Source organism: Coregonus clupeaformis, chromosome 19 (genome assembly GCF_020615455.1).
Source record: "Coregonus clupeaformis isolate EN_2021a chromosome 19, ASM2061545v1, whole genome shotgun sequence".
Classification (NCBI taxonomy): domain Eukaryota; kingdom Metazoa; phylum Chordata; class Actinopteri; order Salmoniformes; family Salmonidae; genus Coregonus; species Coregonus clupeaformis.
In genome coordinates this window covers 38,554,043-38,614,335 of record NC_059210.1, presented here as the reverse complement: position 1 = coordinate 38,614,335, position 60,293 = coordinate 38,554,043, and the positions used below count along the sequence as shown (strand labels likewise).

Genomic DNA, 60,293 nt, shown 5'->3' with positions numbered 1-60,293 from the left:
ATTGTCATTTAGGTTTAAGGTTTAATTTTTTTTGCATCAAAGAAAAGTCAAACAGTACAGATAAAAAATTAAATAATAAACAGCGTGCAGGTGTGGTTGGAAGCCCAAGGGCTTATATAAAAACCACACCACAATAATACAAACAATACATAAGTACAAAAATAAATAAAAAGGTTTGTTAAAACATAACACACACACTAATCATAAATGTACAAATGAACCGATAAGCAATCACACACAAAAAAAAAAGTATATGTTTTGTTTAAACGTGTGTGTGAGTGAGTTGGGCTATATGGAGGAGATTACGGAGTAGTCAGGCTGACCCCCAGTCTTCGCTTGAAGTTATTGAGGGATGATGAGGTTTTGGCAATGTGAAGATAAGAATTCCAGAGTATGGTACCTCCTGTATCTGATTTGACTACGTGAGGTGCGGCAGTCGGGAGGGTGAAGGTTATCCCAGTGTCTTGTGTTACATAGATGGATTTCAGAATTAACCTGGACGAATCAATTGAAGGGTTTAGGTAAAACAGTCTGGGAGGTATTTGTAGATGAAAATGCATAATTAGCGTACGTTAATGTAAAAAATAGACAAGGTATTGAGTTTCTTAAACAAAGGTGCAGATGGAGCCAGGTAATTAGAGGAGGTGGCTAGTTTTGCAAATGTATTTTGTATGATGAGTAATTTGTGTAGGTAGGAGGCATATGTACTGGCACAGACAATATTACAGTAAATGAGATATGGGTAAATTAAGCTATAGTAAAAAGTTAGCAAGCAAGCCTGATGAACCAAACCACTAATCTTTCTGATGATACCAACAGATTTCATCACTGCTGCAGACAAATTGAATATGATCTTTCCAGGATAACTTTTCATCAATTAGAACTCAGAGGAATCTAGTGGATGTGACTTTCATTCCCACCAATTGAGATTCTGGCTCTTTTTTTTAACAATATTTCTTAGTCTTACTAGTGAATACAATAAAGTCTGATTTTTTTACATTTAAATATAATTTGTTTATCTGGAACCATTCAGAAAATGTGGCTATGCCTAAGTTGGCTTCATTAATTAGTGAATCAAAATTATTGTGTGATTAAAATCTAATTGGTATCATCAGCAAAGACAATGGAAAGTACGGTCATTGATATAGATTAGGAATAACAAAGGTCCAATTGTCGAACCCTGTGGGACGCCACAGGATATCTTGGCCCTGATAGACGCACAGCCGTTTGCATAAACAAATTGTTCGCTTTCATAAACATAATATAACCAATTATATGTATAATCATGAAAACCGTACTAATGCAATTTAGAAAGTAATATTTCATGCCAAGAGCCTATTCATTGTTGTTAAGGGCTGTAAATATTTTATCCACAAATTGCAGAGCCATATATGTGGAGTAGTTTTTATGAAAACCATATTCGTGCTCATATAGAATACAGTGTTGAAACCATATTGGTGCTCATATAGAATACAGTGTTGAAACCATATTGGTGCTCATATAGAATACGGTGTTGATTTAAATGTTTCAACTTTCTCTTATACACCATCTTTTCTAGGATTTTAGAAAAAACATGGTAGTACAGATAAAAAACATGGTAGTACAGATATTGGGCGATAATTTGTAAAAGATCTTGGATCCCCAGATTTATAGAGGGGGATAACTTTGGCAATTTTCATATCTTTAGGAACAATACCAGTTTGCATAGATTTGGTGAAGATATACGTTAGAGGCTCAGTGATCGAGGAAGACACTGATTTCACCAGAGGCACCAATCTCATCTTGACATGCTGCTGATTTGTAGGGGTCCAGATTTTTCAGCTATTTCAGAACATCAGCTGTCTGAATTTGTGTGAAGGAGAAGCGGGCGGGGGGGGGGCATGGGCAAGTTGCAGCGGAGGGTGCAGAGCTGGTGGCCGGGGTAGTGGTAGCCAGGTGGAAAGCATGGCCAGCCGTAGCAAAATGCTTGTTGAAATTCTCGATTATTGTAGATTTATCGGTGGTGACAGTGTTTCCTAGCCTCAGTGCAGTGGGCAGTTGGGAGGAGATGCTCTTATTCTCCATGGACTTTACAGTGTCCCAAAACTTTTTGCTGACTCTATTCTCTGTGTATATCAATGATGTCGCTCTTGCTGCTGGTGACACTCGGATCCACCTCTATGCGGACGACACCATTTTGTATACATCTGGCCCTTCATTGGACACTGTGTTAACAAACCTCCAAACGTGCTTCAATGCCATACAACACTCCTTCCGTAGCCTCCAACTGCTCTTAAACACTAGTAAAACTAAATGCATGCTCTTCAATCGAACGCTGCTGGCACCCGCCCACCCGACTAGAATCACCACTCTCGACGGGTCTGACCTAGAGTATGTGAACAACTACAAATACCTAGGTGTCTGGTTAGACTGTAAACTCTCCTTCCAGACTCACATTAAACATCTCCAATCAAAAGTTAGATCTAGAATCGGCTTCCTATTTCGCAACAAAGCCTCCTTCACTCATGCTGCCAAACATGCCCTCGTAAAACTGACTATCCTACCGATCCTTGACTTCGGCGATGTCATTTACAAAATAGCCTCCAACACTCTACTCAGCAAATTGGATGTTATTTTGTGTTTCTTCCATTTGCGAATAATCGCACCAACTGTTGTCACCTTCCCACCAAGCTGCTTGGCGATGGTCTTGTAGTCCATTCCAGCCTTGTGTAGGTCTACAATCTTGTCCCTGACATCCTTGGAGAGCTCTTTGGTCTTGGCCATGGTGGAGAGTTTGGAATCTGATTGATTGATTGATTCTGTGGACAGGTGTATTTTATACAGGTAACAAGCTGAGATTAGGAGCACTCCCTTTAAGAGTGTGCTCCTAATCTCAGCTCGTTACCTGTATAAAAGACACCTGGGAGCCAGAAATCTTTCTGATTGAGAGGGGGTCAAATACTTATTTCCCTCATTAAAATGCAAATAAATTTATAACATTTTTGACATGCGTTTTTCTGGATTTTTGTTGTTGTTATTCTGTCTCTCACTGTTCAAATAAACCTACCATTAAAATTATAGACTGATAGGCAAATCTCCGCCTTATTTTAGCTCATTGGTCACCATAGCAACACCCACCCGTAGTATGCGCTCCAGCAGGTATATCTCACTGGTCATCCCCAAAGCCAACACCTCCTTTGGCCGCCATTCCTTCCAGTTCTCTGCTGCCAATGACTGGAACGAACTGCAAAAATCTCTGAAGCTGGAGACTTATCTTCCTCACTAACTTTAAGCATCAGTTGTCAGAGCACCTTACCGATCACTGCACCTGTACACAGCCCTTCTGAAATTAGCCCACTCAACTACCTCATCCCCATATTGTTATTTGTTTTGCTCATTTGCACCCCAGTATCTCTATTTGCACATCATCTCTTGCACATCTATCATTCCAGTGTTAATACTAATTGTAGTTATTTTGTACTATGGCCTATTTATTGCCTTACCTCCATAACTTGCTACATTTGCACACACTGTATATACACTGCTCAAAAAAATTAAGGGAACACTAAAATAACACATCCTAGATCTGAATGAATGAAATAATCTCATTAAATACTTTTTTCTTTACATAGTTGAATGTGCTGACAACAAAATCACACAAAACGTATCAATGGAAATCAAATTTATCAACCCATGGAGGTCTGGATTTGGAGTCACCCTCAAAATTAAAGTGGAAAACCACACTACAGGCTGATCCAACTTTGATGTAATGTCCTTAAAACAAGTCAAAATGAGGCTCAGTAGTGTGTGTGGCCTCCACGTGCCTGTATGACCTCCCTACAACGCCTGGGCATGCTCCTGATGAGGTGGCGGATGGTCTCCTGAGGGATCTCCTCCCAGACCTGGACTAAAGCATCCGCCAACTCCTGGACAGTCTGTGGTGCAACGTGGCGTTGGTGGATGGAGCGAGACATGATGTCCCAGATGTGCTCAATTGGATTCAGGTCTGGGGAACGGGCGGGCCAGTCCATAGCATCAATGCCTTCCTCTTGCAGGAACTGCTGACACACTCCAGCCACATGAGGTCTAGCATTGTCTTGCATTAGGAGGAACCCAGGGCCAACCGCACCAGCATATGGTCTCACAAGGGGTCTGAGGATCTCATCTCGGTACCTAATGGCAGTCAGGCTACCTCTGGTGAGCACATGGAGGGCTGTGCGGCCCCCCAAAGAAATGCCACCCCACACCATGACTGACCCACCGCCAAACCGGTCATGCTGGAGGATGTTGCAGGCAGCAGAACGTTCTCCACGGCGTCTCCAGACTCTGTCACGTCTGTCACGTGCTCAGTGTGAACCTGCTTTCATCTGTGAAGAGCACAGGGCGCCAGTGGCGAATTTGCCAATCTTCGTGTTCTCTGGCAAATGCCAAACGTCCTGCACGGTGTTGGGCTGTAAGCACAACCCCCACCTGACCGTTTGAGCAGACACATGCACATTTGTGGCCTGCTGGAGGTCATTTTGCAGGGCTCTGGCAGTGCTCCTCCTGCTCCTCCTTGCACAAAGGCGGAGGTAGCAGTCCTGCTGCTGGGTTGTTGCCCTCCTACGGCCTCCTCCACGTCTCCTGATGTACTGGCCTGTCTCCTGGTAGCGCCTCCATGCTCTGGACACTACGCTGACAGACACAGCAAACCTTCTTGCCACAGCTCGCATTGATGTGCCATCCTGGATGAGCTGCACTACCTGAGCCACTTGTGTGGGTTGTAGACTCCGTCTCATGCTACCACTAGAGTGAAAGCACCGCCAGCATTCAAAAGTGACCAAAACATCAGCCAGGAAGCATAGGAACTGAGAAGTGGTCTGTGGTCACCACCTGCAAAACCAGTCCTTTATTGGGGGTGTCTTGCTAATTGCCTATAATTTCCACCTGTTGTCTATTCCATTTGCACAACAGCATGTGAAATGTATTGTCAATCAGGGTTGCTTCCTAAGTGGACAGTTTGATTTCACAGAAGTGTGATTGACTTGGAGTTACATTGTGTTGATTAAGTGTTCCCTTTATTTTTTTGAGCAGTGTATATTTTCTGTGGTATTTTTGACTTTATGTTTTGTTTTACCCCATATGTAACTGCGTTGTTTTTATCATACTGCTTTGCTTTATCTTGGCCAGGTCGCAGTTGTAAATGAGAACTTGTTCTCAACTGGCTTACCTGGTTAAATAAAAAAATTGAAATACATGAGTTAGCTAGTACCACCAGCTGCATCCAATAATTATTTGTGCCCTAGACATGGGTTGCACCTTGGAGGCTAATGTGATTGTTTCGTCTAAATTAAACTAATTGAGTGGCATGGGAATACGATGACATCGCTAAATAATTAGTAGGAAACAACTTTGCCATATTATGTCAAATTTACTTTAGAGATTGCAGTGTTGCCATTAACGTTACGGTTACTATCACAGTTCATCAAAAATAGCTAGCAATGCTAATGTTAGCTTGCTAAAATACGGTGTTCTCCTCAATTTGATTAAACTGGCTAAAGTTATTATACATCTAAAGTAAATCTGGCGACATCACAATTATGACAAGTGTTTCCTAATGATCTGCCTTCTTTTGAAACGTTAGTGTTTCCAATCCAAATCGGTATGGTATTGAGGTAGGCTAACGTTAGTCTGCTAGCTAGATAAGATAGTGATAATGATTAAAAACATATACATAACCAGCAGTCTATGGTCTAGCTACCAGTAGACAGTACTCACCACCACTGGGAACCAACGAACTCCAACCACATATTCCGCATGATAGCTTCCTTCGCATGGCACCAGCGCTCACTTGCTAATAATGAGCGGGACGGCGGTGGGTCCCAAACTCAGTTTTAGAGACCGACTTTATTAAAAAAATTATCCCAGTTACATTTTGTCAATTTTGACACTAGAATAAATGTTTCTGACTCGTATAGATGCCACATTGGTCGTTTTCAAATGGATTAGTTGGTTTTTAGGGGCAGTACCTCTAAGGGCTTGCTGAAGCGTTACAGATAGCATAATAGAAATGTAAAGGCCATTTCCGATTGAGCTGACAATTATGCAGCGTTAACCGTAAATGCGGGATCATTGCCTTGAAGTTTCAATCACACGGTAACGTTGAACTTCCGCGATACGGATTGAATAGTGCCCTAAATGACGTCATATCGCCGAGTCTACTTTTCAAAAAAAGGCACCCTGATGTTCCTAGCTCCTTCACTATGGTGACATCCTGAACAATCAGTTGTCTGGCTCATACACTTTTTGTGATGGGCAGCTCCACTATGAATACCCACAAGTAGAACCTTTGTCGCTAGAAGAATATCATAAATTTAAGGGCTGAGAGCAAAACTAGAACTGCAGGGATATCAGATGGCATAATCTGATTTGTTCAAATAGAATTAACAAGAGGGATATCGAACCACATCCAATCATTTACACATAGAGTCTTACCCAACACCAAGTCTCAAAACTGCATCAAACCTTTGGCAGTGGAAAACATTGTTTGCTTTCCCCTGCTCAGACGTTGCATGCATCAACCAATGGTTGCGTGCCACGTCATCTACTGTGCCGTCGTGCAACAGATTGCTAGAACATATGTGGTTTGCCCATACATAACATACCTATCCAGGCGTTGTAAGATCTGGCATGTGTCAGCAATGCTTGGACAGAGGAACGCGACCTATGACATGCCATATCATATCTAGTTAGTAGTCGATTCAGTGCTAGGTCATCTAGGACTAGAGTTGGGGGGGAGCATTGATCAGCTGAATACATAAAAACAGAACAGACATTTATTGTGCCAGAATCTACTGTACATTGTCAGAAACATATAGTGTACCATGTAATCCTCAGATACTGAAATTACAGCAGCAATGCATGTAGTGAATCATATCATACAAAAAGGCTAAATGGAATGCTTTGTTCAGTAATACTGATTTGTACCATAGAGGAGAGGAGGGGTGGGGTTGGGTGAGGTGGGGTGGGGGTTGGGTGAGGAGGAATGCAGTCCAGTCTTATTAACATAATAAACAACCCAAATGCACTGTAGAATGAGTGAAGGAGAAGAGGTATTATATTACCATAGGAATAAATTGGTATATTGCAAGTAAGTACCTACTTTGGTCTACCTGAATTCCCTTACAGGTAAACCAACCACACATACAACAAAAAGCCTGTTTATATCTAATTTAAGACAGCTTTCTGGAGTCTCTTTGAATGCATTTTCAATGTCTCCATGGCCTGTGTTTCTCTGTCTTTGTGTTTATTAAGAAAGTCCGCTGTGTAGGCTGCCTTCACATTGGTTTCATATTTTTTTAAAGGGGGTTCATAGTAGAAAAAGGTGCCAGGAGAATCAGTTCAGAGTCAGACAGTGCTTTTGGTGGGCAGTTCCGTGCTGTTGTGCCGTGTTTTCCTCGACGTTCCATCGTCGCGCGGCCGAGCCTTCTGCAGGCTGGACATGGCGGCGGTGCGCTCGATGTCAATGAAGGCGTAGAGCTCAGTGCGGCGGGTGGGGGTGGTGGGCGGCAGCGGCGAGGTGGGGGTGCGGGGCGTGTGGGGGTTGCTGGTGTCCGAGGAGGCACCCTTGGCTGCTGCGGAGGAAGAGGTGGTGGTAGTTTCCATCTCCACCTCGATGTAGTTGAGTGTCTTGGGAGGCTCCTGACACAGCGGCCCCAACGGCCGCCGGAAGTCGAAGTTGAAGATGGTGGGTCCGTCGGTGCGGCGGCGTACCATGTCGGGGGCACAGCGGGCGCTTAGAGGAGCCGTCACATTCTCTGTGTTGACGTAGTTGTGGGAGGGTTCCATGGCCGACAGAGGGGGGTAGGCTGACAGGGGGTGGGAGTAGGAGTGGTGGAGGAGGCTGTGGTGGTGGTGGTTGAGGCCGTTGAGGGAGGGCGTCTTCAGCCCCCCTTGGCCTCCTCCACCGTGGGGCCCTCCATTGTTCTCCACTTCCTTGTTGCTGGGCTTGCGGGTCTCCCAGACGGGCGGCAGGGCCGGCAGGTTCTCATAGTCCAGGAGGGCCGTGCGTCGCTGGGCTGAGTTGTTGACATTCTGCATGGTGTCGGGGGTGAGGGGGGGTGGGCGGTGGAGGCGGGGGGCTGTTGCTGGAGCAGGAGCCCCGACAGAGGCCGAGGTGCCGTTGGAGTGTGTGTGGGGCGGCTGAGGCTGGCCCTCCAGTGGGGCTGGGGCCTCGGTGGCACAGTGTGTGTCCGTGTGGCCGTTAGTCTTCCCCTCTCCAGGATCCGGGGACTCTGGGTCCTCTCCTGCCTCCTCTCCATCTCCATCCCCAGTCGACTGCTTCCCCTTGGCCATCTTCTTCTGCACAGGGGTGGGCCCCAGCACGAAGCGCACCCCCAGGGGCTCCAGCAGTACCTGGGGCTCTTCCTGGAGCTGGGGCATGGGGGGCAAAGGCTCTGGTCTGGCTACCCGTGGAGGAGGGGGTGTAGGGGGGCACTGGGACTGGCCTGAGTCGGGGCTGTCCAGAGGGGCTGGAGCAGTCAGAGGGCTGGGCTGGTCATCCAGCAGGCCTGTGGTGTTCACATAGGTATGGATCTGTAGACGGATCAGGAGACAGGATTAATATAACATCGTCATCACACCAACTCAGCAGCTTTTACATAAACTCATTATTACCCATCGACGTCACAAGTGGAACAGTGGATGTTCTCTTTAGTCTAGGACAGGGTTCTCAATTTAAATGAATATTATTTTGGCCAAGGGATCCATGGAATAAGTTTATAGGGTGTAATACCATATAATGTAATCAGGGTCCGACATGATGGCCCGGGGCCAGTAAAAACAGCAACCAGTAACTTCTCAGCGCAATTTTTGCGTTCCAGTTCAACATTTACCTGCTCTGTCGCAGTCCACCATCGAAATCCATTGAAGACTAGACTACACGCGGAAAAGTCATGCTATTTATATTTTAGCAATATGATTGGCCGTTCATTGAAGTACCACCACGCTCCCGCGAGTCACAACTTCTCGAGCAGTATATGAGTTAATGCCTTCACACAGCACACGTGAGCTGTCCAGAGTTAAAAGAATGACCCATCAATCTACCCGCTGATCTTATTTATTTTAGGGAAAGTGATTTAAAAAAAGTAAACCTTCAGTAGTGACATATTAGTAATATGCTGGTTACTGTTGATAGTCTGCAAAAAGAAAGCTACAAAGACACCTAGCATTCGTCTTGGCTAGCCTACTGTAGCCAAGTCCATATCTTGTTTGGAACGCAGAACGGCTTAACGGGAAATTTCACAATTTCTCAACCTCAATCACCACCCCAACATCAACATAAGTGAAAATTGCGTGTTAATATGTTTTGTATTAAAAAAGATAAAGGAAGATAAGTGTTTCCAATGACATCGGTGTGCATTGTGTTATTTGAACCAATTATGAGTTGGCATTGCCTACTAATTGCCTAATTGGTTTATGACGTCATTGGAAACACTTATACGCCATCTTTCTTACTACAAAACATAGAAACGCGCAATTTTCACATACAGTGCATTCGGAAAGTATTCAGACCTCTTTACTTTTTCCACATTTTGTTATGTTACAGACTTATTCTCAAATTGATTAAAGCAAAAACAGGTTGAGACATTTTTGCAACAAAAAATGATCACATTTACAAAAGTATTCAGATGCTTTACTCAGTACTTTGTTAAAGCACCTTTGTCAGCGATTACAGCCTCGAGTCTTCTTGGGTATGACGCTACAAGCTTTGCACACCTGTATTTGGGGAGTTTCTCCCATTCTTCTCTACAGATCCTCTCCAGCTCTGTCAGGTTGGATGGGGAGGGTCGCTGCACAGCTAGTTTCAGGTCTCTCCAGAGACATTCCATCAGGTTCAAGTCCGGCCCACTCAAGGACATTCAGAGACTTGTCCCGAGACCACGGTTTCTCATGGTCAGAGTCCTTTAGGTGCCTTTTGGCAAACTCCAAGCGGGCTGTCATGTGCCTTTTACTGAGGAGTGGCTTCCATCTGGCCACTCTACCATAAAGGCCTGATTGGTGGAGTGCTGCAGAGATGGTTGTCCTTCTGGAAGGTTCTCCCATCTCCACAGAGGAACTCTGGAGCTCTGTCAGAGTGACCATCGGGTTCTTGGTCACCTCCCTCACCAAGGCCCTTCTTCCCCGATTGCTCAGTTTGGCCGGGTAGTCAGCTCAAGAAAGAGTCTTGGTGGTTCCAAACTTCTTCCATTTAAGAATGATGGGGGCCACTTTGTTCTTGGGGACCTTCAATGTTCTTGGTACCCTTCCCCAGATCTGTGCCTCGACACAATCCTGTCTCGGAGCTCTACGGACAATTCCTTAGACATCATGGCTTGGTTTTTGCTCTGACATGCACTGTCAACTGTGAGACCTTATATAGACAAGTGTGCCTTTCCAAATCATGTCCAATCAATTTAATTTCCCACAGGTGGACTCCAATCAGGTTGTAGAAACATACTTTCCGAATGCACTGTATCATTATAACCAAATCTAGCCTATTAATAGATGAATACAGAGAGAAAGCATGCCAACAGGCCCTGCATGACCCCAATGCATTTAAAAACGACACCATGTCCGGGACAGTAGATTTGGCCAGTGAGAGAAAAAAAGTTAACGTTGGACCCTGGTAATATTATTAATCTACAATTTATGTTCTTAACCCTGAGCAACATGGGCCAGGGAGGCTCACAGGGATATTGGTATCCATAGTAACTCCATCAATTATACATTTCCCAACTCAATACTTCCTGTATTCCCCCAAAAATATTTTTTAAAAACATAATTGCACTGTCATTTAATCTTTAAAACTGCAAACTTCTCTCTGCCTCATTGTAAAATGTGTAGAATTACAAGATATTAGCTTTAAAGCTGAAACAAGAAATCTCTGCCCCATAACAAAATGTATAGAATTGCAGGAAATTAACTTGAAAGCAGATTTGTTTCGTTTTATGCCATGGTGCGGGCCTTTACAATGTTCCTTCCCAGGGCCCAAGACTTGGTTCGTCCTGCCATGCACTGCCGAAGTCATAATAAAACTCCTTGTATGCCATTTGTATCTAATACGAGTTGTGTTCTGATTATGAGGGGGTCCCTGTTAAATGTATCACAAAAGGGGTCCCCAGACCCCAAAAGTTTGAGAACCCCTGATCTAGGATACCTCAAAATGTGCTCTACCAAACACAACCAAAACATTTCTATTGAAAGGTCGTTTCATCTACACTGTGTACAAAACATTAGGAACACCTGTTCTTTCCATGACAGACTGACCAGGGGAATCCAGGTGAAAGCTATGATCCCTTATTGATGTCACTTGTTAAATCCACTTTAAAATCAGTGTAGATTTGAATGGGAGGAGACCGGTTAAAGAAGGATTTGTAAGCCTTGTGACAATTATGACATGGATTGTGTGTGTGCAATTCAGAGTTTAAATGGGCAAGACAAAAGATTTAAGTGAACGGGGTATGGTAGTACGTGCCAAGCGCACCGGTTTGAGTGTGTCAAGAACTTCAACACAGCTGGGTTTTTCATGCTCAACAGTTTCCCATGTGTATCAAGAATGGTCCACCACCCAAAGGACATACAGCCAATTTGACACAACTTTGGGAAGCATTGGAATCAACATGGGCCAGCATCCCTGTGGAACGCTTTCGACACCTTATAGAGTCCATGCCCCGACGAATTGAGACTGTTGTGAGGGCAAAAGGGGGTGCAACTCAATATTAGGAAGATGTTCCTAATGTTTTGTACACTCAGTGTATAAAGCTATACAGGTTGGAGTATTTCAGTATGCTGGCCTTATTCTATTCCCTCAGATGGTCATGCGTTTGCAGGGAGTTTTCTGCCATTGAAATCTTTGTGCGGGCCGCCTAAGCGTTATTTCGGGTCACCTAAGTCCAAACAGTGTAAAAAAAAAAAAACTTTAACGACTAAAACCAGATATAAAGTATGTAGAAAAGATAATTAACCTAAATCTTTTTTTATAATATAATCTTTGAGAACTAACAATCAGCAAAATAAAGCTAGACAGCTAGTGATCATTGAAAATTCCCAAAACAATGAATTTAGCAGTATAGATTTAGTTATGTTTGAGCAAAAGAACACAGCATTAGCCATGGCAAAACGCATAGAATTGCAGGAAATTATCTTTAAAACTGCAACATTTTCTCTCAGCTGTGTGGAGAAATGTGTAGAATTGCAGGAAATGAGCTTACAAATGCAAAAATCTATCTACACCGCCAAGACCGGGGCCTCTAAAATTGAGCCGTGCCAATGGGCAGACCGCGCCTGCCACACCCCCAACCACCACCTAAGCCCCTTTTTTTATCCAGAAAAAAAACTATAGTTTGCTATTGAGCTGCTCTCTCACCGCATCATCAGCCACTAGCAGGGGGTGTGAGGACTCCTCTCCCACCGAGGGCAGGCGGGTGCTGGCCACAGACGGGTGGCGCGTGGAGGGGTACGAGGGGGTGTCGCCCACCGAAGGGATCCGGGTGACACCATTGGGCACGGTGGGGACAGAGTAGCCCAGAGCTAGATAGACATAGAGAAGGGAAGAACTGGGGGGGTCAGTGGGGACAATGTCCCAGAGTCTATTTGGAATAGGCCATTTCTTTCTCGACAAGCTGACCAATAGAATAGGTGGCCTAAACTTTTCTACTGTAGTAGATTGACATAGGCTAGTGATTTTGCTGTTCGTTACTCGTCTTGTTGGCTGAGGAAAAGTAACTGTTGACAGTTATTCTAACATTCTAACAAAGTGCCCATCAGAATTCAGTAAGAAGGACTGCACATCATTGCATCCTCGACTTGTTCTGTTAATATGAATGACCATATTCTAAATGTGATTTCTGTCATTCTGAGCCCTGCTCAGGTTACACACCCAATGCATATGGGTCCAGTACATTTCTCAAATGTCTGGTAAATTAAAATGTTGCCGGCCAAATGTCCGGTGCCACATTTTCCTAACGGAAACCCTATATACGAGGCAATGGGCATTTTAGGTCATTGCAAGTATGGGTAGAAGTATTCATAATGGGGTCTGTACAAGTTCTAGTTGTAGGATGAATACGGTCTTACCAGCCTGGTGGTTGGCCTGGTGGTTGGCCTCCAGCACGGCCTCCTCCACCACACTGATGCTGTGGCTGTGCATTACCTCCTGCAGCATGTTGAAGATCTCCTCCGCCCGAGCACACTTGAAGGCAAATATCCCTAAAGACACACACACACAGTCAAGAAACAGTCAAAACACAGTCAAAAAACAACTCAGGAATCGCATATGGGCAGCACGACTGCAATATAGACAATTGAGACGCACAACCATTATCAGCACTGCTTACACCTTCAAGTTTACAAAAGGTTTGTACATTTATTGGGTCTTCAAACTTTTCCTTGCCACCTATGCCCTTGTCGACCTTGTGATCACTGATCTAAAAGGACTGGGTAGGGGAAGGCAACAGAGTGATAGAGATGAAGGACAAGGAAATTATAGCATCGTAAAATATCAAGACGGAACACATTAGGAACAACCATAGGTACAGCATAACATTAGAGACAAACTACACACGATCCCATCCCTGAAACAAGTCAAACTGCATAATGACAAAGAAAACACAGAACACACAGCTTTGCTCTACTTGTGCGACCAAACTAAAAAACCCAACTCCCTCTCAAACACAGTACAACACCACACAGAGTCAGACACAGGCATCAATACTGTAACCACAGAAATAGAATAATTAAATGGACATCCAATCCAATCCCTACTTAAGTCAATGATACCATAATGATTCTATTTCTGACTAATATTTCTGGTGATCACAGTATTATGTCATTCATCATCAAGGCATGAGGTGGGAACACAACGAGCCTGACTTACCGGAACCCATAGTAACCACCCCCCCTGTCCCAACCCCCAGGTCTCCCTCTCTCTCGCCACCAGACCTCATCCTTTTGAAAGCATGGATGGAGTCCAAAAATAACCACACAGACATTTGTGTCATTGGCATTGCTGCATAATCAATGACTGGTCCAAGTCAATATAACAATAACAAAGCTGATGTTGTTGGGGCCTAATGACCTAGTTGCAGATGTGATTCAATGTATTCTGATGTTTATCATGATTCATGTTAGATCCACAACATTGTGTATTACATGGGATTTTATTGTGGATCTGTATACATTTTCAACATTATTACACCGTTGTATGTATACTCCTGCCCAGGCAGCTGAGGCACCACATACGTTCGTTAATTTAGCTCTAGTGCGACATACGCTGAGAAAATCAACTAATAAAATAAGTGAAATCAATAATTGTGTGGAATGGAAATCTCTATTAATTGACCTTGTCCCGTCTGGCAGCGGCGGCCGCTCTCGAAGGAGAAGAGGTTGGAGTCGTAGCCATAGCGACGCAAGCACAGGTAGGGCCACCTAACATCGTCACGCCGATGGGTGTGGAGGACCAGCTCTGCCTCCGTCAGCTCCATCACGCCTGAGCCCAGCTCGTTCCCATCGTCATCCACGTTTATCACCTGGCAACAGAGAAATAACTTTACACAACGGTCACTGTGTCAGTCAACACAAACATGTCTACACTGCAATGCACTGAAGATGGTATTCATTGTGAAACCAATATTTCCCATTCATTCAGGTGGGAAGTCTACAGATTGTTTTTGACATGTTGCGAAATCTGTCATACCTAGAATGTGGGTGGACTCAGCAATGGACCACCGTTGAAGTAGGATTGTTGTAACAGATCAACAGACCAACCTTAAACTTGGTTTGATGATTATCTGGGATTGACTCCTTCTCTGGACAGCTCAAGCAGCTACCCATGGCTTCTTCAGAGCACCATCTGATGTCTGGGAGATAAGGAAAGTGAAATTATAAATGCCAATAGTGTCAGTGAGTGAATGAACATCATGGGAAGAGCTGTAGCTACGTAGTTAGCTACATTTGATTGATGTGAAAGAGACAAAGTGACCTTTCAAACTCTTCATTAACAGAGGGTTTCTTTCTTACCTAGATCCAGCCACCAGCATCCCTGGTTCCATCCTTCGAGGCTGAGGAGCACTCATGATGCTTTATCTGCTATGCCAACATAAGATGTAGGCCTGCCCTGCACACATATAGTTTACTGTCAGCCAAGTTAGGTAGCTAGCTGGAAGAATACATTTGACAACTGATGATCTAGCTAGCTAGTTTGTGATAAAACTGGAGTTAGCTAGCTAGTTAGTTAGCCATTGTTTCTTCCAAGTTAATAAAGGTAACGTTGGCTAGCTAGGAAAGCTAATTAGGCTTGGGCCAAAGCTTTTTTTAATGAGATCAATTACAAGGTTTTGGCTTAGTTACCTTATTGATATGAAACGGTATGACTAATCAAATGGTTAGTTAATTTAACGTCAGTATCTTCATCTCTTGGTCAGACGTGGTGTGGACAAACTACCGTAGCTAGTAGTAGAACCTTCATTTGTAGCTAGCTGGCTAATTAGCTAGCTAAAGTTAGCTAGCTAGCTCTCTGCACTCGTGAAGTCTGTGGTGAAGTGCTAACGTTAGTAGCCAAGCTAACTAACATTAGCTAGCTAATTAGTAATTGGTCAAAAATATATCAAATGCATATATTTGCTAATACATTTTAGGGATAGGGGATACTTACGAGTCCCTGGCAAATGGATGGGGCAGTTCTTCCAAACTTTCCAGACACAAACGATCGCAACCAAGCTAGCTCTGTTATCGCATATTAAGCTAGCGTTAGCCTGTTAGCTCAACTCCACCATCATTCCCCTGCGTTGCTAGAGCGCCAAAAAAACAATCACAACTTCTTCCAAAGGTGGCTACCATTCATGTTTTCGAACGAAATATAACGAAAAGCGATGTAAATCCATGTATAATCCTTAATGTCTCGATATAGAGTGGAACAATAAAATAAGCTAGTTTACCTTAGTCGCACCGTCTTTTAGCTAACGTTATATATGTAGCTAGCTGGCCAGCTAAATCACAGCAACTTGGCTGAACTTCCGAGAGTTTGAGGCAATCATTTTCAATGTGGTGAACTGCGCATGCAGAGGTTTGGGACTCTTGTGGCCTCTCCCACCAAATCATGACTCCAGCAGACATCAATATTGACATGAATCATAGAAACATGAATAATATGAATAAAACATGATATCAATTATATTTTTTCAGTTATGTAAGTATTTTATTGAAACTCAAAGAATATATTAATTCCCTCATCTTGATATGATTATAGGCCTACATAGATTGCAAAATGGGAAAACTGCATACAGTAACTACTATAATTTGTGTAACGATTCACAGAATCCATCAATCACTCATATGATTACAGTCATGTTGACAATGTAGGGTTGTGGATTTGCACATTGCAGATGTGTGATTTGTAGTTCCATGACATGATGTTAAAATACATAAAATCCATCATTCTTATTTTACATAGGCTACATACAAGTGTGGATGACACAACATACACTGTGTGCTTTCATAACTCATATGATAATCCTTTTGCGTTTTTATATTCAAGCGATATATCACACTTATACAATATCTACAAATAAATGTATAATGTGTTTATCTACATACATATATCATATTTTTGTGTATGTCCTCAGTGCTTATGAAAATAAGTGTAACTTCAAACAGAAAGCATTTTTGTCTAACATTTTAGAAAAGTGACTTGTGTAAGTTACAGTAGCCTATACATTTAATGTAGATATGTGAATACGGTTAGAGGAATTAGACTTATGCAGTATCAGATTTTTTATAGTGTTTGGTGTATACTGTTTTTTGGTCTGTGCCACATAATAATGTGCAAATGATAGCTTAACAAACAAAATGAAAAAACTGTGTACAAATGCCAATAATGCAAATTGAAAGTATATATACAAACACACAGATATAAGACACATATATACAATTCATTTAAACTTCATATTATCTGATATAATTAAATAGCTATACATTTTCCTATATTTCATCATATCTGGTAAGAACAATCAACAAAAATAGTAGAAAAATAAAATTGCCACGTATCCCTGCAGTGCTATATTTGTGAAAGTACAAACTGTTTTCTTTTTTCTCTCCTTCAGTAGTCCTTACAATCTTTAACGCCTGGCATACCCCATATCTGTAGGCAAAAAAAATAAGTATACAGTGGGGGAAAAAAGTATTTAGTCAGCCACCAATTGTGCAAGTTCTCCAACTTAAAAAGATGAGAGAGGCCTGTAATTTTCATCATAGGTACACGTCAACTATGACAGACAAAATGAGAGAGAAAAAATCCTGAAAATCACATTGTAGGATTTTTTATGAATTTAGTTGCAAATTATGGTGGAAAAATAAGTATTTGGTCAATAACAAAAGTTTCTCAATACTTTGTTATATACCCTTTGTTGGCAATGACACAGGTCAAACGTTTTTTGTAAGTCTTCAGAAGGTTTTCACACACTGTTGCTAGTATTTTGGCCCCTTCCTCCATGCAGATCTCCTCTAGAGCAGTGATGTTTTGGGGCTGTCGCTGGGCAACACGGACTTTCAACTCCATCCAAAGATTTTCTATGGGGTTGAGATCTGGAGACTGGCTAGGCCACTCCAGGACCTTGAAATGCTTCTTATGAAGCCACTCCTTCGTTGCCCGGGCGGTGTGTTTGGGATCATTGTCATGCTGAAAGACCCAGCCACGTTTCATCTTCAATGCCCTTGCTGATGGAAGGAGGTTTTCACTCAAAATCTCACGATACATGGCCCCATTCATTCTTTCCTTTACACGGATCAGTCGTCCTGGTCCCTTTGCAGAAAAAACAGCCCCAAAGCATGATGTTTCCACCCCCATGCTTCACAGTAGGTATGGTGTTCTTTGGATGCAACTCAGCATTCTTTGTCCTCCAAACACGACGAGTTGAGTTTTTACCAAAAAGTTATATTTTGGTTTCATCTGACCATATGACATTCTCCCAATCCTCTTCTGGATCATCCAAATGCACTCTAGCAAACTTCAGACGGGCCTGGACATGTACTGGTTTAAGCAGGGGGACACGTCTGGCACTGCAGGATTTGAGTCCCTGGCGGCGTAGTGTGTTACTGATGGTAGGCTTTGTTACTTTGGTCCCAGCTCTCTGCAAGTCATTCACTAGGTCCCCCCCGTGTGGTTCTGGGATTTTTGCTAACCGTTCTTGTGATCATTTTGACCCCACGGGGTGAGATCTTGGGTGGAGCCCCAGATCGAGGGAGATTATCAGTGGTCTTGTATGTCTTCCATTTCCTAATAATTGCTCCCACAGTTGATTTCTTCAAACCAAGCTGCTTACCTATTGCAGATTCAGTCTTCCCAGCCTGGTGCAGGTCTACACTTTTGTTTCTGGTGTCCTTTGACAGCTCTTTGGTCTTGGCCATAGTGGAGTTTGGAGTGTGACTGTTTGAGGTTGTGGACAGGTGTCTTTTATACTGATAACAAGTTCAAACAGGTGCCATTAATACAGGTAACGAGTGGAGGACAGAGGAGCCTCTTAAAGAAGAAGTTACAGGTCTGTGAGAGCCAGAAATCTTGCTTGTTTGTAGGTGACCAAATACTTATTTTCCACCATAATTTGCAAATAAATTCATTAAAAATCCTACAATGTGATTTTCTGGATTTTTCTTTCTCAATTTGTCTGTCATAGTTGACGTGTACCTATGATGAAAATTACAGGCCTCTCTCATCTTTTTAAGTGGGAGAACTTGCACAATTGGTGGCTGACTAAATACTTTTTTCCCCCACTGTATATATACACTACCGTTCAAATGTTTGGGGTCACTTAGAAATGTCCTTGTTTTAGAAAGAAAAGCAATTTTTTTGTCAATTAAAATAACATCAAATTGATCAGAAATACAGTGTAGACATGGTTAATGTTGTAAATGGCTATTGTAGCTGGAAACGGCTGATTTTCTATGGAGTATCTACATAGGCGTACAGAGGCCCATTATCAGCAACCATCAGTCCTGTGTTCCAATGGCACGTTGTGTTTGCTAATCCAAGTTTATCATTTTAAAAGGCTAATTGATCATTAGAAAACCCTTTTGCAATTATGTTAGCACTGCTGAAAACTGTTGTGCTGATTAAAGAAGCAATAAAACTGGCCTTCTTGAAACTAGTTGAGTATCTGGAGCATCAGCAATTGTGGGTTCGATTACAGGATCAAAATGGCCAGAAACAAGAACTTTCTTCTGAAACTCGTCAGTCTATTCTTGTTCTGAGAAATTAAGGTTATTCCATGCGAGAAATTGCCAAGAAACTGAAGATCTCGTACAACGCTGTGTACTACTCCCTTCACAGAACAGCACAAACTGGCTCTAACCAGAATAGAAAGAGGAGTGGGAGGCCCCGGTGCACACACAACTGAGCAAGAGGACAAATACATTAGAGTGTCTAGTTTGAGAAAAGACACCTCACAGGTCCTCAACTGGCAGCTTCATTAAATTGTACCTTCAAAACACCAGTCTCAACGTCAACAGTGAAGAGGCGACTCTGGGATGCTGACTTTCTAGGCAGAGTTTCAAAGAAAAAGCCATATCTCAGACTGGCCAATAAAAAGAAAAGATTAAGATGGGCAAAAGAACACAGACACTGGACTTTTTCTTTGCAACTCTGCCTAGAAGGTCAGCATCCCGGAGTCACCTCTTCACTGTTGATGTTGAGACTGGTGTTTTGCAGGTACTATTTAATGAAGCTGCCAGTTGAGGACCTGTGAGGTGTCTGTTTCTCAAACTAGACACTCTAATGTATTTGTCCTCTTGCTCAGTTGTGCACCGGGGCCTCCCACTCCTCTTTCTATTCTTGTTAGAGCCAGTTTGCGCTGTTCTGTGAAGGGAGTAGTACACAGCGTTATACGAGATCTTCAGTTTCTTTGCAATTTCTCGCATGGAATAGCCTTCATTTCTCAGAACAAGAATAGACTGACGAGTTTCAGAAGAAAGTTATTTGTTTCTGGCCATTTTGAGCCTGTAATCGAACCCACAATTGCTGATGCTCCAGATACTCAACTAGTTTCAAGAAGGCCCGTTTTATTGCTTCTTTAATCAGCACAACAGTTTTCAGCAGTGCTAACATAATTGCAAAAGGGTTTTCTAATGATCAATTAGCCTTTTAAAATGATAAACTTGGATTAGCAAACACAACGTACCATTGGAACACAGGACTGATGGTTGCTGATAATGGGCCTCTGTACGCCTATGTAGATATTCCATAGAAAATCAGCCGTTTCCAGCTACAATAGCCATTTACAACATTAACAATGTCTACACTGTATTTCTGATCAATTTGATGTTATTTTAATGGACAAAAAAAATTGCTTCTCTTTCGAAAACAAGGACATTTCTAAGTGACCCCAAACTTTTGAACGGTAGTGTATATAATTTGTGATTACATCCAACTACCAAACCTCCTAGATTTGTGCTACTGTAGCGGCGTTGTGTGTTTGAAAGGGTTGCTTAAGTAACCTGGTCTTATACACTGTATGTGTTGTAGCCATCTCTACTATTGTTGCCATGTCATACACGTTTGCTACACTAGGATAGTGGGTTTGATTCCCGGGACCACACATCTGTAAAATGTATGCATGACTGTAAGTTGCTTTGGATAGAAGCATCTGCTAAATGGAATATATTATATTATATTACTAACACAGACACGAGTAGGCTAAGCACAAACAGACTGGACCATGCACCAGGCTAATATTTGAAATAATAGATCATCTGTAATGTACAGAGAGTTCTAAGGAATTTGAGGGCTTACCTCGTTGGGGGTCAGGGTTCACATTCTCATAGATGGGGTAGAGGGGGTTCTCCTGCTCACTGCGAAGCTTCCTGGCTCTGAGGACGTCCCTCACACACTGGTGCAGGTAAGCATACTGGCACTGGAAAGAAAATAAACACATCCAGAAATATAACTGTTATTACAGGATATGTTATTACGTAACATGGGTTCTGGGGTTCACACACACAACTGCACATACACACAGAGTAACACTAAAACTGTATCACACACACACACACATACGCAAGCACGCATGCAAACACACACACACACACACACACACAGCCAGTGGACCCCAACACACAGTCACCTCAGTCTGCACCATGTGTGAACGGTGGAGGCGCAGGTCGAAGACAGCTCCGTAGATGTCCACTGTGTCCTTGATGTCCAGCTGCTGCAGCACTCTGTCCAGGGATATGAAGGTGCCTGTGCGGCCCACGCCAGCACTGTCATAGGGAGGAGAGGGAGAGAGACAGAGAGACAGAGAGAGAGAGAGAGAGAGAGAGAGAGAGAGAGAGAGAGAGAGAGAGAGAGAGAGAGAGAGAGAGAGAGAGAGAGAGAGAGAGAGAGAGAGAGAGAGAGAGAGAGAGAGAGAGAGAGAGAGAGAGAGAGAGAGAGAGAGAGAGAGAGAGAGAGAGAGAGAGAGAGAAAGAAAGAAAGAAAGAAAGAAAGAAAGAAAGAAAGAAAGAAAGAAAGGAAGAGAGGGTCGGAGGGCAGATAAAGTTCAGTCACGCTACCCAAACGGAGAGGGTAAATATAATTTGACTACATAATTTCAGTCAATTTCTTTTGAATTGAAATGGGTTGACCTCAACCCTGGTCATTAATGCATGCTGTAACTAAACTGTTTCTTCAGGGAAGACACTACATTATATCGCAGTGTGTCCTACGGAGTTGTTTTATGTTGAATGGGGGAACTAGGTAGTTGTTTTATGTTGAATGGGGGAACTAGGGAGTTGGGGACCCACCTGCAGTGAGCCACGGTAGCCCCAGTCCCGGAGGTCCTGTTGATGTAGTCCCTGACGGTCCTGACAAACTGGATGAGTGACTGGGTGGTCTCTGGGACGCCGTGGTCGGGCCACACCGTGTAGTGGAACTGACGCACCACCCTGGAGTAGTTCAACTGGTCCTCCTGCATGGGAGACAGGACACAGTTGGAAAGAGAGACTTACTAGAGGCTGACTACACTCTTAGAAAAAAAGGTGCTATCTAAAACCTAAAAGGGTTCTTCAGCTGTCCCCATAGGATAATCCTTTGAAGAACCCTTTTTGGTTCCAGGTAGAACCCTTTTGAGTTCCATGTAGAACCCTTTCCACAGAGGGTTCTACATGGAACCCAAAAGAGTTCTACCTGGAACCAAAAAGGGTTCTACCTGGAACCAAAAAGAGTTCTGCTATGTGGACAGCCGAAGAACCCTTTTGGAATCCTTTTTTCTAAGAGTGTACACACAGCTAGCTACTTACTTACTGTATGTGCTGTCTGTCACATATGATACATCAAGACAGCATTAGCTGAACCCAATTCTGGTCATATTTCAATATGTTAAAAACCAATCACTACTATGTATGAAACTGTATATAAGGCCAACACACAATATATAACTTTCTACAAAACAACCAGGTATTTTTAAAATTAGATTTCAGAATCAAAGTGTCATCCACACTCACGCTGCAGATCTTGAATTCCCGGATAGTCCATTCTGGCAGCACTGATTCAGACAACATCTGGACTATGAGGTCTCCGTAATACAGAGGGTCCTGGTCGAAGGGCCAGTAGTGATCACACTTCACCTGGAAACACATGGATAGTAACATTGTAATTACACTAGTAACAACGTTGTAATAACATGTTGTTCAATAGAACATGATAGCAGCTACTTCCAAATGAACAACACTAGTTTGACGAAGCAAAATGGCTGCTCCTTCTACCCACCCTGCCTTTCTCCACACACTGGGTCACCATGACAACGTTATGGACATTCTGCTCCCACACCATCTTCCAGAAGTCATCTTTGGTTCCAGGAAGTGGGCCCTGAGTGGCGATGTACTCCCTACGGAAGTTGTTCCCCTGAAACAAGAAGAGATTTAATTTACATTTTGTTTTTCATCTGACCTTTATTACACTAGGTAAGTTTGGGGAGAAGATGAAAAAGCTGCTTATAACTGTCCGGCATGACACGGGCTTGCTGCAGCCTTATGCTCGACAGGGAGCAAAGTAAGTAGTTCATCCCAGGTATACTAACTGAGGAATAGGGCTGAGAATCAATCAATCCTGCCATGACTAACTGAGTTTATGCAGTACAGTCTTTGTTCACATTATACCCCACCACCTCCAGCACCCCACCCCCAACCCCACCCAACAGAGGGCATTTGACCAGAGTGACAGTTGGTTCTGATTTGTCCATTTGTTTGGAAACTTACAGGAATGTAGCTGGCGTTGATGTAGTCAGAGCAAGGATCATCATCCACATAGGACAGCTTCACACGGGTCGAGTCGTCTACACAACACAGGCCGTGCACAAAGACATTGAGTTTGCATTTTAGCTGTCATATTTAGTATGACACAGTGGAGGCTGCTGAGGGGAGGACGGCTCATAATAATGGCTGGAATGGAGTCAATGGAATGGTATGATACCATGCCATTCACTCCATTCCAGCCATACACTCCATTCCAGCCATTCACTCCATTCCAGCCATACACTCCATTCTAGCCATTATTGTGAGCTGTCCTCCCCCCAGCAGCCTCCACTGGTATGACACATACATAACCATATACATACTGTAATACATTTTAAAATAAGGTAAAGACCATTACTACTGTACATGAGCCTTGCAGACAAAACTCCTTGCAGACAAGGAAGAAATCTCTCAATCCCCTTGTCTTTTGTCTATGTATTTGAAACCTGTGAAATCCCATGGTTTGTCTGACTCACAGGGCAGGATGTTGTTGTATCGGTTCTTCCCTCTGTTCTCTGGCAGCAGGGCTGTGTCCAGGGGCTGGTTCCTTCCTACATCTTTCAGGTCCTTACACAGGAAGTGACACGTTAGGGTTACCATAGATACCTACTGTACGTAAATACTGTATGCATTCCATAACTTTCACAATCAATCTACCATTTTCACAACTTTAAATTAAAGGAGAGTTATCAGAGCAGAAAAATAAATCTACACATTTCTATATTGTTTTCTCTATTAAAGTAAAGGTAATAGGAATATTCCGACTTCATCTAAATCAAGATTGCCCAACTGACAGTGAATGTGATCCAGTCTTACCTCATACTCCTCAGACAGTAGGTAATTGGAGTCAGCCTGGAGTTTAATGTAGTGGGAGTCAAAGTGTATGATCTTGATGGGGCTGCAACAGGATCAACAGATAAAAAGGTTGGAGCAAAACAGAGGGGAGCAAAACACAAACCAAAAAGGACTTAACAGTAATTGGGTGAAACTAATAACAAAAGCATTTAAACATACCTTGAAATACGACGATTACTGGAAAAAAAGGGAGTGAGGTAGGAGGTTTGGGAGCGACAGAAAGAAGATATTTTAATCAACCATACATACATACAATGGCTGAAACTCATTAATGGTAATTTCTTTGTGAGTTTTTATCCTGCCAGAAAACACCTATTTTATTATATATATTAAGATATAAAACTCCATTAGAACTGATCACATACGGCTTCTCCTCTTACCCCCTGACGCCCATGTGCACTGCTGAGGTGGGCCTCTCTCTCCTCATGCTCATTCGGACCAGTGGCCGCTCCTGCACACTCCTGTAATCACAATATGGATGTCAGCATACAGGTGTAGTATGTAGAGTGCAAGCTAGAATGTAGTGTACATGGCTACATGGAACTCTATTCAACATCAGGTAACTGATGCAAGCAGTAGAATCAGATTTAATAAACAGATAAAAATACACCTTATGGAACAGCGGGGACTGTGAAGAGACACACACACACACACACACGCCTACACATACACATGATAAGACACGCACTCTACACACACATACACATGGATGTTGTATTGTAAATATGTGGCAGTAGAGTAGTGGCCTGAGGGAACACGCTTAATGTGTTGTGAAAAGTGTTATGAAATGTAATGTCATGTAATAAGTTCAATTGTATATAACTGCCTTAATGTTGCTGGACCCCAGGAAGAGTAGCTGCTGCCTTGGCAGGAACTAATGGGGATCCTTAATGAATACACAATACAAATACAGGCCAAGCCAGGGACATGCTAGTATGCAGTGTATAGGTCAAAGTATATCAGGCAGGGAGGGCCAGCAACTGACACTTTGCGAGCCTTCTGTCTGCAGATGAGCAGTGCAGTGACTCCCACCACCATGGCAATGAGGAACATGCTGGCACTGATGCCCTCGATCACACCACTCAGGGGCTCTGTGAGAGGAAGAAGCAACCAATCAACGGTGTTTCTCATGGAGGACCAATCACTCATCAGCATTTCTCACTAACTACCAATCAAACATCAGCATCACACACCATAAACCAATCAGAGTGGTCTGTGAAAAGTGTCCCACCTGCTTCTGTTACCAGGGGGAGGGACAGGTAAGTGTCTGTGTAGAGGGGCGGTGTGTCTCTGCTCTGCTCCTTGTCAAAGAGCTGGGTGAACGCACGCACACTGAGCCTAGAGAGAAGAGAGAGACAACCATGACATCTCATTATCGTCCCACTGCATGACAATACCAGAGTTGAATTACAGATTACACCTTATTTGGATAGTCCCATATAGATGATCTACAGATGGTCTTACTATCAACAAACTATCTGTTGATAACCAACTGAGATTATGGTTAGGATTAGGTTTAGAATGAGGGTTAGGGTAAGGGTTAGTTAGTGAATAGTTAGTTGAAATGTTGTTGAAAATCTACATACCAACTCCTTGGGACTATCCAAATAAAGTGTTACTGAATTATACTCTAAGGCCCCAATTCGATCAACTACAGATAATGAAAAACCTCACTGTGGGCAATATGACATCATCATACACAACAGGGCGAAATCCTGCTGGCAGAAATCAGCAACAAAGAAACTACAGATCTGCCCAGACTGCGGGAGGATACTTGATTGATTTGGGCGGAACCCTGTACTTTACCTGTATGCAGTTTTGGGTTTGAGTGGGCCATCACAGAATGGGTTGTGGTCTCTGTGTGTGTCTGGGTTTTGCTCCCTGTCCTGGGCCTGTAGGTGGTCACAGGCCCCCCCGAGGGTGCCCATGCCTGTACCAAGGCTGATCTCAAAGCTCTGAGTCCCGCTGTCTCCTGGCCCCTCTGTGCAGCGGCTAGGGAAGTAGCTGGTCTGGTAGGCTTTGATGGAACTGTTGGATTTGTAGTCCAGATAAGAGGGTAGAGGGTGGTGCTGCTCTGGTTGAAGGTTTTCATTGTCTGGAGGGAGAAAACAAACATATGAGGAGGTTTAGTAACAGATTCAGACCTACTGCTGTGGAAAGTCCTCTTGAGGGAGAATAAACGTCATCCATCCATCCATTTACTGACATACTGACACTGGTACAAGGTTTGTTCCAACTTCAGCCCCCTTACCTTCAGACTCGGTCACCACCACTGTGAAGAACTTGACGGCTCCGTTGACATCACTGAACCAGCTGCAGTTAAACTTGAAGAAGATGGTGTTTTTGGTGACAAGAGCAGCCCTGTCATTAACCCGAGTGGTCATGGAAGGAAGGGGTGGACCTAAAAGTATCATGATTACAATCAGTCATGATGACTGTAGAATGACCACAGGGACATACATACACACTGTAACAGCCAATGGCAATGACGTTGACCATATCATGTCCCTCCCTGTGGTCATCATCACACAGTCACCCCGACTAGCAACACAGTCAGCCCGATCACATGGTAACACAGTCACCCCAACCACATGGCAACACAATCACCCCGACCACATGGCAACACAATCACCCCGACCACATGGCAACACAATCACCCCGACCACATGGCAACACAGTCACCCCGACCACATCACCCCGACCACATGGCAACACAATCACCCCGACCACATGGCAACACAATCACCCCGACCACATGGCAACACAATCACCCCGACCACATTGCAACACAGTCACCCAGACCACATGGCAACACAGTCACCCCGACCACATCACCCCGACCACATGGCAACACAGTCACCCTGACCACATGGCAACACAGTCACCCCGACCACATGGCAACAGTCACCCCGAACACATGGCAACACAGTCACCCCGACCACATGACAACACTGTCACCCCGACCACATCACCTCGACCACATGGCAACACAGTCACCCCGACCACATGGCAACACAGTCACCCCGACCATATGGCAACACAGTCACCCCAACCACATGGCAATCGTCAGTACTCACGGTCGATCATGGTGACCACGCTGTCCTCGGCAGCCTCGCTGGTCATGCTGTCGGAGATGGCCTTAACGGAGACGGTGTAGCGCTTGTGTGGCTCCAGCTGGGTGATGTGGTAGAGGGTGCTGTCACGGCCCGTACGCTGGGAGTACACCAGGGTGTGAGAGTCTTGGAGGCATTCGATAGTGTAGGAGTCAAAGTCGGCCTCCGGAGGTGCCCAGGAGCAGGAGATGGAGGTGGAGTTCTGGGGGCGGCAGTGTAGGTACTGGACACGCTCTGGCTCTACGGACGGGATAAATGGTAGAGGACGCCAGAGGTAAGAACAGAGGTCAAAATGCCACAGTCACACTATAGTCTCGCTAGTGCAGAGGTCAGAGCTGTACCGTGCACAGGAATGTGTTCCAGCCAAGCAACAACTTTAGCTACCTCGCCTCAGTCTTGCACTACTTGTAACCAAACAATGTACACTATAGCCTACTTGTTCGGATGCTCTTGTGGATGGGCGGGCTGTAGGCAGGGCTTCCACCACCACCAACACCACCACCAGCCCCACTGACAGTACGCAGGATGAAGTTGTACAGGCGTCCTGGGTATAGGCCCTTCAGGATGCGGCTCCCGGAGGTCCGGGTGTGGTAGGGGTTGAATACAGACAGGTGGTCCCTGGGGGCCCACTGCAGGTCAAAGTCATCGTAGTCGCTGCCTGCAGGACCACTCCAGGTCAGCTCCAGGGAGGTGTTGGTGACTCCACCGAATGATACAGAGGTAGGGGGCCTGGGGGCTGAGGAGGAGAAGATGGACACACAAAGGAAGGCAGATCAGCAACTTGAAGCAAATACTGTCTAACCTAGGCCCTATTTTAACTTAAAACTACCCTCAAAACTGATTTTAGAATAGTGTATGTCATAATAGTGTTGGAAACCAAGTGTTTGATGTATTTGATACCATTCCACTGATTCCGCTCCAGTTATTACCACAAGCCCGTTCTCCCCAATTAAGGTGCCACCAACCTCATGTGGTTGAGATCTATGTGAAATGCCCTTTGAATAAACTTGACTTGTCCTAATGTCTCACCGGTCCGTCCATGAGCGGTGGCCCTGTTGGTGAGCTCGCCGCTGCGTGTGAGGATGACAGCGTGGTAGAGACGCCCTGGGATCAGCGTGGGGAAGACGTGCTCCATGGCGTCTGGCCCTAGCGTCTCCTCTGCCTGCTGGGAGCCATCTGGGTTGTAGAGGGACAGCAGGTAGCCATTTAGCTCCCCCACCGCCCGCTCCCACGACACCCACAACACCTCCGACTGGTTACGACTCCGTGCCTGGAGGGAGGTCACCGCAGCCGGGACTGAGGAGGAGGAGCGGACAGTTGGACAGTGTCAAATCATGATGTAAAGTCAGTGAGAGAAACAGTTAGTGCTGTAGTTAGTTCTTTATTACCACGTCATCTCTGTGAGAGAAACACATTATGCGTTATGTTTTGAGAACATTCAGTAGTGATCCAAATCAATTCCTCAAGTACCCCCCAACCCCTCTCATACCCCTGCCCACAGCATCTCAGTACCCCCTAACCCCTCTCATACCCCTGCCCACAGCATCTCAGTACCCCCCAACCCCCTCTCATACCCCTGCCCACAGCATCTCAGTACCCCCCCAACCCCTCTCATACCCCTGCCCACAGCATCTCAGTACCCCCCCAACCCCTCTCATACCCCTGCCCACAGCATCTCAGTACCCCCAACCCCTCTCATACCCCTGCCCACAGCATCTCAGTACCCCCCAACCCCTTTCATACCCCTGCCCACAGCATCTCAGTACCCCCCAACCCCTCTCATACCCCTGCCCACAGCATCTCAGTACCCCCCAACCCCTCTCATACCCCTGCCCACAGCATCTCAGTACCCCCCAACCCCTCTCATACCCCTGCCCACAGCATCTCAGTATCCCCCCAACCTCTCTCATACCCCTGCCCACAGCATCTCAGTACCCCCCAACCCCTCTCATACCCCTACCCACAGCATCTCAGTACCCCCAACCCCTCTCATACCCCTGCCCACAGCATCTCAGTAACCCCCCAACCTCTCATACCCCTGCCCACAGCATCTCAGTACCCACCCAACCTCTCTCATACCCCTGCCCACAGCATCTCAGTACCCCAGGAGCAGTACAGCTCACTCACCAGTCCTGGCCCAGATAGCTGAGTCATTGGTCTGCTCCCCGCTGCGTGTTAACACCACCATCCTGTAGGGGGCACCAGGCCTCAGGCCCTGGAAGGAGACCTGCAGTGTGCTGGGCTGGCCGCTGCGCCGGTCGTACAGCGTGTCATCTCCGTTGTACAGGTAGATGTCGTAACCTTCGAACTCTCCCTGCGGGGGAGACCAGTGGAAGGACAGGCTGCTGCTGCTGTTGGCCTGGATGGTGAGGTCGCTGACCGCTGCCGGACCTGGGGATGGGGAGGGAACACAAAACTACTCAGGTCTACATATATATTCCATCCATATTCCCTCTATACATCTTCATAGTGACTCTGATTCTCTATTCCCTGTTTTACTAAGACTTCCTGCATTATTTGTGTAATCTTACAATAAAGCCTACATAATCACTAGCTCTCCAGGAGGAGGGTTGGACACACTTGCACTACACATATTAATACCAGTTGACAAATTTGTGCGGGACGTGGTGAAGATGAATCCATGCAGTCTTACGTGTGCGTGCTTCAGCGGTGACGCCCTCGCTGTGGACCCCTCCGCTGGTGGTGTGGACCAGGACGCGGTACCTCTTCCCTGGGGTGAGGCCGTCGAAGCGGTGCTGGAGTGGCGTGGAGCCGGAGGAGGCCTGGGAGCTGTTAGTTAAGAAAATGAGTACTGTGTAGTTTGTGCATTATATTTGTTCGATTCTGTCACACTTGTTTATGCACCGTTTTTTTTTTTTACTGCTATTGAACCAATGGAATAGTCCCAAAACTGCAAACACTGCCCATCTGGCTCTACAGGTAGGCAGTTTAATCAAAACCTCAAAGTATTTGAAAGAAAACAAAGTTGACCATTTGAACCCAGGTGTGTTGGTGAACCCAGGTGTGTTGGTGAATCCAGGTGTGTTGGTTACCTGTTGGTGACCAGGTGTCCCCTGTCATCCAGGAGCTGCAGGGTGTATCCGTCTGCCACGCCTCGGGCCTCCTGCCAGCTCACCTGTATACTGCAGGTGGTGTGTCTGTTGTCGGCCTGCAGCCCCGTCACTGCAGAGGGGACTGAGGAGAGAGGCGACACAGAATTAGATAGTGTGCTCTATCATACAGGATTGTATCTCTATGGAGGGGACAATGTCACACATCATTACACCAGCCAATCACTATCTGTTAATTACTCATTAAAAGTTGATTAGGGTATGAAAACACAACAAATCAGTTCCGTCAAATGGACTGATTTCAAATAGCCAGATGCAGTGAGACTGAGCCCTATTCCTTCCCAGTCCACCCCTAGTCCACCCAAATATACAGTATGAAATGCTAATGCAATGCTTATGAATGCAGTATGTATGGGTTATGCATGTGTTATGAAGTCCTTATGTAGCCTCCTCACCGGTGCGTCCACTGGCCGTGTTGTTGTTCAACAGTATGCCACTGATAGATCTAACAGTCACACTGTACAGCTGCCCAGGCTGCAGGGAGCTGAACCCCAGCTGATTCTGGTGTTTGGGTACGGGCCGCGTCTCCAGCCTGCGTGCCTCTGGTCCGCCCAGAAACAGGGACACGGAGTAGCTGTCCACGTCACCATGCCCCGGGGTCCAGCTGATTTTCAGACTGCTGCTCTGGCCATTGTTACTCACGTGGATGTTCTTGACCTTGCTGGGGACTGCAGGCAGGGGGAGAATATAAAAGAAGGAGGAAGAGGTGGAGAGGAAGAAAGAGGAGAGGAAGAGGAGGAGAGGGAGAAAGAGGAGAGGAAGGAAGAGGAGAGGAAGAGGAGGAGAGGGAGAAAGAGGAGAGGAAGAAAGAGGAGAGGAAGAGGAGGAGAGGGAGAAAGAGGAAGAGGAGGAGAGGGAGAAAGAAAGAGGAGAGGAAGAAGAGGAGAGGGAGAAAGAGGAGAGGACGAAAGAGGAGAGGGAGAAAGAGGAGAGGAAGAGGAGGAGAGGAAGAGGAGGAGAGGGAGAAAGAGGAGAGGAAGGAAGAGAAGAGGAAGAGGAGGAGAGGGAGAAAGAGGAGAGGAAGAAAGAGGAGAGGAAGAGGAGGAGAGGGAGAAAGAGGAGAGGGAGAAAGAGAAAGAGGAGAGGAAGAGGAGGAGAGGAAGAGGAGGAGAGGGAGAAAGAGGAGAGGAAGGAAGAGGAGAGGAAGAGGAGGAGAGGGAGAAAGAGGAGATGAAGGAAGAGGAGAGGAAGAGGAGGAGAGGGAGAAAGAGGAGAGGAAGAAAGAGGAGAGGAAGAGGAGGAGAGGGAGAAAGAGGAAGAGGAGGAGAGGAAGAGGAGGAGAGGGAGAAAGAGGAGAGGAAGGAAGAGGGGAGGGAGAAAGAGGAGAGGGAGAAAGAGGAGAGGGAGAAAGAGGAAGAGGAGGAGAGGGAGAAAGAGGAGAGGAAGAAAGAGGAGAGGAAGAGGAGGAGAGGGAGAAAGAGGAGAGGAAGAAAGAGGAGAGGAAGAAAGATGAGAGGGAGAAAGAGGAGAGGAAGAAAGAGGAGAGGAAGAGGAGGAGAGGGAGAAAGAGGAGAGGAAGAGGAGGAGAGGAAGAGGAGGAGAGGAAGAAAGAGGAGAGGGAGAAAGAGGAGAGGGAGAAAGAGGAGAGGAAGAGGAGGAGAGGAAGAAAGAGGAGAGGGAGAAAGAGGAGAGGAAGAGGAGGAGAGGGAGGAAGAGGAGGAGAGGGAGAAAGAGGAGAGGCAGAAGATGAGAGGGAGAAAGAGGAGAGGAAGAGGAGGTGAGGGAGAAAGAGCAGAGGAAGAAAGAGGAGAGGAGAGGAAGAGGATGAGAGGGAGAAAGAGGAGAGGGAGAAAGAGGAGAGGGAGAAAGAGGAGAGGAAGAGGAGGAGAGGAAGAGGAGGAGAGGGATAAAGAGGAGAGTGAGAAAGAGAAGAGGAAGGGGAGGAGAGGGAGAAAGAGGAGAGGGAGAAAGAGGGAGGGAGAGGAGAAGAGGGCGAAAGAGGAGAGGGAGAAAGAGGAGAGGAAGAAAGAGGAGAAGGAGAAAGAGGAGAGGAAGAGGAGGAGAGGGAGGAAGAGGAGGAGAGGGAGAAAGAGGAGAGGAAGAAAGAGGAGAAGAAGAGGAGGAGAGGGAGAAAGAGGAGAGGAAGAAGAGGAGAGGGATAAAGAGGAGAGGGAGAAAGAGGAGAGGAAGAGGAGGTGAGGGAGAAAGAGAAGAGGAAGAAAGAGGAGAGGAAGAGGATGAGAGGGAGAAAGAGGAGAGGGAGAAAGAGGAGAGGGAGAAAGAGGAGAGGAAGAGGAGGAGAGGAAGAGGATGAGAGGGATAAAGAGGAGAGTGAGAAAGAGGAGAGAAAGAGGAGGAGAGGGAGAAAGAGGAGAGGGAGAGGAGGAGAGGGAGAAAGAGGAGAGGAAGGGGAGGAGAGGGAGAAAGAGGAGAGGAAGAGGAGGAGAGGGAGAAAGAGGGGAGGAAGAGGAGGAGAGGGAGAAAGAGGAGAGGAAGAGGAGGAGAGGGAGAAAGAGGAGATTAAGAAATAGGGAGGGAGAGGAGAAGAGGGAGAAAGAGGAGAGGGAGAAAGAGGAGAGGAAGAAAGAGGAGAGGGAGAAAGGGGAGAGGAAGGGGAGGAGAGGGAGAAAGAGGAGAGGGAGAAAGAGGGAGGGAGAGGAGAAGAGGGCGAAAGAGGAGAGGGAGAAAGAGGAGAGGAAGAAAGAGGAGAGGGAGAAAGAGGAGAGGAAGAGGAGGAGAGGGAGGAAGAGGAGGAGAGGGAGAAAGAGGAGAGGAAGAAAGAGGAGAGGAAGAGGAGGAGAGGGAGAAAGAGAAGAGGAAGAAAGAGGAGAGGAAGAGGATGAGAGGGAGAAAGAGGAGAGGGAGAAAGAGGAGAGGAAGAGGAGGAGAGGAAGAAAGAGGAGAAGGAGAAAGAGGAGAGGAAGAGGAGGAGAGGGAGGAAGAGGAGGAGAGGGAGAAAGAGGAGAGGAAGAAAGAGGAGAAGAAGAGGAGGAGAGGGAGAAAGAGGAGAGGAAGAAGAGGAGAGGGATAAAGAGGAGAGGGAGAAAGAGGAGAGGAAGAGGAGGTGAGGGAGAAAGAGAAGAGGAAGAAAGAGGAGAGGAAGAGGATGAGAGGGAGAAAGAGGAGAGGGAGAAAGAGGAGAGGGAGAAAGAGGAGAGGAAGAGGAGGAGAGGAAGAGGATGAGAGGGATAAAGAGGAGAGTGAGAAAGAGGAGAGAAAGAGGAGGAGAGGGAGAAAGAGGAGAGGGAGAGGAGGAGAGGGAGAAAGAGGAGAGGAAGGGGAGGAGAGGGAGAAAGAGGAGAGGAAGAGGAGGAGAGGGAGAAAGAGGGGAGGAAGAGGAGGAGAGGGAGAAAGAGGAGAGGAAGAGGAGGAGAGGGAGAAAGAGGAGATTAAGAAATAGGGAGGGGAGAGGAGAAGAGGGAGAAAGAGGAGAGGGAGAAAGAGGAGAGGAAGAAAGAGGAGAGGGAGAAAGGGGGAGAGGAAGGGGAGGAGAGGGAGAAAGAGGAGAGGGAGAAAGAGGGAGGGAGAGGAGAAGAGGGCGAAAGAGGAGAGGGAGAAAGAGGAGAGGAAGAAAGAGGAGAGGGAGAAAGAGGAGAGGAAGAGGAGGAGAGGGAGGAAGAGGAGGAGAGGAGAAAGAGGAGAGGAAGAAAGAGGAGAGGAAGAGGAGGAGAGGGAGAAAGAGAAGAGGAAGAAAGAGGAGAGGAAGAGGATGAGAGGGAGAAAGAGGAGAGGGAGAAAGAGGAGAGGAAGAGGAGGAGAGGAAGAAAGAGGAGAAGGAGAAAGAGGAGAGGAAGAGGAGGAGAGGGAGGAAGAGGAGGAGAGGGAGAAAGAGGAGAGAGAAGAAAGAGGAGAAGAAGAGGAGGAGAGGGAGAAAGAGGAGAGGAAGAAGAGGAGAGGGATAAAGAGGAGAGGGAGAAAGAGGAGAGGAAGAGGAGGTGAGGGAGAAAGAGAAGAGGAAGAAAGAGGAGAGGAAGAGGATGAGAGGGAGAAAGAGGAGAGGGAGAAAGAGGAGAGGGAGAAAGAGGAGAGGAAGAGGAGGAGAGGAAGAGGATGAGAGGGATAAAGAGGAGAGTGAGAAAGAGGAGAGAAAGAGGAGGAGAGGGAGAAAGAGGAGAGGGAGAGGAGGAGAGGGAGAAAGAGGAGAGGAAGGGGAGGAGAGGGAGAAAGAGGAGAGGAAGAGGAGGAGAGGGAGAAAGAGGGGAGGAAGAGGAGGAGAGGGAGAAAGAGGAGAGGAAGAGGAGGAGAGGGAGAAAGAGGAGATTAAGAAATAGGGAGGGAGAGGAGAAGAGGGAGAAAGAGGAGAGGGAGAAAGAGGAGAGGAAGAAAGAGGAGAGGGAGAAAGGGGAGAGGAAGGGGAGGAGAGGGAGAAAGAGGAGAGGGAGAAAGAGGGAGGGAGAGGAGAAGAGGGCGAAAGAGGAGAGGGAGAAAGAGGAGAGGAAGAAAGAGGAGAGGGAGAAAGAGGAGAGGAAGAGGAGGAGAGGGAGGAAGAGGAGGAGAGGGAGAAAGAGGAGAGGAAGAAAGAGGAGAGGAAGAGGAGGAGAGGGAGAAAGAGAAGAGGAAGAAAGAGGAGAGGAAGAGGATGAGAGGGAGAAAGAGGAGAGGGAGAAAGAGGAGAGGAAGAGGAGGAGAGGAAGAGGAGGAGAGGGAGAAAGAGGAGAGTGAGAAAGAGGAGAGGAAGAAATAGGTAAGGGAGAAAGAGGAAAGGAAGAGGAGGAGTGGGAGAAAGAGGAGAGGGAAAAAGAGGAGGGGAAGAGGAGGAGAGGGAGAAAGAAGAGAGGAAGAGGAGGAGAGGGAGAAAGAGGAGAAGGAGAAAGAGGAGAGGAAGAAAGAGGACAGGAAGAAATAGGAGAGGGAGAAAGAGGAGAGGAAGAGGAGGAGAGGGAGAAAGAGGAGAGGGAGAAAGAGGAGAGGAAGAAGAGGAGAGGGAGAAAGAGGAGAGGAAGAGGAGGAGAGGGAGAAAGAGGAGAGGGAGAAAGAGGGAGAAAGAGGAGAAGAGGGAGAAAGAGGAGAGGGAGAAAGAGGAGAGGAAGAAAGAGGAGAGGGAGAAAGAGGAGAGGGAGAAAGAGGAGAGGAAGAGGATGAGAGGAAGAAAGAGGAGAGGAAGAGGAGGAGAGGGAGAAAGAGGAGAGGAAGAAAGAGGAGAGGAGAAAGAGGAGAGGAAGAGGAGAGGGAGAAAGAGGAGAGGGAGAAAGAGGAGAGGAAGAAAGAGGAGAGTTAGCAAGAGGAGAGGGACAAAGAGGAGATGAAGAAAGAGGAGAGGTAGAGGAGGAGAGGGAGAAAGAGGAGAGGAAGAAAGAGGAGAGGGAGAAAGAGGAGAGGCAGAGGAGGAGAGGGAGAAAGAGGAGAGGAAGAGGAGGAGAGGGAGAAAGAGGAGAGGGAGAAAGAGGAGAGGGAGAAAGAGGGAGGGAGAGGAAGAGGAGGAGAGGGAGAAAGAGAAGAGGAAGAAAGAGGAGAGGAAGAGGATGAGAGGGAGAAAGAGTAGAGGGAAAAAGAGGAGAGGGAGAAAGAGGAGAGGAAGAGGAGGAGAGGAAGAGGAGGAGAGGGAGAAAGAGGAGAGGGAGCAAGAGGAGAGGGACAAAGAGGAGATGAAGAAAGAGGAGAGGGAGAAAGAGGAGAGGGAGAGGAGGAGAGGGAGAGGAGGAGAGGGAGAGGAGGAGAGGGAGAGGAGGAGAGGGAGAAAAAGGAGAGGGAGAAAGAGGAGAGGAAGAGGAGGAGATGGAGAAAGAGGAGATGAAGAAAGAGGAGAGAGAGAAAAAGGAGAGGGAGAAAGAGGAGAGGGAGAGGAGGAGAGGAAGAGGAGGAGAGGGAGAAAGAGGAGAGGGAGCAAGAGGAGAGGGACAAAGAGGAGATGAAGAAAGAGGAGAGGGAGAAAGAGGAGAGGGAGAGGAGGAGAGGGAGAGGAGGAGAGGGAGAGGAGGAGAGGGAGAAAAAGGAGAGGGAGAAAGAGGAGAGGAAGAGGAGGAGAGGAAGAGGAGGAGATGGAGAAAGAGGAGATGAAGAAAGAGGAGAGGGAGAAAAAGGAGAGGGAGAAAGAGGAGAGGGAGAGGAGGAGAGGGAGAGGAGGAGAGGGAGAAAAAGGAGAGGAAGAGGAGGAGAGGAAGAGGAGGAGATGGAGAAAGAGGAGGAGAGGGAGAAAGAAAGATTAGAGGAAGAAAGAGGAGAGGAAGAAAGAGGAGAGGAAGTGGAGGAGAGGAAGTGGAACGGAAATTAATACTGTTGTTAGTTTATGTATTGTTTGTGTTTGATTCTGTGACATTTTGTCCCATTTTGTTACCCCCGATTCAATGGAGAAGTTCCAAAAGTGCAAACAAACCCTGCCCATCTGGCACTCCAGGCAGGCTTGAATCATAGAAAAGTATTTGAAAAATAAATATAACCTAGTTTTTGAACCCAGCAAGTATGTTGGTTTGGTTTACCTGTCCTGCCCTCTATGAACTGGGCCCTCTGGTTGGGGCCGCTGAAGGTAGAAACATGGATCTTATAGAGGCGTCCTGGCGTGAGGGAGGAGAGGACACACTCCCCCACACTACTGCCCAGGGTGATGGGCGGGAACACCTTCATAATAATAATACATAATACATTCATTTTTAAACATTTTGCTCAATTAAATTAATACATTTGCGCTTTAAAAACACCCAAAATCACAAATAGAAATAAAGCAACAATAAAATATAAAGAAATCACACACGAAAATATGAAGAATATAAAAGTACTCTAACCAGGTACTGGACTGGACCAGGAAGACTAACCTTCATGTCATTGAAGAGGAGCTGCACCTCGTAGTGGTCAACGTCCCCCGGAGCAGCCAACCAGGTGACACGCAGGTCCTCCGTTCCCCGCCCAGCCAGGGCTAGTGACCTCACCGCCGCAGGGACTGTCACAGACAGATTCCAGATCAGAATAGAAAAACTTTAATGTTCTCAGAGAGGCTCTTAATTTTGCATACAAAGGAACAGAAGGTAGGGGGAGACAGGTCAAAAAGGAGCATGCACAAAGAAACTGTTTCACCACAATTAGACAGTTATTACCTGAATGTAGCTAGCAAAATTATTATTACAGACAAACATCACTCTTGTATTCACAAATTGTACATTTAAAACAACAGGAGAGATTTAACAGTACTATTCGTATCACTCACAGGTCCTTCCATCCGTGGACACGCTGGTCTCATACTTCCCGCTCCAGGTGCTGACGATGACAGTGTAGAGTCTCCCGGGCACCAGGCTGTTGAACACACACTCGTTCTGGCTCTTCACAACCGTCTTGTTCTGGTGGAAGATGTTGTTGTGCTTGATGACCACCTGGTAGTAGTCAAAGTCCCCGGCTGCATGGCGCCAGTACACCTTCAGGTAGTCATCCCTGGCCGAGTGGATCGCTGTGGGGTTCTGGACACTAGAGGGCTCTGGGGAGAGGAATTCCATTGAATTGAACTTTGAGACATTGTACAGTGTATTATCATGTCTAACTAGCGACTTCATGACTAAAACCACGTAATGGAAAACTTAAGCAGAGGAGCCCCATTTCAGACAGACAGACAGATAGACAGACAGACATGGTAGACCTACGTGTGCGTTCCTGTACAATGGTGTGATTCTCGTAGGCACCACTCCTGGAAGTGATGGAGATGTTATATAGCCGTCCAGACACCAGGGACTTGAACACACACTCTGGGCTGGACTTGGACACGGCCAGGGTGTGGACCGTCTTCACCTGGTCCCCCAGAGTGACCAGGTAACTGTCCACATCACCTTGGGCCGGACGCCACGACACGCTGAGGAAGTCCATACGACCGTTGTTGCTGACCGTCACCTCGCCTACGGCAGCAGGGACTGGAAGGGGGGAGAGAGAGAGAGAGAGAGAGAGAGAGAGAGAGAGAGAGAGAGAGAGAGAGAGAGAGGGGAACTGAGTCAGTCATTTTGTGTATCACTGTTCATACTTGCAGCTGTGAAGCCTACATGAATCAAAAATCAATATATGAATCAAATTAAAATAAACACTTATTTAATAGCTATGTTTTCTCCTCAATAATACTGTGGGATATGTAACGAACATCACTTACAAGCTACAATACAACAGTAACTTGGTAGTGTGTGTTCAGTGGATAGGTGACCCCAACAAGCTTGAGGCATTTATGAGCCATTCATAAGAAAGTTATTGAATAAATAAATGGAGAAGAAAGAGAAGGAGACCTAACAGAAATTGATTGAGTGTCATGAATGGAATGGAAGGTGACTCTGCACTGGTAGGCTATACAGATTATTGTGAGGTGTAGGCACATTTTAGGTCTTGTGAGTGGAAACTTGAACATTGTGAGAATTTTGTGCAACTTCCGGCGTACGTTTACAGTGAACACTGAGGCTGTACCCTTACAGTTTTAGACAGTAGCCAAAAGGCTATTGTGGCTATTTGAGCATAATGTAGGCCTACCAACAAAACCAATGGAGCAAATCCCATAACATTTTCACATGGAAATAGCTTTTGATTTCTATGATATAGCTAAAAGTAGCCTATATATGGTGTTCAATGCAGGCCTACATTGCATGAGACTTTTAAAAACGTTTTTACATTATGAAGGGCTTGATTAATGATTTTTGACTTGGTCTGTAACACTATGGGCCAAATAGGTGACTGTAAATTGCATTGTATTGTATGATACAAGAAACCACTTTAGAAAATAAAATTAATTATTATTACCATACAGAGAATTAGACAATGTAGGCTACCTGTCACGTCTCCTCCCGTTGCGCTCTGATTCGCCGGTCTACTAAGCCACCGGTCTGAGCGCACTACCTCGGCAACACAGGAATGGAAACCCAACGCACCCTAATCACCTCCAGCGCACCTGCACCTCATCACCACCACTATATAGCCCTGGACTGTTCAGTCATTGTTGTGTGTGATTGTTAGCATCGTGTCGTTTACTCGCGCCTTGTTATTCTATTTCTCATTGTTAAGTAAACCTTTACCTTGTTGATTCCTGCCTCTTCGTATCCTCAGTACTCGTCACACTACCCCTCTGCCTATTGGCCTATTTGCATATTCAAGCCTGTCTCAAAATACAACACCGCCCCTTTAATTAAGACATAAACTTTTTACCTGACTGACTTTTCAAAGACAGCTTGAAATGTAGCCTACACGTTTTGTGCTCTTGTAGGAGCTGACCTATACTTATCTATAACTGGGCTAATAACTCAGTAACTAACAAAGAATATCAACAAATGTGCACACGTGCGGCTCTGCTCTCGGATCTGAACTGATCTGAAAAGCGCATTCACTCACGGGTGATTGAAAGAAAGACCAATAGAATTGTACTCCATTGCGCTTTGGCTCTGACTACAACAAAATTACAGACTAAATCTTGCAAAGTTAGATTTGTTTTGTTTTGTTGCATTGAAAAGGGGCTGATATAATGTTGATTCGACCACAGAAAAAAACATTGATCTATATAGTGCAAACTAATGGGGCAAACTCAGTTAAGTTCAATCTCTTGCATCTCTGTGCAGCCTGGCATTTCTTCTGTGCTGCAGTCCTGGATGAGGTGCGCACGCGCAGTTTAGAGGGTACATTGGGTGTAGGCCTATATCATTGGTTAGGCCTACCCTACAACTGTGTGGACTAATAATTGTTGTGATGCTATAATAGGAATGCACATAGAATTTTCAAGGGATTCAAATTCTAAGGGGATACATTTTCATTGACTATCATGTGTTCAATTATATCATAATTGCAATTCTTGTGATAGGTTTTAACCGTTGTGTTGGAGTGCAAACAGATCAGGCTACTCATAAAAGACATGAGGCAAATGAATGATCCAACAGAAATGTTTGAATTATTTGCCATTTCATCTCTTGAATAAGTAAGTTCCAGCTATGTAGATTTAGTCCCCTGTAGCTCAGTTGGTAGAGCATGGCGCTTGCAACGCCAGGGTTGTGGGTTTGTTTCCCACGGGATAAGAGCGTCTGTTAAAATGTAAATTTATACTGTTTTAACGTGGCCCAACGCAAAATCTGTCTAATAATTGTAAAGTCTAAATTAAGAAAAGGTCCCAAATTATTTAGACTATTGCATTCATTGTTTTGCCTCACCAGGTTGTCCACATACAAGACAGTCATCATGGACTGTTTCTGTTTGCCTGGTCCAAAGAGACTAAAACTCCTTACTGTAAGTAGGTGCTTCATTTTTTATGTAACTTATTTAAGGTTTAATTAATGATTATTTATCCATTTTATAAGCTCTGAGCTTTATCATTGTTGTTACAATATTTGGTACTAAAGCATAGTTTCTTTATTTTCCTATTGAACATGGTCCTCTCCTTCCATAGATCTTGATCAGAGGCAGTCCAACGAGTCTCAGAATGTGGTTCTCCAGATTCTTCTTCTTCTTCTCCTCAGAGAGAAGGTAACTTTTTTTTTTCTTCTTTTTTTTAATGTAATTTTGACCCCCTTTTCTCCCCCTTTTCGTGATTACCATCTTGTCTCATCACTGCAACTCCCCAACGGGCTCGGCAGAGGCGAAGGTCGAGTCATGCATCCTCCAAAACATGACCCGCCAAACCGCGCTTCTTAACACCCGCTCGCTTAACCCGGACGCCAGCTGCACCAATGTGTCGGAGGAAACACTGTTCAACAGACGACCGAAGTCAGCCTGCAGGCGCCCGGCCCGCCACAAGGATTTGCTAGAGCGCGATGAGCCAAGTAAAGCCCACTCGGCCAAACCCTCCCCTAACCCGGACGATGCTGGGCCAATTGTGCGCCGCCCTATGAGACTCCCGGTCACCGCCGGGGGGATCGAACCCCAGGCTGTAGTGACGCCGCAACACTGCGATGCAGTGCCTTAGACCGCTGTTTCCACTCGGGAGGCCCAGAGAAGGTAACTCTGATGGGGGAGGCCATCAAAGTCCTGAAAAGCGACCAGGAAACCATGATGGAAATGGAAGAAGTTGCAGTGGAAGTCTCCAGCACATATAATCCAGAAAATTGATGATGAAGGCAATAGATGAGGAAAGGGAGAAAGACAGGATGGAGATACTTGAAATGGTGGAAAAAGAGATGGAGAGAAAATGGATGAAGATGCAGGAAGTAGGTCAGAAAGAGAAGGTAGATAAGAGTGAGGAGCAATTGACAGAGAAGGGACAGTGTATCAGGAAAAGAGGGAACGGGAAGAGAACAAGCTGATAGAACAGATGGAAGAAAGCCAGAAACTTCTAGATGAAATGAAAAAAGAAAAGGCTGAGAGGGATTTAAGATTGGCGGAGACATTTAACAAATAGATAAATAAAGGAAAAGAGAGGATGAAGATCCTGGAGAAGTAGAGGAAGGAAAAGAGAAGGAGGAAAAACTCAGGTTGGAGGAAAAAAAGAGAAGGAGAGAAGGAGAAGAAATAAACAGAAAAGGAGGAGAAAGAGTTGGCTGAAGCAGAGAAAAAAAGAGAACAAGATGAGAAGAAGCACTTGGAGAAAGAGAAGAAGGATAACGAAAACGCTGAGAAAAGGTTAGCTGAAGCTGAGAAAAGGTTAGCTGATGCTGAGAAAAGGTTAGCTGATGCTGAGAAAAGGTTAGCTGAAGCTGAGAAAAGGTTTACTAAAGCTGAGAAAAGGTTAGCTGAAGCTGAGAAAAGGTTAGCTGTAGCTGAGAAAAGGTTAGCTGTAGCTGAGAAAAGGTTAGCTGTAGCTGAGAAAAGGTTAGCTGAAGCTAAGAAAAGGTTAGCTGAAGCTGAGAAAAAGAAAGCAGAAGTTGAGAAAAGGTTAGCTGAACCTGAGAAAAAGAAAGCAGAAGTTGAGAAAAGGGTAAAAAAGCAGGAGGAGAAAATAGAAAGCTTAACTAAAGATGAAGGAAAAAGAACAGAAGATGAAAAAGGAGCAGAAGGGAGGAAAGAAAACAAGAAGCAAGAGAAAATGAAACTGACAGAGAAGAGAATGGTAGAGAGGGAGGCAAAGAGGAGGGAGAGACAACAGACATCATCAGAGGATTTAGACTCAGAGGAGTGAGCAGATACGGAGTGTCAAAGACTCCAGCCACCCTAGTCATAGACTGTTCTCTCTGCTACCGCACGGCAAGCGGTACCGGAGCGCCAAGTCTAGGTCCAAAAGGCTCCTTAACAGCTTCTACCCCCAAGCCATAATACTCCTGAACAGCTAATCAAATGGCTACCCAGCCTTTTTGCATTGTCCCCTCGCTACTGTTATTTTACTGCTGCTCTTTAATTATTATTTTTTTTACTTATCTCTTTTTTACTTGACACTTATTTTTCTTAAAACTGCATTGTTGGTTAAAGGCTTGTAAGTAAGCATTTCACTGTAGGTCTACACCTGTTGTATTTGGCGCATGTGACAAATACAATTTGATTTGATTTGATTTGAGTGTTGAACCAGGCTTTAGCCTCCCATAGAATCTGAATAGAGGTTGCTATGGAGTCATTTCAACATGCACCTGCTGTTCCAGATCTGTTGTATATCTCTCAGGTTTGATAGATATGATATAGCCTCCTTAACCAGGCTTGTAGCATTATTACACAAGGTTCAAGGCTTAAATTGTGTCCCAGAACCAAAGCTAACTGCTGTGTTGGTTGATTTGGACCCTGATATTTTGGAAGAAAATAAAACATATTAGAGATGACATGCAAGAGGATGAGGAAAGGAGAGAATAAATGAAAGGAATATGGTAAAGTGATTAAACAAACAGACAAACAAATTGTCCTCCATTGAGGGGGAGTGGTGGTGGGCCCAAAAAAAGAAAAAATGAATGAAAGCTCAAATAAGCAAGAGAGTTTCAAGATCTACAAGTGAAATCCACTAAAATAGATCTACAAGGGGTACAAGATCTAGAATAAATTCTACTAGCTGAGATCTAGAAGAAGAGATCTACGGATTGGATACAAGATCTACAAGAAAGATCTACTAGATCTTTTTTTGTAAATAAAGGATTAGATGCATCAGCAAAACCCACCATTATGCCAAGTGAGGAAGTATCTTTAAGAACTTTATATTCTGTTGAATATTCTTTGATCATTTAAATGAAAATGTTCTCAGATTAAGGTAGCTGTAATTCAACAATACAAAAAACACCCCCATCCTTTTCCCTTGATGATGGGAAGTCTTTGAAAGGAAGACCTTGACATGTTTGTTGCGTAGTCGGTGCTTCCTGGAAATTCCAGGAAAATTCCTGTCGCATCAGATAAAAGCTAAGAGAGTTCTGAATAATATCCTGTTAATCCTAAATAGAATAAAATACATTCTCTCACATTATTTTGCATACTGGCGTTTGTCACACAAAAACAGTTAAAACTGTCAGTTTTTTTATTTATTTTTTATTTCACCTTGTCCTTTAACTGAATTCATATTCATGTGTGATAGCTAAACATTATTTGAAAATGTATCTATTTTAACATGATATATTTAAAGTAGGCTACATCTATCATTAATCATAGTGTTGTCTACCTGTGCGTCCCTCTGCCACACTCTGCCTGGAGGCTTGTCCTGCCCTGACGGTGGTTACCACCACCCTGTAGAGGGCACCAGGCTTCAGCGCCAGGAAGCTGTAGGCCATGGTGTGGGCCGGGGCGCTCTCGTTCTTGATCACGCTGCTGTCGTGGATGAGAAGCACGCGGTACGAGTCCAGCTCTCCGGCTGCCCGCTCCCACTGCGTCTGGAGGCTGTCCGTGCTGCCACCGTTGGTCACACGCAGACTGGTCACCTGCGCCGGGGCTGAGAGTAGACAGAGAGAGAGAGGCCATCAGAGATGTGAGACATTACAGAGACCATAGAGAGAAATTGAGACCATAGCTGAGACCATAGAGAGACTTTGAAATCCTAGTGAGACCATAAAGAGTCATTGAGTCAGAGACACAGCATCAGTTCTATCAATGGGGGAAAGCTCATTATTATATGACTACAAAACCTGTATGGAGCAATGTTCTAGTGCAGAGATATTCAACTCTTACCCTATGAGGTCTGGAGCCTGCTAGTTTTCTGTTCTACCTGATAATTAATTGCATCCACCTGGTGTCCCAGGTCTAAATCAGTCCCTGATCAGAGGGTAACAATGAAAAAACGCAGTGGAATTGCCTTCGAGGTCCAGAGTTGAGTTTGAGGGTTCTAGTGTCTAGTCTAGAACATAAACATATTGGGGGAAAAAACATCATTATTCATCTCCCTTTGGAACCGTGACTCACTGGTTCGTCCAATCACGGAAGTCGAGCTGTTTAGGCCCCCACTGTTGGTCTTGACAGCGATGGTGTACTGGCGTCCGGGTGTGAGGACGTTGAAGGTGCACTCCCTGGTGTCACGGGACAGTGTCCTATGGGACACGTCTGTGTCCCCCTGTCTCAGGACCACGGTGTACCCGTCCCACTCCCCTACGGGGTGAGACCACAGCACGCTCAGAGACGTCTCATCACTGTGACGGACGACCAGCTGCTGGACAGGCCGAGGGGCTGAGAGAGAGGGGGAGAATTAGTAAATAAGTACAGAGAGGGGGGGGTGAGGGGTGAGGGAGAAGGGGGAGGGAGAAGGGGGAAGGGGGAAGGGGGAGGGGGAGGGAGAAGCGTGAGGGGTGACGGAGAAGGCTGAGGGAGAAGGGGGGAAGGAGAGAGTAAAGAGAGAGGGAGGGCAAAAAATGATAAACTTCAGGAGCCATGACAATTTAATTTTAAGAGCCATCCTACATGCTTTCGATATAATTTGACCCATAAAAACATTCCACATATACACCAAGCTTAGTATCATATACTGTGTAAAGATTTCTAATGTAACTTACCTAGCCTTCCTTGGCAGTGAGCAATGTTGCCAAACGGGCCAGCCTCCACCATGACCTGAGATGTGTAAAGCCTGCCAGGCACCAGCCCCAGGGAAGCCCCAGAGAAGGAGTACTGTCTCACTGGCCTGCTCACTGTCTCATTGACCAGAGCCACTGTGTTGTTCATTAGCAGGATGCGGTAGTTCTCCCATTCCCCTCTAGGCGGCGACCATGTCATCTTCAGGGTGCTGCTGTCACTGAGGCCCACCATTGTCAATTGAGACACCTTGTCTGGCACTGGAGGAGGCAGTGTAAAGGGAGGAGGGAGAGAGAGGTTAATGGAGGTGTGCATGCAGCCAGATCTTCCTTGAAGATGCATAGGTGAAATTAAGTATTGTGGTGCTCATTAGAATTTCCTGGCTTTTGTGGTTTTTGACCAGCCCTAACTTTTCACTGAAAACATACTTTTTTTATGGAACTAGATAGGTATAAACTTAATCTGAGGTGTGACATTGACATTGACCCTCCAGAATAATTTACCTGTTCTGCCCATGGTCACAGCCTCAGTCATCTGCTCTCCGACCTTTGACCTCATAGACAACTGATAGGATCGTCCAGGGGTCAGGCCGCTGAAGACCACCTCTGTGGCATTGGGGGGCAGTGTCCTGTCCTGATAGACTGAGCCCAGGGTTGCAAGGGAGACCAGGTATGCGTCCACGTTGCCCCTAGCTGTGACCCAGGAGGCCCTCAATGAGTCCAGACTGCCGTTGTTCTCCAAGAGGAGGTCTGACACCGCCGCGGGGACTAGGGGAAGATAAACAACACGTGTCGGAGTCTGGTCTAGTGGGAGCACTGCTGACTGCGGGCTACACATCCCTCTTGGCCAATCTGTCTACCCCTCTCTATCTGTCCCCTTCTCTCTTTTTCTACTATCCTTTTATACAAAATTGTAAAAATAATACAATACAAACAGATGAGAGAGGATCATCAAGGTCATCAAGATGGAGATAGAAAACTGAAACAGGGGATTGCTTTTAGAGGGATGTATTAATTAAGAGGTGACAGCAGGTCTTTTTAGACACTAACACCTTTCCAGGACAATTGTTCCTGTCCAACTCGAAGGACCATAAAAAAAAGTACATTTCTAGCACTATGTCCAGTAGCTATGCAGTGTATTATCGGCTAGCCGTATTTGTATGGGGGGTTGGGAGGGGAAGGGAGGCCTTGATGGGCAGCTGCAGACAGAGGAAGGGAAGGGCAGGATAGAGAAGCCTAAAATATATTGGCAACAACGACAGACCGAGAGCATGACCATGGTGGTGGTGGTGACTGTGTAGAAAGAGAAGGATGCAGTGCTGGAAAGTAAAACAAAGCCCTGCAAACTAAGCCAGATAAATGTGTGAGAAATACTCCACATGTCACCCTGAACCTGTATTGAACCCACTGACATTGGAGCCCTAGAACTCCACTCCTCTCTGCTGGATAACAAAAGCTAAGCAGGAGTAGACTTGGTTAGTGGTTGGATGGGAGAACACTTCAACAACAAAAAAGTGTCAGTCTTACTATTCCAACAGGTGAACTTCAGAGTCCCTACCATAATATCCGTGAGGACAGTCACCACTGTTACCTTACCTCCCAAACAGAACTAGCATGACACGTTTCCTCTGTGACTGTTACCTTGCCTCCCAAACAGAACTAGCATGACACGTTTCCTCTGTGACTGTTACCTTGCCTCCCAAACAGAACTAGCATGACACGTTTCCTCTGTGACTGTTACCTTGCCTCCCAAACAGAACTAGCATGACACGTTTCCTCTGTGACTGTTACTTTACCACCAAAACAGAACTATCATGACACGTTTCCTCTGTGACTGTTACCATACCTGTGACTGCTTGTATGTAGACAGCATTCTGAAGGCCTCCAGCCTCAGTCACCATGGTGACAGTGTACAGGGTCCCAGGCAACAGGTCATCAAGAATGTGGGAGGTGACGCTACTCTTCAGGGTGACGTTCCTGACCAGGCCGCCCTGCTGCTCCCTCAGCAGCACCCTGAAACACTCTCTCATGCCTGGGCCGGGCTGCCAGGAAACACCAAGGCTGCTGGAGGAGACTGAGAGCTGGAGGCCGCTGACGGCTGAGGGAGCTGGGGGAAAAAGACAAAGTGGTCAATGCCAGAGAGCAGCTTGTTGATGTCTAACAAAGACAAAGTATATCAGGGATTTCTATGCAATCCAAGTCCAACAAACGTGGAGGCACTGAAATGAGTATAGAAATAGGGGTATGGTATAATGGCTGTAGGATAGACAGTAGAATATCGTACACAATTTGTTTATCATAAATATCATGTGGACAGCACATTGGATGTAGAAGAACTGAAAATGACATGCAAATAGAGGACCAATGAAACCACATATCAACAGAAGATGGTCCCTCACCTGTGGCTGCAGTGGCCAGCACTGGCGGGGCAGTTTTATTCCCAGCCGTTGCCACCAGGCTGAGGGCATAGAGGGTGCCAGGAGTGAGGGAGGTAAAGCCTGACTGAGTGGCGGCAGTGCCCATGACGCGAGTATTGCGGGTCGCTCCTGTTTTGGTGTCCTGTAGTGTGAGCTCATACCAGTCGACCAGCCCGCGAGAGCGAGGCCAGGATACATGCAGGCCTGGGGAGCCACCCTGACCCTGGCTAGGACTCTTATACTGAGCTGCCTGGACCTGATCTGGTAGGACGTCCAACCTGGATGGACTAACCGGATCTGGGGGAAGGAGAGGGAGAGGGAGAGAGAGAGAGAGAGAGAGAGAGAGAGAGAGAGAGAGAGAGAGAGAGAGAGAGAGAGAGAGAGAGAGAGAGAGAGAGAGAGAGAGAGAGAGAGAGAGAGAGAGAGAGAGAGAGAGAGAGAGAGAGAGAGAGAGAGAGAGAGAGAGAGAGAGAGAGAGAGAGAGAGAGAGAGAGAGAGAGAGAGAGAGAGAGAGAGAGAGAGAGAGAGAAAGAGAGAGAAAAGAGAGAGAGAGAGAGAGAGAGAGAGAGAGAGAGAGAGAGAGAGAGAGAGAGAGAGAGAGAGAGAAAGAAAGAAAGGGGGGGAGAGAGAGAGAGAGAGAGAGAGAGAGCGAGAGAGAGAGAGAGAGAGAGAGAGAGAGAGAGAGAGAGAGAGAGAGAGAGAGAAAGAAAGAAAGAAAGAAAGAAAGAAAGAAAGAAAGAAAGAAAGGGGGGAGAGAGAGAGAGAGAGAGAGAGAGAGAGAGAGAGAGAGAGAGAGAGAGAGAGAGAGAGAGAGAGAGAGAGAGAGAGAGAGAGAGAGAGAGAGAGAGAGAGAGAGAGAGAGAGAGAGAGAGAGAGAGAGAGAGAGAGAGAGAGAAAGGGGGAGAGAGAGAGAAAGGGGGAGAGAGAATAGAGGAAGGAGAGAAAGACAGAGAGAATGTGTTAGTATTTTGCTATAAATAATATGATTGACAACAAAGACATCCTATAAACAAATGGCCAAGGGGCCAGCATCTTGCCGATATTATATAAACCTCAATTAAACATCTACAACTAGGAGAAAAGTTAATGAAGAATCTCTGTATCCTGTCTTTGTGCTTCAGCTGAAAGCCAGTGGTGGCTGCCCGAGATGGAGCAGAGCGATAAGATTGTTTAGGTTCTTTAAAGAATGTGGCGATTCGCTGGGAGACCTGCGTGCGTCTTGAGCGAGAGAGCGAGCCTTGACAGGAAACGACAAAAACAAAGCCCAAACGGAGAGAGAGGAGCAGGACAGGGTAAGTGGTGCCCCCCACAGCTCAGCGATTCACTTTGACCCTTTCTTCATAATGCTTCCCCTCTGGGGGCCCTTCAGTGCAACCCCAGGAATCACATTTGCTAATCAGCAAAACCCCAAGGACATTGTGCGTCCAATCCTAGAGCCACACTGGGGCCCTTTACAAGACCACTAATGTATTACACAGTAACTACATTGTATCTGGGATTTATATCTAAAATTCTGTATGTATTAAAAATATACTGGATAAAGTCAAGTCCAAGTGATTTGGCAATTCCTGAACTGTTCATCTTGAGGATGTCATCCTTCGTAGGCTACTGGCAAAAATGGACATTTCAAGGTCCACTCACAAGGACCCAAGAAAATAATCTCGGGCACACTTTGAATGCAAAGTTCTGGAGTGCACTGTAGTCTAATCTATTTGTTCTGTGAAAACAAAACATGGAGGCCTCCTGTATCCGTTAGTACAAAGAAACAATGCTTGGCGGGAAGTGGCTCTGGGGAGAGGGAGATCTGTCTGGAAACAAACACTTAAGATTAGATGCTCTGCATTGTTACTGACCTCTGCTGCTACAACCTTGGGTGATTGGAGCAGCAGTGTGTTCCAGAACTTCCAGGGTTCTAATCTAGAGCTTTGAGACCAATGACCAGAGGGTTTCTCTGGCTCCAAGTTCTTGGCAGGACATTCTAAGGTTGTGGCCTTGACGATGTTGAAAGGATTGTGCAAAGGATAAAGTGTCCTGGACTTCAGCGGTGTTGGCACAAGAGTTCTCTATTCTCTATGTTCTTCATAATCAAAGTGATGCACATAATCTATTCAGTGCAACATGGTCCAATACTGGGCAGAACAAAGACTAAACCAATGTAAAAATAAATCAAATAATACAAAAGGATATAATATCATGAATTAACATATACTATTTCAAGCCATTTTCCTATACATCAAATATTACTGTAAAATTATATGTATGCAAAATTCTAAATGTTGCTACATACAATTTAAGTATAAACGTTTGTGCCTTGATCATTTGTGCAATAAAACACCAACAGAAAGACAACCCAAAGGAGCTGTTGCAATACATTAGAACCTAAAATGTCATAATGTGATATCATATGTGTTAGATCTATTCAATGATGACAATTTTATGCTATCAGAGGAGTAATGCCCTAATAACTACTTGAAGGGGTTCTGACGGCCAAATTCGATATATTTTAATTAATCAGGTTTAAAGTTAATATTTTACGAAATATAATCAATCGAATGTCATGATCAACAATACAAATAGACTCAAATAAACAGAAAAAATATATATTTTCTGATACTGGGGGGAAGAAATTGTCTGATATTGTAGGACGTTTAAGATGAGAAAGTCAATTTAACAGTCTAAAATACCTTTAGAATAGAATAGCATTAAATAGGTTAAAATAGAATAGAATAGAAACGAATTTTGGTTTGTAACACTTACCTGTTCGCACTGATACGTTTCTCCTCTCTCCATCAGTCTTCGATATCACTTCAAAGTGGTGTAACGTCCCAGGTTCTAAATCCCTTATATCGCAGATATACACATTACTATACTCCCCATATTGATCACAATCCGTTATATCGGAACGACTATTCTCATAAAACACAGTGAAATTACAAGCTTCTCCTGTTGTTATTAATTTTAGTGCAATAGAATCCGTCCTGGCGCTGGTCTCTGTCAGGTTGACTGAACATTTGACCGCATTAGTTGTCTCCGCCTGAAAGGAACAAAAAAGTGGCAACATGTAACCAAAAGATAGGCTAAGCAACAATAGGCTACAAGTGGAAAATAATCAAGGTTAAATTGACTTTAACCATGACTCACCTCGACACAACACCACCATAAACAAACGATCAAAATAATAGTTACACATCTGAACATTGCGGTCGTTGATTTAAATCCGTTAGGTCAATAAATAATATAAAAAATATAAAATATATTCCAACATTGGTTATCATAATCGGTCCATAAAATAACAATGTATTTTTATATTCTGAATTTCACAATGGCATGTTGGAGGCGGCTACAGTGGTGGCACGCGCCTAAACAAGCATGGCATCTCGTTGTGATTTTGTGGTTGCCCAAAATCGGTGCAACGTCGACCACGCACAGTCTCTTCCCACTCTACCATCTCGTCACATTCAATCTCTAGCCTACATTATTTTCCTACACCCTTCCTCAATGCTCAGGCTGCACCATCAGGTAGACAGACTGCTCAGGAAATTGATTCCATATCAAGCATTTACTTCCGCCCTCTATATACACTTTTTCTAACTCCTACAGTAGCCTAAGTTCCTATCAAATAGTCTATCTACTTGCTCACAGCCTTAACTTTCACTTGAGTCTGGACAGCAGCACCTTGAGCAGCCTCCTTCTCTCCCAGTGATACCCCACCCTACTTACTTTCCTTCCTGCCTGCCTGCCTCTCTGCCTTCTCTGTCTGAAGGCCTTAAAGTCCACAAACTAACACCCATAAGATACAGTAGTTTAAAATGTGGCATGGCATGGGTGTAATTCATAGCCTACTATTGTGATTGCAGAATTTTCTCTGTTGAAATACTTTTTGAATATGGCTAATATAGTCTATATTACTATTAGCCATTACTATAGCCCTTCTTTCAGAAGGTCTGTTCCAAGCTTCACTGCCTTTAACGTCCCTTGGACAAATATGCATGCAAATACGATCTTGAGCATTCTCTATGGAATTTCACAAATTCTAAATCAATTGAAATGTCATCATCACGCACCTGTGGGATGGTGGTCAACTCGGTGGTCGTAGTCGGTACTGTAGTAGTTGTTGTTGGAGCTGTAGTTGTTGTGGGCGTGGTTGTGGTAGTTGTGGGTGTGGTTGTAGTACTTCTGGGTGGAGCTGTAGTAGTTGTGGATGTGGTTGTGGTTGTGGTAGTTGTGGGCAGGGTCTTGGTAGTTGTGGGCTGGTTTGTTTTAGTTATGGGCGGGGTGGTATTGGTTGTGGGTGGGGCTGTTGTAGATGTGATTGGAATGGATGTGGGTGGAGTTGAAGAGGCAGTAGGTGGGGCTGTAGAGATTGTGGTCGGGGCTATTTCCATTGTGGGTTTTGCTGTAGTCTTTACTGTTGAAAAGGTTGTGGGGGGAGTTAAGGATGTTGTTAGTGGGGTTGAAAATGTTGTGGGTGGGGATGTGGCAGCTGTGGGTGGAGCTAGTTTCCTTCTGAATTTAGCTGTAGTCTTTGTTGTTCTGACATCAGTAGGAGTTGTAGGGGCAGCGGTTGTTGTAGTAGTGGGCACAGTTGTGGTTTTGGTTGTAGATGGAACCACAATCTTTTTGGGGGGTACTTTCCTAGTTGTGGGAAATGCTGTGGTACTGGTAGGTGTGATGGTAGCAGCAGATTTAGTGGTGGAAACAGAGGACGGGGTAGATAAAGCAACAGAAGTTGTGACTTTAGCATGAGAGGTAACGACCACTACCGCAGAAGTAGCTGCTGAGTCTGTTTTAGAATTTGTGTTGGGCACTGTGGAAATTGTAGAGGAAACCACAGTCATTATGGTAGCTGCAGTTGACACCAGCTTATTTAATACATTAGGGGTGGTGGAACTGGAAGTTGGTTGGTTTACTGATGGAGTCTTGACTTCATTCCTCGAGTCGAGGAGGGCATTTTCGGTGGCAGCGCTCACTGTTTCGTCCATGGCAGAGTCAGTTGTGGACAAAGCAGGACTGGACGAGAGAACATCATGGCTGTGGTTGAGAGCTGCCCCTGATGTTGTGACGGCCGTTGAGATGGAATTTGGAATGAGACCCATCGTGGCCGTCCTTCTTGTCCGAGGCTTGATGATGTCATTAGTGTGAGTCGCCACCATAGACTTATATGTCGCCACCCTGTTGGTCGACGTGACCGGGACTCTTAACATAGAGATCTGCCGGGTGGTCCTACTATGGGTCCTCATAGTGTTTGAGGAGGAGTGTGTGTTTATTATTGTTATAGGGGCTGTTCTGATGGCGTGGGTGTATGCCACAGGTTTGTGTGTGGATGAATACATTGTGGGGGTTGAGATGGTGGTGGAACCTAGAAGAAAGCGGAGTTATTGTGAATAGACTTATACACATGGTTGTAATATCATTAGATAACATTGAAATAAATTCAAGATACTGTATGCGTTCCATAAGTAATAATTCTAACCCAGCCCAGGTGTTCTTCAATGGAAGATTTAAGAATTTTACCCTCAGTTCCAGACACCGCTGTGCTTTGATATGGGTGTTACTTCCTAAATGAAACACTGTATGCTCACAACGCCGTATCAATATGTTAATAGCATGGTAATAGATGGTTTATTGTCATGTAAAAAAAAAAAAGAGTTATTCATCTTTTTAACAAAAAAGTAAAATTAGGTTAAATAAATAGCTGGGTATTGGTTTTATTGGTCACACTATATTTGGATAGTCCATCTGTAGATGCTGTACAGATGGTCATACTATCAACAAACTATCTGTTGATAAGCAACTCAGTTAGGGGAGGGTTTGGCCGGGTTAGGGAAGGGTTTTGCCGGGGTAGGGGAGGGTTTGGCCGGGGTAGGCAGTCATTGTAAATAATATGTTTTTCTTAACTGACTTGCCTAGTTAAATAAAGATTAAATAACAAAATAAGCAACTGCTTGCTAAGGTTATGGTTAGGGTTAGGGTAAGGGTTAAGGTTAGAGTTAGGGCTAGCGGTAGGGTAAAGGTTAGAGTTAGGGCTAGCATTAGGGTAAGGGTTAAGGTTAAAGTTACGGCTAGCATTAGGGTAAGGGTTAGAGTTAAAGTTACGGCTAGCGTTAGGGTAAGGGTTAAGGTTAAAGTTACGGCTAGCATTAGGGTAAGGGTTAGAGTTAAAGTTACGGCTAGCGTTAGGGTAAGGGTTAAGGTTAAAGTTAGGGCTAGCGTTAGGGTAAGGGTTAAGGTTAGAGTTAGGGCTAGCGTTAGGGTAAGAGTTAAGGTTAAAGTTACGGCTAGCGTTAGGGTAAGGGTTAAAGTTAGGGATAGCGTTAGGGTAAGGGTTAAGGTTAAAGTTAGGGCTAGCGTTAGGGTAAGGGTTAAGGTTAAAGTTAGGGCTAGCGTTAGGGTAAGGGTTAAGGTTAGAGTTAGGGCTAGCATTAGGGCAGGGGTGTCAAACGTCCGGCCCGCGGGCCGGATCAGGCCCGCAAACGGGTTTAATCCGGCCCGCGAGATGATTTTGTAAAGTATAAAAATGCGCTGCCATTTTTCAATAAAATAAACTGCTGTTCCAATTGCGTCCACTGGATGGCGCAATAGCAATTGTGTTAAGCAAGCAAACTGTTTATACCGGGGCAGAGCAAGTAGGTCAAGTCTGTGTTTACTCACAGCCGAGACATCAGTGACGCTGCAGTGAAAGCTAGCTACCTCATTGCTAATGAAATCGCAGTGGCTTCAAAACCATTTAGTGAGGGTGAATTTGTAAAAACATGCATGATGAAGGCAGCGGAGATTGTGTGCCCTGAAAAGCGTCAGGCTTTTGTAAATATCAGCCTGACAAGAAACACAGTTGCAGACAGGATTTCCGATCTTTCAGTGCATTTGGACAGCCAGTTGAAGCAAAAAGTAAAGTCATTTATTGCGTTTTCGGTTGCAATTGATGAAAGCACGGACATTACAGATGTTGCACAACTGGCCATTTTCATCCGCGGAGTTGATGACACATTGACCGTCACCGAGGAGTTCGTGGAGTTGGTGCCGATGACAGATACAACGACAGCAGCTGATATTTTTACCGCACTCGTCGGCGCGCTGGACAGGGTCGGAGTGGACTGGTCCCGCGCTGTCAGCCTGGCTACAGATGGTGCACCCTCAATGATCGGGAAAAAAACAGGCGTTGTGACAAAGTTCAGAGAGAAAGTGCAATCTGCAAATGGAGGACGTGATTTTTTGACTTTTCACTGTATTTTGCACCAGGAGGCTTTGTGTTGCAAGTCATTAAAGATGGATAACGTCATGAAGGTGGTCATCCAAACTATTAATTTCATCCGATCCAGAAGCCTGAATCACCGTCAGTTTGACAGCCTTCTCAGAGAGAAAGACCACATCTATGGCCTGCCATACCACACTGAGGTAAGATGGTTAAGCCGAGGTGCTGAGGCGTTTCTTTGATTTACGAGAAGAAATTGAACAGTTCATGGAAGAAAAGGGCAAACCAGTGTTAGAATTCCATTCCGCAGAATGGATGCAGGACCTTGCATTTATGGTGGATGTTACAGAGCACCTGAATAACTTGAACAAACAGCTGCAAGGGCGCAACAAAGTTGTCACGCAGTATTATGACAGCATACGTTCTTTCAAGTTGAAGCTGTCATTGTGGGAGATGCAACTTGCCGGTGGTGATGCAGCTCACTTCCCCTGTCTGAAAAATGTGTGCGCGACCCAACATGTGGCAGACATGAAGCGGTTCAAAGATAAAATAACGGGACTGTTACGGGAGTTTGAGCAACGCTTTCAGATTTTTGGTGAACTGGAGAAAGACTTCAACGTTTTTGCTCGCCATTCACCGTGAATCCCTTTGATCTGCCCGTCAGCATCCAACTTGAAATAATAGACTTGCAGTGTGACTTCGGATTTGAAGGGCAAATTTGCCGCAGCTGGCTTGGACACATTTAATCAGAATCTCTTGCCAGGTTACCCCAACTTGACAGCCCTCGCTGCAAAACTGTTGTGCATGTTTGGAACCACATATCTTTGTGAGCAAGTTTTCTCTGTAATGAGCATAAATAAAAACAAAGCTGCGCTCAAGGCTCATGCACAAGCACTTGAATCACATCCTGAAGTTGGCTGCCACTCAGGATGTGACGCCTGATATTGATGCGCTGGTGAAAGCTAAAAGATGCCAGGTATCAGGAGTCAAATAAACTATGCAACCCCACTTAAAGTGCTACATGAGACACCCTGATATAGTTCTGTGATCTGTGATATACTTCTGTGAATCACTGAGGCATTGTGTGTTTGTGTGTTCTTTGTCCTCAGAACTTTCAAATAACTTGAGGTGTTTTATGATTAATAGTGATGTTGTGCTTTTGGACACACTGTCCTCAGGCTCCAGCTTTATGTTTATATGTTTTTATGTTGATGTGCTATTGTTTTTAATTGATTTTATTTTATTTGTATATTTAACCTATTCTTGACTCTGTGGTTCTTGCACTTGTTTGGGGAACAGGATTTCATTCTTTTTATCTACATTTCTGCCTGAGAAATGACCCCCTGATATAGTTCTGTGATCTGTGAAACAGTTCTGTTAATCACTGAGGCATTGTGTGTTTGTGTTATTTTTCTTTACAATTTTCAAATAAACTTGACGTATTTTATGATTAATAGTGATGTTGTGCTTGTACTATTTTGGACACACTGTCCTCAGGCTCCAGCTTTATGTTGTATGTTGATCGTATTAAAACAAAGAAAACAATCTGAAGTTGTTGTTTTTAAGTTATATATACCATGATTTTTCTGGTCCGGCCCACTTGGGAATACATTTTCCTCCATGTGGCCCCTGAGCTAAAATGAGTTTGACACCCCTGCATTAGGGTAAGGGTTAGAGTTAGGGATAGCGTTAGGGTAAGGGTTAAGGTTAAAGTTACGGCTAGCGTTAGGGTAAGAGTTAAGGTTAAAGTTACGGTTAGCGTTAGCGTTAGGGTAAGGGTTAAGGTTAAAGTTACGGCTAGCGTTAGGGTAAGGGTTAAGGTTAAAGTTACGGCTAGCGTTAGGGTAAGGGTTAAGGTTCAAGTTAGGGCTAGCGTTAGGGTAAGGGTTAAGGTTAAAGTTAGGGCTAGCATTAGGGTAAGGGTTAAGGGTAAAGTTAGCACTAGGGCTAGCGTTAGGGTAAGGGTTAAGTTTTGGGTTAGGATAAGGGTTAAGGTTAGGGTTAGGGCTAGGGTTAGGGTTAGTAGATAGTTAGTTGAAATGTTACTGATAGTCTGTAGAGCATCTACAGATGGACTATCAAAACAATTAAGTGTTACCGTTTTATTATGTGATAACAGGTGGCCTGAATAAACGTTTATTGTAAATAAACATTAAACAATACCAGTTAGGCTTACATTGTAGCATGTGTATTTTTTAAAAATCAATTGTGAACTTTAGAGCCTCTCCTATGTCCCCTGCATGGCCATTAAGTTCACAGGAAGAACACTGCTGACTTCCTGACTGAGTGAGTGGGCTGATAAAATACTTGACAACAACGTGCAGGAAAGTCAGTATCAAGAGCGTCATCCTTTCCTCAAGCATTCACACCATACCAACGTCAGACAAGTCCAAAGTCGACATGGTGCAAGTCATTTAGATACATATCTTATCTGAGTGATAATTCTGCTCTTTTTTTAATGAAAATCCGTTGCATTACTCTAAACTAGGTAAATTATGTCATAACAAGTTTGTTGGGCCCATATAGAGATAGGCTACTAATTCTGTAGTTGGGCCTTATCATTTTACAAGACGTTCTCTTATCAAACTTCAGAGGAGAGGAAATAAAAAATATCCATAAAGTTCAAGGCTACTATATAGGCCTGCCTACTTATAATTTATGTAAGGTAGTTGAATGCACAGAAACTGACTATTATCTGAATGCAAACGAACAGAAGGCATATAGCCCAATTCCCCCGTAGACCACTCACCTTTACGCGGGCATAAATGGGTAATCACCTGTCTCCCTCCAGAGTAGATTTCCTCGTACTTAGTCCAGTTGGAATACCTCTGGTCCCCTCGGATCACAACCCGTATACCTTGTTTCTTCAGGTACATGGGCTTTTCTGCTAACCCGAAAGTCCCTCGTTTGTCGTAGCATTTCCAAGCAGGTGCGCTGTCACAGTCGCTGATCGAGGCCAGGCGCGCGTGCCGAGGTATCGCACTGCTTGGGTTGGCCCAAAGACACTTGGCTGATTGTGTGTGATGCAACTTCATATCGTTCGTCCATTTCCATTGTTGATAGGGACTGGTGACATTGCATTTGCCGAGGATCACAGTCGTGTTGTGGGTTGACAGGCATAGTTTCTTTGGTGTGTGTACAATAAGGAAACCGTCTAAATGGGAGATACAAAGAGATGGTCAATGGTGGGGGACTAACAATCATTGAAAGGCTGAATAACTAATGTTCCAAAAACGAATTAGTACCAAATTATTCTTATTTGGAAAGCAATTTAGTGATGTAATGTTTGAAATGCTTAAGGCCCAACATTTCTCTTATACCTACGGGCTACAAAAAGCTGTTAAATCAGTTCTCAAAAGGCAACAGTTTTATTCGATTCCAACTAGTTAATTTTCTTTGGTTGTAACTTAATAAAGTATGTAAAATGTACGTTATTGTTATTAACGAATAATCCCTCATCTCAAACCTTCTGAGTGAATGTATTAGGCTAAAGCTGTCCGTTAAATAATATCATGGTCAATATGAGGTGAAATAAACATGTTCTTTGCCAAAGAATGAACCATTTATTGTTACAGTGAGATAGCCTACTTTTATCATAATATTTGGAATAACCTCAATCAAAAAATTAGTTTACTGACTGACCCTTCCCTGTATAGACAAGGATGAACTAAAGTTTCCGTTGTTGACTACCTTCACGCGCCATAAATGTGGTTATTAGCCTACTCTAATAATCAGCAAGATAATTAACCGACCACTTCACACTTTAAAAGACAGACTACTTACTTGTCGAAGAGCATCGAAAAAGTACAAAGATAACGAAAAACAAAGTATCCATTTTAGTCTACAAGTTGTAACGGTTTAACGCTTCCGCTAGATTCAGATGAGTTGAGGCGTCGAAGGGAAGTTGCCTTCTGGGGAGGACAAAGTCAGTGACCAGCGCTTCCTTCTATTCAATTGTTTTTGTGGTTTCATATTAAAGTACCCTTCAGCACTGGACATCGACAGGGAAATGCTCTTCTATCGGAAATACCAAAGAACATCGCAGATGTTCAAGTGTTCAGATAGCAGGCAAACAGATGCAATGTGGGGACACAGGTTTATATACCCTGGATAGATGGTATACGATGCATTGTGCGTGATGCGTAGCTACCCAAGTTTAGAATATTCACAACATAAGAAAAAATGACAAGAAAAATGTTTGATATTTTTCAGTGTAGGCATTTTATTATTTAGTGTAGCCAACAGCACATCACCAAACCCAGTTATTATCATATTCACAATTCAATTTCACATTGGTCAATTATTTGTTAATGTCACAATTTCCCAAATGTTACACTTAGACCTAATTCAAAACAAATCTGGAAGCCGATTGGAGTTATTGTATTTTTTATGCATTGCAATATGGTTGCTGTAACAGTTGTGTTCAAAGTCAACTTACCTAGTAAAGTAATTAACAGAGTAAATCATTACATCATACAGCTATTTACAACTGTACATTTACCAGTTATTTTTCTGGTTTCAGTGACAGTGTCAAATGATTACCATCTCTAGCTCAACCCAGTGTGCCCACCGTGTTCTTCTGGCCTCCTCCAGCTGACAGACAGACAGTGATTAACCTCATGGCTTGACAGACTTAAATCATGCCAGCCCTACACACAAACACAAATGAACACATATTACCATTGGCCTATGAGCATTAAAATACAAGGCAGTTGAAACATTGGTATGGTATCTCTATGGGTGACAACACAACACAAAACTGAGGAAACCAGACTGCATATGCTTCCATATTTTGTTTACATGCACAAAATCATTGATTGTGAAAGGGTAATAGAGAAAGGGATGGACTGGGAAGTGGTGAAAGAGCGCGAAATAATGAGAAACTCGGAATAAGGGCTACAACACTTGTTTGGAGAGCCCCAGAGAATCTCCTGAGTTTTGGGGCCTTCGCTCAGGCTCTGCTCTTTTTTCCTGCTCTTATCTCCAGTAGGAGTGGGTTCTTTGTGGGACAGGGCCCTAAATCCCCCCCGTCTCATCTCTTTCCCCTGCGGAACACTCTCCCCCTCCCTGACTTCCTGTGCTAGTCCTGTGCTAGTCAGGGGAGAGAGGAGGAGAGGAGGGGAGGAGGAGAGGGGAGAGCTCTCTCTCTCTCTCTCTCTCTAAGCAGGACATCTCCTCCACCCTTCCTCCACATCCTCCTGTCAGCCTCCATCCACCGTACTTGTCAACCTTCAAATGTCACCGACACATGAAGCACTAACCTGTCCTGGACCTTCACTCATTGGCACATGTTGTTAGAAAGCTCACATTTGTTGAGTTTTTTGTATCTAATTTTGTATCCAACTTAAAAGTGAACAGTTAGTCTGTGAGAGTTTTTGTTGTTGTTGCTGATTTAGAGGTCCAACACAGAAAATGTTAGTAAGCAGCGATTCTTACAGAAAATACTGCTGTTAAATATCTGAACTAAACCGCAACAACCCACAGACACCCAGCACTGCAGTGGAGATTTCTGCTTCACAAAGGAAAAAAATCTGCTTTCACACTATTTCTGAAAAGAACCTAAGAAACTCAATCAGATCCACTTTAGCCGACATCCGCATAGCGGTTCTTTTGGTGGTGTCGGA

General features: G+C 45.0%; 2 protein-coding genes across 4 annotated transcripts; both read right to left on the bottom strand.

Annotated features, from left to right (window-relative positions):
* Positions 1–6,776: 6,776 nt before the first annotated feature.
* On the bottom strand, positions 6,777–16,090 carry LOC121559024 (fibroblast growth factor receptor substrate 2). 2 transcript variants are annotated; one of them, XM_041872317.2, is made up of 7 exons: positions 15,650–16,090; positions 15,016–15,112; positions 14,764–14,855; positions 14,339–14,525; positions 13,075–13,206; positions 12,365–12,528; positions 6,777–8,553 (listed from the first exon to the last, which is right to left on the bottom strand). In XM_041872317.2, the coding sequence occupies exons 3-7, from the start codon at positions 14,827–14,829 to the stop codon at positions 7,366–7,368; spliced, it is 1,737 nt and encodes a 578-aa protein (XP_041728251.1). In that variant the 5' UTR covers positions 14,830–14,855; positions 15,016–15,112; positions 15,650–16,090; the 3' UTR covers positions 6,777–7,365. The 2 variants fall into 2 exon arrangements, with proteins under 2 accessions (XP_041728251.1, XP_041728252.1); XM_041872318.2 differs by lacking the exons at positions 14,764–14,855; positions 15,016–15,112; positions 15,650–16,090 and having other exon boundaries at positions 13,075–13,944; positions 14,339–14,425.
* A 996-nt stretch (positions 16,091–17,086) lies between these two features.
* LOC121559023 (receptor-type tyrosine-protein phosphatase beta) lies at positions 17,087–58,635 on the bottom strand. 2 transcript variants are annotated; one of them, XM_041872316.2, is made up of 36 exons: positions 58,453–58,635; positions 57,419–57,823; positions 51,542–52,836; positions 50,235–50,511; positions 47,460–47,774; positions 46,907–47,167; positions 45,565–45,828; positions 45,046–45,321; positions 44,462–44,722; positions 43,728–43,994; positions 37,858–38,121; positions 37,431–37,694; positions 37,042–37,166; positions 36,709–36,847; positions 30,748–31,020; positions 30,275–30,416; positions 29,875–30,011; positions 29,349–29,612; positions 28,251–28,517; positions 27,658–27,957; positions 27,186–27,461; positions 26,360–26,509; positions 25,915–26,203; positions 25,340–25,446; positions 25,094–25,199; positions 24,489–24,569; positions 24,268–24,285; positions 24,070–24,151; positions 23,730–23,820; positions 23,218–23,294; positions 22,730–22,864; positions 22,465–22,587; positions 21,766–21,929; positions 21,108–21,243; positions 20,777–20,897; positions 17,087–17,134 (listed from the first exon to the last, which is right to left on the bottom strand). In XM_041872316.2, exons 1-36 carry the CDS (start codon positions 58,502–58,504, stop codon positions 17,112–17,114), a joined length of 7,827 nt encoding a protein of 2,608 aa, XP_041728250.2. In that variant the 5' UTR covers positions 58,505–58,635; the 3' UTR covers positions 17,087–17,111. The 2 variants fall into 2 exon arrangements, with proteins under 2 accessions (XP_041728250.2, XP_045060884.1); XM_045204949.1 differs by lacking the exons at positions 51,542–52,836; positions 57,419–57,823; positions 58,453–58,635 and adding an exon at positions 50,619–51,133.
* Between the last annotated feature and the right edge of the window lie 1,658 nt (positions 58,636–60,293).

What these genes read in the sequence shown, in the direction of transcription:
- LOC121559024 (XM_041872317.2), bottom strand. Translation starts at nt 14,829, where the DNA reads ATGGGTAGCTGCTTGAGCTGTCCAGAGAAGGAGTCAATCCCAGATAAT. An exon ending in ATCATCAAACCAAGTTTAAG is followed by an intron (nt 14,526 to 14,763) that starts GTTGGTCTGTTG and finishes CTCTGTTGCCAG; the next exon opens with GTGATAAACGTGGATGACGA. An exon ending in CCAGGCCAACCACCAGGCTG is followed by an intron (nt 12,529 to 13,074) that starts GTAAGACCGTAT and finishes ATGTCTATCTAG; the next exon opens with CTCTGGGCTACTCTGTCCCC.
- LOC121559023 (XM_041872316.2), bottom strand. Translation starts at nt 58,504, where the DNA reads ATGGATACTTTGTTTTTCGTTATCTTTGTACTTTTTCGATGCTCTTCG. An exon ending in TCACTGCCAAGGAAGGCTAG is followed by an intron (nt 44,723 to 45,045) that starts GTAAGTTACATT and finishes CCTCTCTCTCAG; the next exon opens with CCCCTCGGCCTGTCCAGCAG. An exon ending in CACCGCTGAAGCACGCACAC is followed by an intron (nt 29,613 to 29,874) that starts GTAAGACTGCAT and finishes CCCCATCCCCAG; the next exon opens with GTCCGGCAGCGGTCAGCGAC.